Here is a 72,089-nt window from a genome sequence, read left to right as displayed (position 1 = left end):
CAAAATGTAAATTATTAATGCAATAAGTACTAAATGCAAATCATTAATTTGAGAGAAAATTTTATTACTATTTATTATTTCAAAACAATTGAAAATTTTAAATTATTAATGCAAATTACAAAATACAAATTATTAATGCAATAAGTATTATTTGTAAATCATTAATGCAAGTTTTGGGGGGAAATTTCTTTTTTGAAAACTATCATTCTTTTATATATATAAAGATGTAAATTACAAAATGTAAATTATTAATGCAATAAGTATTAAATGTAAATCATTAATGCAAATTTTGGGGGGAAATTTCTTTTTTGAAGACTATTCTACTTTTATATATATAAAGATGCAAATTACAAAATGTAAATTATTAATGCAATAAGTACTAAATGCAAATCATTAATTTGGGAGAAAATTTTATTACTATTTATTATTTCAAAACAATTAAAAATTTTAAATTATTAATGCAAATTACAAAATACAAATTATTAATGCAATAAGTATTATTTGTAAATCATTAATGCAAGTTTTGGGGGGAAATTTCTTTTTCGAAAACTATCCTTCTTTTATATATATAAAGATGCAAATTACAAAATGTAAATTATTAATGCAATAAGTATTAAACGTAAATCATTAATGCAAATTTTGGGAAAAAATTTTATTACTACTTATTATTTCAAAGCAATTGAAAATTTTAAATTATTAATGTAAATTATAAAATATAAATTATTAATACAATAAGTATTAATTGAAAATTATTAATGCAAGTTTTGGGGGGAAATTTCTTTTTTGAAAACTAAATTAAATATTTTAATGAATTTTGGACGATTTTGAAAAATCGCCGCAAATATTAATTTAATTTTAATTATAAATTATTTAATTATTTTTGAATTTAGCGGCGGTTTCTGAAAAACCGCCGCTAAATTATTTTTTTTAATGAATTTTGCGGCGGTTTTGAAAACCGCCGCAAATATTAATTTAATTTTAATTTTAAATTATTTAATAATTTTTGAATTTAGCGGCGGTTTTTCAGAAACCGCCGCTAAATTAAATTTTTTTTAATGAATTTTGCGGCGGTTTTGAAAACCGCCGCAAATATTAATTTAATTTTAATTTTAAATTATTTAATAATTTTTGAATTTAGCGGCGGTTTTTCAGAAACCGCCGCTAAATTAAATTTTATTTAATGAATTTTGCGGCGGTTTTGAAAACCGCCGCAAATATTAATTTAATTTTAATTTTAAATTATTTAATAATTTTTGAATTTAGCGGCGGTTTTTCAGAAACCGCCGCTAAATTAAATTTTTTAATGAATTTTGCGGCGGTTTTGAAAACCGCCGCAAATATTAATTTAATTTTAATTTTAAATTTTTTAATAATTTTTGAATTTAGCGGCGGTTTTTCAGAAACCGCCGCTAAATTAAATTTTATTTTTTAATTATTTAATTATTTCTAAATTTAGCTACGATTTTTTGAAAACCGCCGCAAAATGTAAAAAAAAACCGCCGCTAAAATAGTATTTTGCGGCGGTTTGTAAACCGCCGCAAAATTTCATTTTTTGCGGCGGTTTTAGAAACCGCCGCTAAAAAACCGCCGCTAAAAATCAATTTTTTTGTAGTGCCTCCCCCCCCCAACCCCCCCCCCCCCCGCGTGCGCGTGCGGCCGTGCACACCCCCCCCTCCCCCAACGGTCCAATTTGGACCGTTGGACACCCCCCCCCCAACCCCCCCCCCCCCCCCGTGCGCGTGCGGCCGTGCACCCCCCCCCCCCAACGGTCCAATTTGGACCGTTGGACACCCCCCCCCCCCCAACGGTCCAATTTGGACCGTTGGACACCCCCCCCCCTAACGGTCCAATTTGGACCGTTGGACCCCCCCCAACTTTTTTTTTTTTTTTAAATTTTATAATTCCTATCTATATATACCCCTCCCTCCCCCACTCATTTTTCACACTTTCTCTCTCTCTCTCTCTCTCTCTCTCAAGTCTCAAGCTATTATTCTCTCAATTTTGTCTCTCATTTAATATTTTAATTTCAATTTCTTCAATCTTCTCATTTTGTTATTTATCAATTTATTCAATTATATTGTTAATTATTTATTACTTGTTACTATATTATTTTATCATTATTATATTTTTTTATTATCATACTTTTTTCAAAAAAATGGCAAGTGAAGGTAGAAATGTTGAAAATGTTGAGTTTGAAGCTCAAAATTTTCAAACACAAGAGAGTGAAACTCAACAAAAGGGAGGTGGAAAAATTTCTACTTCTGATATTTTTAATATTCATTTCAAGAAAACACCAAAAGGAGATGGTAAATTTGATGTATCTTGTAATTATTGTAATCAAGTATACAAATTCAAGCAAGGAGGTGGATATGGTACTTTCGCCCGACATTTGCAAACAAAGCACCCGCTCAAGGTTGGATTGAGCCGCGATCAAACACAAATATCCGGGTTTGCTACCTCTTCAAACTCTCCTCAATTATTTCATTATAATGAAGCTAATTGTAGGTCTGGTTTAGCTGAAATGGTAGCAATTGATCATTTATCTTTTAGTTTTGGTGAAAAATTAGGTTTTACTCGATTTTGTCAAAACTTTGTTAATCCTAGTTTTAAATCAATTCCTAGAAATACTTTGAAAAGGAATTTGTTAAAATTGTTTAAAAACTCAAAAATTGAATTGATAACATATTTTCAAAACAATAATATTAATGTTTCTATTTGTAATGATATTTGGAGTGATCATTGGCAAACTCATTCATATATGGGTATTACTTGTCATTGGGTTGATGAAAATTATGTTTTACAAAAAAGAATTCTTGCGTATCGATGTTTTGATGAAAGTCATAATGCTGAAAATATTTGTAGATTAATTCAACAAATTTTACAAGAATATAGATTAGTTAATAGAATTTTTTCAATTTCTTTTGATAATGCATCGGCTAATACTGCTTCTATTAATGAATTGAAAAGAATTTGCCAACCAAATTTTGGTGGAAGATTTTTTCATGTTAGATGTGCATGTCATGTTTTAAATTTATGTGTTCAAGATGGTATTAAGTCACTTAATTCTTATTTAGATCCAATTAGAAATGTTATTTCTTATATTTGGGTACACCCTCGAACTGCAAAAGCATGGGCACATTTTTGCACCTCCAATGGTCAAACCCCAAAACGTTTTTCAAAAGATGTCCCTACTCGTTGGAACTCAACTTTTAAATTACTTAATCAATCTTTTGAATATAAAGATTTATTGTGTTCTTTTGCAGCAAATTATATTCCACAATATCCTATTTTTCCAACTATGTGGAATGTTTGTAGTTCAATTTTGAATATTTTACGAATTTTTAATGATGCTACTCATACACTTAGTAGTGTTTATAAACCAACTTCACATCAATTTTTAATAGAAGCAATGAATGTGGCCGGTGTATTAATGGAAGGAATTAATGTTGAAGAAATTTGTCATGCTGTTTTAGAAATGAGAGAAAAATGGTTACGTTATTATCAATTTATTCCTGAAATTTTTCTTGTTACTATGGTATTTGATCCTAGGTGTAAATTTGATGGTTTAATTGAGTGTTTGTCTAACTATTATTCGTTCTTAGGATTAGAAAATAATGAAGAAATTGATGTGAATATTATAATTTCTAAGGTTAGAACTTTATGCAATCAATTATATGAAGCATATGTTATTGCTCCTAGTAGTGAAGAATCATTTCCATCCATGGCTCTGCATTCCTCTTCCTCCCAACCAATGAAATGGGGTCATAAATTTTTAGATCAAATGAGGAAAAAACCTAGATCGAGCTCACATTCGGAGCTCGAAACTTATCTAACCACAGTTTTTGAGTTTGGTGATGATACAGGTTTAAATTTTGAAATTTTGGAGTGGTGGAAAAGGCACAAGGAGACATTTCCAACTCTTGCAATTATTGCAAGTCAACTTCTTGCAGTTCCAGCTTCAACTGTAGCCGTTGAACAAACATTCAGTAGTGGAGGCAACATTTTGGACGAAAGAAGATCAAGATTGGCTCCAGAATCATTGGAAGCTCAAGTTTGCCTCGATGATTGGGAAAGAGCTAACATGCGACGTCAAGAAGAACTTATCCATTCATCATCATCTGACGAATGGGTTAATGATGGTTCAACAACGGCGACTTCCGACTCCAATGAAGATGCGTAGGATCCAAGTCCATATTTTATTTTTTTTCACATTTGTAAAAATTAATTACTTGTATTACATTTTTGTTGTAATTATTTTTTAATGAAATTAAGTCTAATTCTATTTTTTATTTTTTATTTTTTATTTTTCACATTTGTAAAAATTAATTACTTATATTACATACTTGTTTAGTTGTTTTAATTATTTTTAATGAAATTATTACTTATATTTCTTCAATTTTTAGTAGTGTTTTTTTATTAAAAATATGGTTGAGAATATTTATATTTACAATTACATTTAACAATTAAAAATCGAAACCAAACCGAACCGAACAACGGAACAAGGACCAAAATTGAATACAACAATATTTAAAAAAAATTAAAAAAATTCGGTTTGAACCGGAACCGGAACCGTTGACCGAACCGGCTCAAACCGTTGACCGAACCGGTCCAAACCGTTGACCGAACCGGCACGAACCGGAACCAGAACCGAACCGTCCCAAACCGCCCTTGGGCGGTTCGGTTCAGGTTCAAAGATTTCTTGAACCGGAACCGGCGGTTCATGAACCGTGGCCATGTCTACTAGGATGAAAGAGCTTCGTGAAGATGATTTTCAATCAGTAGAAGAAGAGTAATAAATTAATGAATTTGATTTTGAGTTTGATGAAGATCATGTACTAGAAGAATATGGAGAGGGAGAAGTTAAATTAGATAGTTATTAGTTGGATTATTCAAATATAGTTTTTATTGTATTATTGTTGTTTTTTCCTTCTTGAACCTAGAACTGATCTACAACAATTTATTTTTTCAAGCTTAATTTCATTATTTCACTTAGTGTTTCAACTTTGATTTACTTGAAAATAATATTAAAATATTTTTTTTAAAAAACAACAATTTTTCTAGGCCCTGCCTAGGCACTAAGCCCCTAGTCAGGCGCCCGACTAGCGCCTAGAGCATTTTAGAACACTACATAAGAGTGTAAATGAATTTATAGTTATTATTGTCAGTTAGATTATCTATAAATGAGTTGCTATAGATAATGCAGAAGTAACTTATTATGTACGTCAAATCTTTTCTTGGATACGATGACTTGGGTTACTGTGGCCTTTGACTTTGTACCAATAGTGAATCTTGCTAATTTGTGTCATTTTATTTATTTATGTTGAATCAACATTTTTATAAATTTTACTTTACGTTAACATTATAGAAGAAGTGGTCTTGAGAGATTGAAAACGAACATAAAATAAGAAAAAACTTTGAGAAGACAGCCTCAGACCATGTGACTAGCATCTTGTTTCGTGTGAGGAAAGATTTAACGGAAAAATCAAGTTGGATATGTCATATAGTATTCGAAGCATTAAAGGAGTATTAGAATACTCCAGAATTTAAAAACAAATTAGAAATGACCAAGAAAAATAGGGCTTCAGAAGTTAGAGGTACTATACACACGTGACTCTATACTTATGTCCAAGCACAAGAGGAGAATGGTAAAATTTGATGTTTTTAATTATTTTTATTTTTCTTAATTACTTTTAATAATAAGTATGGTTGGATGAACATTTTTTTTTTTCCTCTTCCAGACTATGGAACTTGATCGCCTACCCACACAGGTTGAGTTATTCCTTACCACGCATAAAAGAAAAGATAATTCACCATTCGTCAATAAGAGGTCCGAGGATATTTATGTAAATATACATTAGTTGTGTATTATTATATCTTATTATGCTTAATTGGTTTATTGATAATACAAATTTTACATGTATCCATGATGATTGCAGATTGACTTTCAAACGCGCTAACATGATGCATCATTACATGCATCCGCAGGTGGTCCATCGAAAGGTAGTTATGCTCGCCATCTATTAATGAGACATTAGTATGGATGGAGGTTGAAGGCGAGAAAAAGAAGGGTCACATGTATGGGATGGGGTCAAAAGCTCTTGCCATTCTTGTTGATCATTCCTACCATGTACCGTCACCATCGCCATCGTCGTTATCATTTCAGGACCAGATTTAGCAAGTTGTTAGGGAAGTTATGGATCCTACAAACCAGCACTTGTTAGCTGTGGAAGATAGACTCCAGAACCATTCTTCATCTTGGCCGCCATGGAATCTTTTGGATCATTAGGAGTATTCATTATTGGAATTAATAAATTTTTTGTTATACAATTACTATTCATGGATAATGTGTATATATTTTATGCATGGATTTATTGTAATGATCTTATATTTATTTATATTTCTCATTTAGTTCGAATATTGTGTGTATGAGCTTTAATTTTGAAATTTTAAGAGAAAATTTTTTTATTTTTAAATTTTTTAAAAATGTGAGACATATTTTAATTCGTCTCAAAATCCCTCCTAAAATTCGTCTCAAAATTCCTCTCAAAACCTATCTCAAAATCTGTCTCAAAATCCATTTCAAAATTCGTCTAAAAATCCCTTCTAAAATTTCTCTCAAAATTCGTCCCAAATCCCATTCAAATTAGAGATAGAAATTTTCATCTCTAAATTCGTTTCACAATCCGACTCAAATTTCGTCTCAATTAGAGACGAAAAAATTCGTCTTCAAATTTGTCTCAAATTTTGCGACAGTCATTTTTTCGACGACCTAAAATTCATCTGAAATTGAAAATTTGTCTCAAAATGCATGTTTCCTTGTAGTGAATGGATGAGTGCAATGGAAGATGAAATGGAATCTATGAAATCAAATCATGTCTGGGATTCAATTGATCTTCTGCCTAACTATAGAACCATTGGTAATAAATGGGTCTTGGATCAAACATAAGGCAAAGTGGGGCAATAGATAGATTTGGAGCTCGTCTTGTTGTGAAAAGTTATATGCAACAAGAACGTATAAACTATGAAAAAAATTCTCTCATGTTATAAGGATGACGTCTATATGTTTGATTCTAGCCATCGTCGCACATATGGATCTTGAATGACATCAAATGGATGTAAAGACTGTTTTTATTTTATGGAGAATTAAAGGAGGAAATCTACATGAATCAACATGAAGGTTTCGTCAAAAAAGGCCAAGAAGCAAAGGTTTGCAAATTAAAAAAATCTATCTATGGCTTTAAGCATTCTTCTCGATAGTGGTATATACAATTCCATCAAGAAATTATTGCTAATGGATTTGTAATAATTCAACAAGATCACTATGTCTATGTCAAAAGGTTAAAAGATTTCTTTGTGATTTTAACCTTATATTTGAACGATATCTTATTGGTTGGAAATAACAAAGAGGTCTTAACTATTAAAAGTTTGTTGGGTACCAATTTTAAGATGAAGGATATGGGCAAGGTTCTTTATATTCTTGGAGTTAAGATCTATAGAGATCGTTCAAGAAAACTCTTAACATTATCTCAAGAATCTTACATTAAAAAAATTCTTAATTACTTCAATATGAGCAGATGTAATTGACACTTAAATAGCTAAAGGACGAACTCTGAGCCTAAAAATGTGTCCCTTGACTCCAACAGAGAAAGCTCAAATGAAAAACACGCCATACTCAAGTGCCATTGGAAGTTTGATGTATGTCATGATGTGCACCAAACTGAATATTTATTATGCGGTTGAATTGGTAAGTATATACCAATCAAATCCAGGACCTAAGCACTGAAATGTAGTCAAAAGGATCCTTGCATACCTAAAAGGAACTATAGAGTATTGCCTTTATTACCAAGGTGGACATATGCATTTAATTGGCTACATAGATGTCAACTAGGGTGGAGACTTGGATGAATGCAAATCAACTTTATGATAAGCGTTTTTTGCTCAGTCAAGGTGATATATCTTAGAGTAGCAAGAAATCGACATGCACAACTCTGTCAATAATGGAAGCCAAATTCATTGCATGTTCAACTGTAGTACAAGAAATAGTGTGGTTAAGGAGATTTCTAATTGACCTTGGGGTCATTCCTAAAATTGCAATACCTGTTACACTCTATTACAATAGTTAAACTTCGATTGCATATTCCAAGTATCTAAAATATCATAGCAAGTCCAAATAAATTGAAACAAAATATAACTTTGTGAGAGACATTATAATGTAAAAAGAAGTAGTGTTACAATATATCTTTATGCATAGGATGGTTGTTGATCCTCTTACAAATAAAGATCATGCTTGTTCTTTAGGTTTACGTAGATTGTAATTCATTTCTTTATTGCATATATGACTCTTCATTTATTTAATAAATTGAAATAATGTTTAATTTTTTCTATTGTGTTTGGACTAAAAGAATTAAGAGCTAGCATAAGTATGTCTGTAACATCTTACATCGAGCAATAGGAAGGATCAGGAAACCTTACCCTGATGGGTCTACGCGAACTTCCCAAGGGGGTCACCCATCCTTGGATTTCCCCAAGTCAAGCACGCTTAACCCTGGAGTTCTTTGTCTGCATTCAGTCCAAAAGGTATTCAGTTGGTGTTGTTTATTTTCTTACACTATCCTCGATATATACTAACTTCTATGGGTTCTCGGGGTATTACATTCTCCCCCCTTGAGCACATGACGTCCTCGTCATGCGACCTTACAACCGGTCCTAGATTTCTCCCCTTTGCATGGCTGATATGGGATTCGCCTAAGATGCCTACACGCACCCCCCTAGGGACTCAGCATTCTCACTGAGGTTTGCCTCACCATCGCGCTCAAAGGCTCGAGGGTTGGCTCTGATACCACTTGTAACATCCCACATTGAGCGATAGGAAGGACTGAAACAACTTACCCTAATGGGCTTACACGAATTTCCCAGGGGGTCACCCATTCTTGAGCTACCCTAGCTCAAACACGCTTAACTCCGGAGTTCTTTGCCAACATTCAGCCCAAAAGATATCCAACTGGTGTTATTTTCTTTCTTATACTATCCTCGATATATACTAACTTCTATGGGCTCTCGGGGTATTACAATGTCAATCAAACAAGGACCAATTCCCTCACACAAATGATCATCTCTATCACTTTAATAGTGAGTAAAGATGAGAGACAATATTTTTGGAGAAGTATATTAGAGTATACCATTCACATAAATATTAGTGTTGCCTTGGATAGTTATCAAGATGAGGCTATTTTTATAACAACCAAATATGATAATTCCACAATCATGTAAGTCTTATATGAGCTGGATGTAGCACATAGTGGGAGGTGTGATTGAAAAGAGATTTGTATGGTGATGAGAGTGACAACGCCACTTAGTGGGAGGAAATTACCATAGCATGTAATTCATATTATATGTGCTTATGAGTACAACCAATAAGGGAAGTGAGTACAAATTGAGATATCCTTGATTCTCACTGTGTGAGTCCTTTGAGTGTTTTTTTTTTTTTTTTTTTTTGTGAATGTTTTATATTGTGCCTTTTGGAATTCTTGACTATATTATAAAGTAATGAGTCAGTAAATGTTACTTTGGTATATTTTCTATAGTTGTGGATAGATTCAACTCATGGAACATTTTTGGGAGAGCGATTGATCCAAAATGAACAAATTTGAGTACAAGAAGAGGACTTAACCTGTCAAGGCTCGCTCTCGAATTTTCTCGCTAGCATCAAAAGTCCGAGAGAAGGTTCATTAAAGATGGATACAGATACTCAAAATTTTCAAAGAGATTACTTTTCCGAATTTGCTCACTAATAATAGGAGACAAAATAAATTATATAACATTCATTACATCATCATCTTGGGCTTACCGTCCATACATTTTCAAAATAAAAGGGCACTAAGGCTTTAAAAATAAAATGAACCCTCTATTTCTTGCTCTCAACATGCATCCATGAATCTTTGAGGTCGGGACATCTCCGTACATATCTAACAAGAACTCGCCCCAAAATATCTATTTTCCATTATCTAGAATGACAAAAGAAACAACATGAGCCACGAGACTCAGCAAGTATATAGCAAATGAAGGTATCCATAGAACGATATATGAAGGCATGAATAACTCAGAGCCAAAGAAAATCATTACCCGACGTCTAGACAATCATTGAGTTCATGCCTTTTAGTCTGGACAACAACATCCTCAAAGGAATACATTTTCTTATGGTTTATCCAAACCCATATTTCAAAGTGAGCCATAAGGCTCGGCAAGTATACATATATACAACGGACACAAAAAAAAAGGGATGGATAACAAAATAGAGTACACCCGACTCCCCAATACAATTTAAACCCATCCTCAATTCTCATTAATAATACCATTCCATGAGCAAGCATATGTTACAACAATTGGATCAATAGGGTTAAGGCATGGATAAATCAAAGTGGAATAAACCTGACTTCCCAAGTACGGGTAGCATTTCCCATTAGATACCATCATTAAAATCACTCCCATGCCATTTCTATTATGCATTTTATGCATCGTTTCATTTCTCATTAATACATAGACCTCCATACATCGCATTGGCTCATACAACCTTCCATATACTTGGATCACATTAGCTTTCAATGCCTCTTATTCACATGCATGAATGCATACATATATATATATATAATCAATTTGCCACTCATTGGCTTGAGCATCGCCTACCAGGTTTATGACCACCTCACTCACGTCAGGCGCTCTTTAGGATATCCTTTTCTTTTCCCCATCCGCGGAACATAGCTGCCGCGCCAAAATAATAGTAATAGGGGCACAAATAATAATGCCATGCAATGCTTATGGGCTCTCACATAAGTATAACATATATGTTCCATTATAAAAATGTACACATCATGAACATCATGCACATTTAAACGTGTCAATAACACATTCACTCATGAGCCCATGCATGCACATAAGCATATCTTCAATCACATCCTAGCATTTTTTAAGGTTGAGTGACGATAGAGAAAGCAATTTATAGCAACTTAGATCAACAATTATGCTTAAATTGGATTAAGGAAAGTCTTGACCAACTCAAATCATAATCAAAGTATATGGTATTATATATCAAATTAAAACTCTCGAAGTCTAGTTTATGACACTTCAAACGGATCATAATTATGAGTTCTATATCAAAAGTTATGGTCAAAAATAGCGTAACATGCGCAGTGTTGAAAAAATGTGAATAGTCGACTTTTGGGGAAGGAATAGTCAACTAAAGCTTAGTCAATTGATCAACCCCCATTAATCTACTGGGAAGAGGGCTGGCACCAAAATCTGAGAAAACAGCCTTCTACTGAGTCGACTAAACCCCAAAAATAGTCGACTCAACGCACACAAACACATGAAATGACCCCAAAACACCCTAAAACAATCACCACTAGCTTCCTAACCCACAAATGTCATTCCTTGAATGAAAAATGGGGTGAACAAGCCCAATGAGACTAACACAAAGACCCAACACAAGCTTGACATAGCATACGGTTTGAAGAAAATATATAACCGATACCAAAAATCATTTTTATCAATGAGGGAACAAAGAACCATGAAACTTTTCGACATCACCATGGAAAACTAGGAGATAACTTGCCTTAAATGGTGCAACTCCAAGAAGATGAAAAACACTCCAAATATGCAAATCGTCACTTGAGACACCAACCAAGAGAAATGAAATGGAGAAAATAAAAGAAGGAAATGAAGAGGAAGAAGAAGAGATGCGCGAGAGGAAGAGAAAGAGAGAATGGAGAGAGAGAAGAAGAAGAAGAAGAATAAGTGATTGAGAAGTAAGAAGGAATGGAAGGAGATGGGTTGTTGCCAACTCCAACCACCCCCTCCTTTCCTCTTCCCAATTTGCCCTTCACTACACACACACACACTTGAAATATCCAAGACCATTGATGGTCATTTCTCATCTTTTTTTCATTTCTTTTCCCTTTATTTAATTCATTCTCTTCTTTTCCCTTTATTTAATTCATTCTCACATTAAATGCATGGGCTCAAGCCCACTCACTAGCCCAATCATAATGGCCCAATGGGCAACCCAACCCAATATATTTCATTTACTTAAATAGAATACCACACAACTTGTCCTTGGGCTTAACCCAATTTTTGTAGCCCAATCCACTTTAGCCCACTAAGTTGGACTTTTCAATTATTTTTATTTTCTTTCTTCATTTTTTTTATTTCTCATCTTTTGATCAAATATGATAATAACATTTATAATTTATTCACATAAGAAAAATATTTCCCTAACATTAAATTTAATAGGGAAAAATTTCTAATGCCTATAAATAAAATATTAACAAACTCCTAGACCTACTAACAGTCGTTACATAACTGTTTTTATCAATATATGTATTCTTTTGCTAGACAATTGTGATATCTTTGTGATATTTGAACAATTGTGAATACGTATATATGAAGTAATATTTTTCTCCTAGAAGGAATGAGATAATGTGAAGTCAGGCACAATGAGATGTTTTATCAGATTGGAGCTAAAGATTCTCTAATGAATATTTTACTCCTATTTTTCGTCAATTATACCTCTCCCAAGTCCCATGTCCCATGTCCCATTTTACCGTATAGAACTCTACTATAATAAGAGGTGTTATACTCATACTTAGGATATTGGTTGACTCATCATGCTTGAGTGAGAGAAGTAGATAAATATCATAATTACTATTGAAAAGCAATCAAGATGAGTCAATCTGATCAGGATTAAAAAAAGATGAAATGAGTCTCATCCTAAAATAAAATTATCTCTAAGTGAGATAATTTGATCCTTAAATGTCAGAACTCAAATTCCAATTGATCTTCATCTCCTAAACCTTATCAAATAAAATTTTCTCCTCTATAAATAGAGGTCCCAACATAAGATTGGGACACGGAAATTCACTAAGTATCATATATTGTGAGTGTTTTTATCAGAAGAATGAGTATTTGGGTTGTGACTAGAGTGCACTTTTCATGTTGTGATTGTGCACCTGACCTGAAAGTTTGATCTGGGGCTCATGGCATAACAATTTTCAAAGATCTGAAATTTTTCGTTACTAATCAGGTATTTATCTTTATGATATTTACAATTTATGCATAAAATAACTAACGCATTTCGCAATATATAAACTAGTATGAAACCGTACAAATTTTACAATCCTGTTTATGTTTAACATCTATGAAACCTAGAAATTTCTGATTACAACACAGACCCACCCTCATCAATGTCCTTGGCCAAACAGTGACCATATTTGATGGAGTGGGAGGTTAGAATACTCAGACTACTTGCCTTGTAAGAAAATGGGGCGATAATTTTTATTTTTCTTATCAAAAATGGTACCATATGATGAATAGATTAGATCCAAGAGGAAGGGGAACTGAAAGGACGGGAGAATATAGATTGGAACACAAGCTACTAGTGCTGCAGTAATTAGTATCATGTCCTTGTATTTTCCCGCCACAAGATAGAGGGAAGCTGCGAAGGTTATCATCATGCTTATTATGGAGAGAAACAAGGTGGCAAGATCAATCATCAGCCTCTTGGGAAGAGCATCAAGAAAATCTCTTTCTTCATAGCGTGAAGATAGGATGGACAAGAACATCAATAGAGAAGTCGCGGATGTGAATAAAGAAAATGCATTTGAAATGGAAAAGATGATGAATGCTCTTTCTTTAGAGAAAATCGGGAGGCCACTGTGGTCATTGTTGCCAGGACCAGTGATTCCAGCTGCAAAAGCTATAGTGGCAATCAGGGATGCCACAATTGCGCATGAATTTGTTGTATCTTTTATCCATTTCTCTCCTTCACATACTAGGTCCTTGTGTGCTTTAGTAAATATCATGGTAGGAATTTCTCCAAGCTTGTTTTTCTTCTGTCTACATTCGAGTGGCACAAGGTTCTTGAGTTCCTGAATGAGAAGCGTAATTAAAAATGTGTTTTTCCTTCTATTATCGTCAGTAAGCTCAAATTTAAGATTGATCGTCGTGCATGTAAGATTTTAAGTAATGCTTTCCTAAATAATCATTAAACCAAATTGAAATGAGTTAATTACCTCAAACCATTGCAACTCACGTTGCATTTGAAATGCTGCACCAGGAATAAGATTTAGTATGCTTCGAGGTGGCAGTCTCGCCGCCAAATGCAATATATTGTTCTCTTCCTTGTCCAAGCGATGGGATATGAGATCCATCTGATATATGATGCTGAAAACTTTTTCCTGACGGTGTAAAATTGCCAATTGGAATACATTATGATTGTTATCATCAGTAAACCAAACTGCATCCGGAAACGAATCCAATATTTCTTTCACCACCTCTTTAACTCCTAATTTTGCTGCGGAAAGCAGTGGGCCTTTCAGAATTGATTCATAAGCCTTGTCGTCACTTACAGTTGCAATTTGCTGGCACAACGATTTCACCAGCCCAACTGCTTGATAATGCTCTTGTTTTTTCTCCCCGATGTGTTTAATGTGAGGCACTAGAGTTGCAAAATTAAGTCAAGAATGCAGTAATTAAATTTCAGCCAAATCAATTGTTACAACTAATTAAACTAGAAATCCATGTGTATGTTGAATTAATTACGTTACCTAAGAACGCCAAGACTTTGTAAAGCATGGCTTGTAATCTTTGGCTCACTGCAAGTTATCATCAAAGCAATTAAATCAATTTGGAAAACTACTTTATCTAGGCAGAATTTGGAACGTGCCCTTGAATTTGTACAATTAAACCTGGAATGCAGAAGCTTCGCACAAAAGTTTGGTCCTCAATGTCAGATCTGCTGCATTCTTGAGCATACTTGTCCAACTTCTCCGGAACACCTTGAATAAAAGCATATAATATAATTAAGGTCCTTGCACAAACAGAAAGAAGAGGATTTATTGAAAAAGTGATATCCTTACAAGAATAGATAGCTTTTTTCCAAAAGGATAGATGACTCCCACTTTGGAACGCCAACACGTTCGAAGCTATTGCTGATAAAACACTAACACCAGTGGGAAGTTGTAATTTTGCCAGTTCGGGATTCCGATCAATCAATTTTAGGGCCTCATCTACTTGATAAAACAAATTAAATTAACAAGCATTACAAGAGATGATATATATATAAATAGTTAAACAAATAAATCAGTTGTAAGAGTAATATTATATATTTATTTGTTTGACTATTTATTTATATATATACACACAGATGCATGCATGAGTATTGTTGTAGGTTCTCACCGTAGTATCCAGAAAATATTACTTGTCTAACAAGCCGAACCCCGGATCTGTCTGCAAAAGGCCTAACACCACCTTGCTCCTCTTGAGTCTGTGACAACAAGTATTGGAAAGTATCCTTGTGATCATATCTGGCAGCCAGGTGGATCGGTAGAACCCTAGAATTGTTGCTAATATACAACAACGGGGGACGTTTTTCCACCAGAATAACCGCAGCACTCGTGTTACCAACAATAGCAGCGTAGCTAAGTACAGTTTGGCCATAAACATTTTTATGTTCGAGGGCCTCAATCGGCATTTTTTCCACCAAATTCTTCACGACATCGATTCCCTTCTTTCCTGCTTGGACTGCTACGTGCAGTGCATTCTCCTGGTTCGAGTTGATATTGGCAGTGACTGCATCTTGGTTTTTCTCAAAGAATTTCTTGGCGCTCTCCCAATTGCCTTCCGCAACAGCTCTGCGCAATGCCACGTATTTCTGGTACTCCATCTACACTTTTATGTGTTCATGGATCAAATAATATTTTTAAGTTTTTTTTTTTACCCTATTATGGATTAGGTCCAACACAATTTAGATTATGACAACAATTCTTTCTAAGATCAATTTGATAATGATATATGACTAATAAACACCAAATCAATTAGAGTTAATTGGATATCTTAATTGATTAGTATGTAATCAATACAATTAGAAACGAAATAACTTGTATGACTTTGTCCAAGACAAGTGACCATCAAGTCTATGAAATTGAGCTCGGCATTATAATGAGGTTGTAATGAATTAGTTGATGTCATGCTTTATTACGTCGCCATAACCTACACTCTAATCAAAGCCACATCTCTTAATTATGCATCTATTTAATTTGAGTGGCATATATATAGCACCCCATATAATTTATTTTGTTTCTGGAAATTTTTTTAATTTTTATTTCTTAGGCGGCACAACTAATTCATTAATTTTTAACAAAGACAACATCAATCAATTTACCCAAATAGGACTTAAGAGTTAATTGGATTTCCTCTGTCCTCTCAAGGCGGCCCCTATTGTTAAAAATTCTCAATGTAAATTGATTACTCTTTTCCTTAGAGTTCTCTTCTCTCTTTATCTAAACTTTATATATATATATATATATATATTTAAAATTTGAAATCTTGTTATAAACTAAAAAATATTTTTTCCAAATATATAACAATTATAAAAAATATATTTTTAAATTACAAAAATAGATTTTCTAATCTTTAACTAATATATACATAAATTTGATACAATTATGGATAGAAAATCCATTTTTTTCTAAAAATATATTTTAGGAAAATATTATATATATATACAAATTATTATACATACAAATATTACATATATTAATTTATATAAATTCAAAATAAAAAAAAAAAAAGTCTTCCCAAGGCCTTGTTACTGCCTTTTCACACAAAAAACAAGTGGCGATGTTTTTGGATCGTCTTCCCAAGATCCCTTACCCAAATCAGTTATCGATAAATCTATTGGAGACCTAGTTGAAGTGGGGTAGAAATAGGATTTTCTTGATAAGCACTTCTACTGGAATGTTATAGCTTTTGTCCGGAGATGTTGGAGCTTTGGTTGAGTATGAGTTTTGGACTGTTTTAGAAGTCTTTATTGATTCTAATTGATTTTAAATTGAGGTAGGACTTTGGGTCAGGGAGCAGAACTCTAAGTGTCTGTATTAAATATTTTTAACATTATTTAATTACTCTGTCTTTTTTATTTCAAGAAAGACAAGTGTTAGATGACATAATAATTTGTCACCGTCATAGCAGTGTGGCACCCACAAATACTAAGGATAAAAAACCAACACGAAGAAGAGAAAATTCCCATGGCACCAAGACACCCAACACAGCAAAAGATCTATGTCGTGGACAAACGACACTAATCGATAAAAACCTCATGACACCAACAACACCCAATTGATGAACAGAATTTTAAAATATATGAGTTAATAACAAAAATTATTCATGCAGAGAAGAGAGAGTAGGAAGGATATGTTTTCTTTCAAAGGCTGGGGGCGAATTTTACATCGCATTCCACAAAACATGTGGGTAAATTTTTTTTGTTTTATTATATATGTATTTTTTTTTTATAATAAAGAAGACATGCTCACAACCTTTCTTTAACAGTTTTGAGCATTACGCTAGTAAACCTCGAGTGCATGTAGTAGCTTGGAGGCTATGCACACTAGAAAAGCCAACTAAAGGATGCAAACAAATAAAACTAAGACGACATGCATGTCGTCTTTACTTTTCCGCAAGTAGATATACGCTATGCACGTATGTTCTTGAACCATGATTCACGACAAAAATAAAAGAGTAGCCAGCATGAAAACATCACATGTAAACTATAGCATTTCAGACGAAGAAGAGAGAACACAGAACACGCAAGAAGAGAGAACACACAAAGTAACATATCTACATAGATATGCAATTGATTTTGAAGCTGTTCGAGGATTTCAAACCTTGTAGCTTTAGTGCTTTACCCTTTAATTTGAACACTTGAAACCCTCCAATGTGTGCTTCAACAGCCAATTATTCCCGACTTTCAGAACCTAACCCAACGAGTACATCTCCAGCTCTCTCAGCCAATTTCTTGGCCCTCCTTTCTTATCTCTTTGGAGGAGGGCTCAAAGTTAGCTAAAAAAGTCTTTAATTGTTTACATATTTTGTCGTTTCCAGCAAAATTCAGGGTAAATTTGACTTTTGTTGGTTGTCCAGCCTGCTTTAATTTCATGTCATAAACCAAAAAGGAAAATTTTATTTCCAACTACTATTTTTACTCTTTACAGTTATATTTTAATGTATTTAAAATAATTTTTTTTAAAAAATTCATTTTTACCCTCATTGTCACTTTCTGCCACCCACATTCATAATAAAGACAATGGAACAAAAAATATACGCTAAATTTGATGCAGTTGAAAACAAAAAAAAAATAGATAAAAATATAAAAATAAATGAACGCACATATATACACAAACACACACATATATATACACCCAATACACAAATATAAATATATATTTATATACACACGCAAAAACACACACACATGTAGTTATGTGTGCATATATATATATATATATGTATATATGTGTCTACGTGTGTGTATATATGTGTTTTTGATTTTGTAATCTATGAAGAATTGTGACTGAGAAGATGAACACTAATTTTTAATGAAGATGAACACGAATTTACCTATACTAAATTGAAGATGAACATGAATTTTTAATGAAAGTGACTGCATTTTAATTATAATTTATGGATCAAAATTATTGAGGTTTGAAAATGTATTATAGAGATAAATATGTATGAATGACTATGACCATGTAGAAGAGGGTATTTTTTAAACAATATTAATTATAAAAAATTATTAAATTAATTATAAAAAATAAAAGAATAAAAATAAATTTTTAATAATTATGAAAAAAAAAGTGAGTGCAAATAAGATTTTCCGAGCAAATAAAACCCACCTACCCTTGTCTTTTGCACACGCTTGAGCTGAGAGGCTCTCTACAATATTTAATTTGGTACCGACATGTAAAGAATGTAAAATAATTAAAATAAAAAAACAATGAAAAAAGAAAAGAGTGCAGTGAGAAAATAAGGAGACGAGATGCAGCATTCATAATTATTTTCTGACCCAAAGGCCAAACGAAGAGTGCAATTTTGTTCACCTCTTTAACGGGGTGAACATTACCCTCACAATTTTTGTGAGGGTAAAAAAAGCAACGAAACGGTATGAAAATATTGATTATCATTCCGTTGTTTTTTCACTCTTACAAAAACTGTGAGGATGATGTTCACCCCATTAAAGGGGGTGAACAAAATCACACTCCCAAACGAAACCCTAGGTATATGGAATCTCGTGCATACCCCATCTATTATTTTTTGAGTGGTGGTACAATTTTCTCATCCCAATTGATCTATTCATGACATCAAGACTGGTGGATGGGGCCACATGGGCAGCTCAGTTTGTCAAGAAGGGAACATAAAATGCCTTTTATGGTGAATCTTGGACCAAGACCAAGAATCGAGTCTCGTAAGTAGCAAGGTGGGGGTAATTCTCTCTAAAATGAAGGGGATTCCTTGTGCGCGGTGAACTCGGGTATAGCCATTGCGTCTGACTGGGTCACCATGATTAACCTCCTCTCACGTTCTGTTAGGCCGGATGTGGGAGGGCTCGGAGTGAGCGATTTCACCTTTTAGACCAAGACTAATGGATGGGTTTTCTTTAGCTTTCATGTGATATGCACTCGTAATGGAATCCGCGTGAAATAGCAAGTCGTAGCTATTTCACGTGTTTTTATTGGTGTTTTTAAATGTCAGTAAAAATAAAACAAAACTCCACAGATCGGTTGGAGTTTACAAGAGCATCGTTAATATAACTAAAAATGTGAGTGTTGGTAAAAATTATTGGCGTTTTATGGTTTTACCGTTGTTTTCAAATGTTAGTAAAAATTTAAAAAAAAATAATTTAAGTGTATAAACATTAGTTGCCACTATTTCATCCCATTAAATCTTAGGAAGCCCTTTCTCACTCAACATACTTATTAACTGCGTTAACCACCATCTATTCTTGTTCTCAATTAATCCAATGATTATTTTTGTGTGGTCCACAAAAATAAAAACATGTGGGTAAATTATTTTTATTTTATTATATATGTATTTTTTTTATGGTAAAGAAGACGTACTCACAACCTTTCTTTTACAATTTTGAGCATCATCCTAGTAAACCTCGAGTGCATGTTGTAGCTTGTAGGCTATGTACATGCACTAGAAAAGCCAACTAAAGGATGCAAACAAATAGAGCAAAGACGACATGCATGTCGTCTTTACTTTTTCGCAAGTAGATATATGCTATACACGTATGTTCTTGAACCATGATTCACGACAAAAATAAAAGAGTAGCTATCATGAAAACATCACATGTAAACTGTAGCATTTTAGACCAAGGAGAGAGAACACACAAGAAGCTTGAATATGTACCTTATGTCAAAGCAACATATCTATCTATATATGTAGCTTTAGTGCTTTAGAGCATCTCCAAGGGAGAATGCTATTTTAGAGTGTTAAATTACTTATTTATAATTTTAAATAGTATTATAGTATTTCTAAAAAATAAATCTGCTCTACTAGTAAGTGTCAAAATAGAGGTATCATTAATATTTTAATATTTTTTATTAAATTTTAAATTCAAATAATTAATATTTTATAATATTAATTATAATATTTTAAATTCAAATAATAGACGTAGTCTCAGTTTGAGGTGAACCACGATAAAAACTCTTGTGCCTCCGTTTCATTTTTGTTTCTCTGTGTTTGTATTTTTGATTCCAGCACTGTGAATGATTGTTTCCATTCAGACCATCGAATAGTCTGTGATTGCTTAAGCAAAACCCTAAGGTTTAGTGTCAAGTCTCAACATTAGCATTTTAGACCAAGGAGAGAGAACACACAAGAAGCTTGAATATGTACCTTATGTCAAAGCAACATATCTATCTATTTTGAGACGAATATAAAAATTTATCTCAAAATCCGTCTCAAATTTGAGACAGATAATATTCTGTCTCAAAATCTATCTCAATTTGAGACGGATAATTTTTTGTCTCAAAATTCATCTCTAATCTGAGAAGGAAATTATTTATCTTAAAATTCATCTCTAATTTGGGACAAAGAGTTTTCCATCTCTAATTTGAAACAAATAATTTTCCATCTCAAAATTTAGGTAGAAAATTTTTTATTTCAAAATTTGTCTAAAATTTTTGGCTCCAAATCCTTGTTTTTTGGTAGATATATAATTTTGGTTGTCTGAATTATGTTTATGCTAGAGCGTATTCGTGTATATATATATATAAGCATCAATGAATCATGATTGCACCTATGTTCTTGAACCATGATTCACGACAAAAATAAAAGAGTAGCTATCATGAAAACATCACATGTAAACTGTAGCATTTTAGACCAAGAAAAGAGAACACACAAGAAGCTTGAGGGAGAATGCTATTTTGGAGGGCTAAATTATGTATTTATAATTTTGAATAGTGTTATAGCACTTCTAAAAAATAAATCTACTTCAATAATAAGTGCCAAAATAGAGATATCATTAATATTTTAATATTATTTATTAAATTATAAATTTAAAATAATCAATATTTTATAATAAAAATTAAAATAGACCAATTAAAAATGACTGTTGTTGGAGTTTGCACCTCCTTTTTTCTCTCTCCAGAGATTATAAAAATGGCACCGTAAAAGATTGTTGTCATTTTACAATCCCATATCCTATCTCCATTGAAGTAGTTAATTTTTAATCTAAGATATTACTTTGACAATTATGGAAATGACATTTCAAATGTCACTCCCCATTAAAGATGCTCTTGCCCTTCAGTTTGAACGCTTGAAACCCTCCGACGTGTGCTTCAAATTCCAATTATTCCTGACTTTCAGAACCTAACCCAACGCGGACGTCTCCAGCTCTCTTAGCCAATTTGTTGGCCCTCCTTTCTTATCTCTTTGGAGGAGGGCTCAAAGTTGCACATGCTTCAGCTGAGAGGCTTTCTACAATATCTAATTTGGTACCAACATGTAAAGAATATAAAATAATTAAAACAAAACAAAAAAGAGTGCAGTGAGAAAATAAGGAGACGGGGTGCAGCATTCGTAATACCAAAAAATCACTACAACAAATTTTGGATTAAGAGGCATTTAAAAATACCTTAATAGATAGTTTCTTGAGGTATTTTAACTATTAGGGCATTAATAATAATGCCCCATGTAATTGTGCCCCAAAAACGTATTGAGGCACTTACAAATGCCTTAAAAACAATTATAAATTTAAGTTTGTTGCGACGCTTAAAAATGCCTCAAAAATTACTGTAAATTTATTTTTCATATCCCCCACAAGGCCTTCTCTTAATTCTAACTTACTTCTCCCTCGACTCGAACCCTAAACCTTTCCTTCTTCTTGCACACGCGTGACCACCTAATCTGCACATCATCTTATTAATATATGTGTCTATGTTTATTTTATAGTATATCTAAGTTTCATTAGAATTATTCTATTGGGGCACTTAAGATTTGTCTATTAGGGCACTTCATCAGAGTGTCTTGTTAGAATTATTTTAATAGGGCATTTCAAAAATTATGCCATATTAGATTTATCTATTAAGACACTTATATTTGTCTATTAGGGCATTTCATTATTGTGCCTCATTAGAATTGTTATATTGAGGCACTTTATTAAATTGTGCCTTAAAATGATATTTTATAAGGCACTTAATTATTGTGCCTCATTAAAGTTATTGTATTGGGGCACTTTTTTAAATTGTGCCTTAAAATGGTATTTTAGATGACACTTTCTAAAAAATGCCCTAAAAAAGATGCCTCAACAAATCATTTTTTTTGTAGTGAATATATTAGCGACACCTTATGTAGAAGTATTTACCTAGAGAAGATTAAAGAGCACCCAACAAATTTTATTTTTTATATTTTTTAAATACATGTGTATGTTAATTTAACACTTTCACATAAACTAACACATTATTATTGTTTATCTCTACTACTCTTAAAAAAAATAATACATGATATAATTTTGTTTATATGAACTTAAATGTATAAACCTCTTGAGATAGTACAAATAATCTATCTTAAATGTTCAGAAGCTTGAGATACTTTGAAGTCTTAGATTTTATTTATTTTTTTTTTATGACTCAAGTGTCCGAACTTTGCCTATCTAGTCTAGAACGAGATTGTCCTTCCCCCTAATTCGGCCTTCAATTAAATTAAATGGGATCATAAACTTATACACCTTTAAATGAAAACGAGGTCAATTCCCATTAAAATGAAATATTTTTGCCTTCACTACAAGTTAATTCTCTATCACTCTTAAAAAAATTTAAAAACTTAATTATTTGTACTATGCTTTTGAGAGTTTCTTTGAGTTCTATTTTATCTTTATATGAGAATGTATAATTAATTTTATCTATTTGAAAAGATAGCCACTAAAATTTTAACTCATAAAAAATTTATTTGTTCATTTAAGGTAGTGGAGCAAACAAACTCTAAGGCTTAGAAAAAGTAAGATGGGTTCGGATCGGATATTAATTGTGATTGAATGGCCTTTCAAGTTTTTCACATTGATAATATTAAAAAAATTAATTATATGGTATATTAATATTTAATATAGACAGATTAATTTAGAGTGGATATCTGGGTGTATATTTAATTTATAAAATAAATGTCCGTACTCTGACAACGACCACTGAATGGATGGAGGCACATGCCTGCCTGTCATATTATACCAATAAAGAGTGTGATATATTAAAAAACAAAAAAAAAAAGAAAGAAAGAAAAGATTCGAGTATCCAAACGAGACCCTAGTCACATGCATGCCCCATCTATTATTTTCTGACCCCGTCAGTGGTGGTACAATTTTCTCATCCCGATTGATCTATTCATGTCAGCATGACTGGTGGATGGCTTTTCTTCAGCTGTCATGTAGAATTATAGGCATGCACTCGTAATGGAATCCACGTGAAATAGCAAGTCGAAGCTAGGTCCCAAATTATTGGTGTTTTTAAACGTCGGTAAAAATAAAACAAAACTCCATAAATCGGCTATGGAGTTTACAAGAGCATCGTTAATACTTAATATAATTAAAAATGTGAGTGTCAATAAAAATTATTGGCGTTTTATGGTTTTACCGATGTTTTCAAATGTCAGCAAAAATTAAAAAAAAATAATTTAAGTGTATAAACAGTTGTTGCCAGCATTTCATCCCCGTAAATCTTAGAAAACCCTTCTCACTCAACATACTTACTAACTGTGTCAAACACCATTATTTCTTAATCTTAATTAGTTTGGATGATCATTTTTGTGTGGTCCTCAATATTTATATTCTTAATTATATTAAAAAAAATAAATCATAAATTAAGTCTTTAATCTTTACATAAGATAATGATCGAACTCGTAACTCATTAAATTAACATTAATATATTACTTATATGATCGTTCAATTTATATTTTAGAGGAATTATTGCCTACAGTTACTTCCTTCTACTAAGGGTAAGGGTGTAGCCAGCTGTAAATTACCTTTGAATGTCATGATTCCTACAAAACACTTGAAATTTGATGGATGAAAACTCATCTCCTCAATTAATCCATAGTTTCAAAATAAAACAACCACTCTTTTTCAACTACAGCCTTGAATTGCTTGAAACATTCAAAGGCTTATGTCCTTTCTTTCAAGAAATAAACCCAAGTCATCATAGAAAAATCATCCACAAAAAATAAGAAATACTTACTTCCATTGAAGGAGGAAGTTTGCATTGGCCCATATAAATATCAGAATGTACCAGCATTATCTCTCTACCACTTTTTAAAATAAAAAAACCAAAAACCATATCTTTCTTTTGCAACAATTGTAAGGCCCCAAAATTAAGATGATACATCTCTGTGCCAAACCATGAAATCATCACATGACGCACTAAATGCATTTGACATTTATTTTTGAAAGACTTATGGGGAAGATTTTATTTTTGTTGTCATTTCTTTTGTCATAAATCTTGCATCCATTAACATCGCACACAGCATAATATCCTTTTTTTTAATTAACTGACCCAAAACTAAGAAGATTTTGACCTAATCTCGGAGTAAATATGACACCATCAATGGGCTTCCTCCCAAATCTTGACATCATAGTAATAGTTCTCACTCCGCTTACCTAACATATTTGTTATCACCCAATTTCCCCTATGTCTTCACAGAATCATCTATCTTCACAAAGAATTTATTGCATCCAGTCATCATCTGATTACTACAACCACTATCAAGATACCAAACATCATGGGTGTACATTAGTATGAACAACTAAACAACTAATAAATAAATTTTCTCCATTGTCTTTTTCTTCATGGAATCAGCTTTCTTATGATAGATCTTTTCAACATAGTCATATCTCTTGCAGTGATAGCATCGAGGAGCACTTTTGTTTTGCCAAGACCTTTCTCTATACCTGTAACAGAGAGAGAATGAATTTATGTGTTTTTATAATTTATTAGAGATTTATAGATTTGAGTAATTTAATTTTTGTATTTAAAGTGATTATTGAATATATGTAATTTGGAGGAATTTAAAAGAAGATAATAAATTTATTATGATTTATATATAAGGGATTTAAGGAATTTAATTCAATATATTTTTGTTATGGCTCGTTCCCGAATTACCCGCTAGTATAAAAAATCCGTGAGAAAATTCATTCAAAATGGATACAGAACAAGACGTCAATAAAAAAAAATTTGTCAAAAATTCTTTTCATTTCCATATCTACTCACTATCAAAAGGAGTCATAACAAATATTACATCATTCATTTAGAGCTTACCACTCATACACTTTCAAAATGAAAGGCTCTAATACTATAAATACAAAATGAAACCCTTCAAATTACACTTATAGATATTTGAGGTCGGGACATTTTTGTACACATCTATCCAGAATTCACCTCAAATAATTATTTTTCTTTTTCCTGGAATAACAAAAGAAATAAGAGTAAGCCACAAGGCTCAGCAAGTATATAGTAAAAGGAAATCATCAATAGGTCTATATATGAAGGAATGAATAACTTGGAGTCAAAAGAAAATCATTACCCGACATATATCGTTTATTGGGTTCATGCCTTTTACACTTGACAACAATAATCTCACAGAAATACCATTTCTAATTTATTTTATCAAAACATATTTTCCAAGATAAGCTATAAGACTCGGCAAGTGTATTAAGAACAATGAAAACTATACATGACCAGACTTCCATGAACATCATTCATATCATGCCAGATATGGACACACATATTCCCAAAAGCATAGATGACACATAATCCATGCCATGTAGCTATATCACACGTTACCCAGCCATAACATCAAAGCATGGATGCACACATATGGTCCGTAGAGTCTACATAAGAAAATGAACATAATGACGCTCAAGACCTTGTATACAAATCTGTTGTAGCCAAGGGTATGCTACCAAAACAAGAACATGAGCCTAAGGCTTTCATCTCACATCCATCACCATCGTCATCATGTGTCACATCACTCACAATCTCATCAAGGTCACAAACTGTTGTGAGCCTCTATCCACTGTCTTACGCATTACAGAATCTAGTTGTTGTAGGCCTCCACCCACAGTGTTATGCATCACAAGCACAAGCACAAGCTAATTCCCACCACCATCACTACTACACACAAATGAACTATGCAATACAGCATATAAAAAATGCAGTGACTTTTACAACACGTGATGACCAAGCCCCCATAAGCCAAGCCAGGCCATGCTATGCCCACGTAAGAATCCACACTCACGAATACTCTAATGCATATACTCGCCTAACATACACAAGTCAGCACTCACAGGCCAACCGTATCGTGCCAATGCTCACGCTCCAATCACATACAAAGCATGACCCCCCAATGAATGCAACCCATGATCCAACATCACAATGTGAGGCAAGATAGAAACACAATGACATGCAATCGAACCACAAACAATGCTATGATAAATGGCATTCACACATCCTCACTTGATTTCCCATTAAAACTCTTAACTCATTCACACAATTCACATTGATTAGGTTTCACCACCTCAATTAAGGGAAATTATTCTTATAATGATAGTCATGAATCACACATGAGTTATCATGGATATGCCAACTAAGAACATTTCTTATTAACTTTCCAAATGATTATCATGCTTCCTCATGCAACTCATTTATGCTATTATCACATGAATCCCATGTATATACGTATAGGTGTTTTCAACCACATCCTATCATTTTAAAGGATTGAGGGACATCAAAGGAAGCATTTAAAAATAATTTACTTTAATAATCTTATTTGATTTGGAATAAAAAAAAGCCTTAACCAACTCAAATCATAATTAAAATATATTACATTATATATCAAATCAAATCCCTCTAAGTCTAGTTTATGTCGATTCAAACGAATCACAATTCCGATTTCTATATCAAAAGTTATGAGCAAAATAGTGAAGTATGAGCAGTGTAGTTAAGTCGCGATCGAGTTGACTTGAGGGCAAATCTGAGTCAACTTGGCCCGACTCAACTTACTCGAAATTGAGTCGATTTGACCTCTTAGATGAGTCAACTTGGCAGAGAACAAAGAAAACTCATTAGAAACCCACCAAAAACACAAAATAAACACCAATCACCCAAAAACTCTCATTCTAACTTCCTAACCCACAATATCATTCCATGAAAGAAAAATAGGATAAAATATACCCTATGGAGACTTCCAAAGGGACTTCAAAACCATCCCAAATGGAAAATCCATCAGTTAAAAAATTAATACAACAATTATCATAAGGGTGAGAAGCTATTTTACTGAATATGATTCCAACTACATGGAGAAGACAACATTTTGCATCAAATGAAGAAGGGAGAGAAAAAGAAACTTGCACAAAATAAAATTTAAGTGCAAGTAGAACTTGTCTTGAAGTTGGAACCAAAAGAGATCAAAATTGCAAATCCTCACACTCTTGAAGTTCCAATCACACCATGAATAATGGAAGAAGAAGAAGAAGAAGAAGATGGAGCAGTCATCGAGAGAATGAGAAGAATGGAGAAGGGACAAGAAAAGATGGGGAGAAAAAAGGAAGGATGGACTGCCAACCACCCCCTTGAGAAATTATCATTTTGCCCTCCACTCACACATAACCTAAAATATCCTCATGCCCCTTATAGTCATTTTGCATTTTCTTATTTTTTTCTCATTTTCATTATTAAACTAATTATGCAAATTCCTCTTTTCCCCTCACCTTTATTCATAAAGCATGCCCATTTTTTTATTTTTTGTCATTTTTCTTTCTTTTTTCATTTATTTCATTACTCATTAATATAAACCATTTTATACACATGGCCCAAAGCCATTTCAATGGCCCAATTTAGACTTTTAGCTTTATTTTATTTTTTTTATCTCTTTTTCTATATTCACAAATTTTGCACACACAATATAATGCACATATATAATACCAAGCCTCACCTTACTCATGCCCCAAACCCAATCAAAAGACCAATTCAAAGGCCCAAGCCCCACCACTTTTATTGGCCTTAAAATGATTCAAACCCACTTTCATTTAATTTAAACACATCACAAAATATGTGACTTAGGCCCAATCAAAATATTTTTCATTTAATTAAACCACAACCCACTAATACATGGTCTTAGGCCCATATGGGCAATCCAATCCATTAATTTAAATACATACATTTTGACATATAAAATATTTCTCATATTTATTGTGGTAGGGAAAAATTTTTAATGCTCAAAAATAAAATATCATAATGTCTAGCTCACTAACGGATCGTTATATTTTTTGAATGTGGGGAAAAGTGTGAGAATTTTTGGAAACTTATGAGTATAAAAGGGAAGGTAGGCATTTAATTAATATAAAAATTAAATGTTGTGCAAAGACGTAACAAGGAGGGTGGTAGCCAAGTGGTTTGACTAAAGGAGAGATGGAGGGGTGACGAGGGTGTCCGCTGGAAAATTCTTGTTTTAAAATGAGGTAGCCTAATATAACAAGTTAAAAAATGAGGCAGCCTAGTATAATAAGTTAAAATTATTATGGTACACAGTAAGATTCATGAAGCAGCTAGCCGAGATGGGTGGCCCGCGTTGAGGGATCTTGCAGGTCATGTGATCAATCCTTGGGGGCAGCAACATGCAAAGAGAAGGTGGTTGATTAATTTGGAGAAAATGTTGGAATATTCCAGTAGCTACAAGGCGCCAAACTTAAGCAACCACGCGTCCAGTTCCACTCCTTTTTCAATTTTATAAGAATCATACTACATGTACATCATTTTTGTACATTTTGAGTTACACAAGGGGTATTATGACCAAAATACCCTGCGCCTCATAAGGGATTTTTTTGTCATAATACCCTATTTTGTAACCCAAGATGTACAAAATGGGTGTACCAATAGCATTTTCCATTTTATAATTTGCTTTACAGCCAAGTAAAGTAAGCAAGTGGAGATTATGATGGGAGAGTGCGATTTTGTGCACCTACTTTAACGCAGGCGCACATCACCTCCGTTGATTTGGAGGGCAAAATCATCATTTCCTATGAAATTCTATCCCCAGCCCTCATTAATCACTCTTTGGGAAATTCTATTCACAGCGAGGGTTTTACTTTTCGCAGCCTTTCCTCGTCAAATTTTTTTATTATTTTTCAAAATTCTTATTTTACCCTTCTGTCACCCCACCATATCATTTTTCTTCCCTTTTTACTCTGCACAACCACTCCATCTCTCTTTCTCTCTCATTATACCTATTTTTCTCTCTCTCACACCCATCTCTCCATCTCTCTCTCCCAATGAGCACACACACAAATATGTATATATATATACAAACACACACACAGATAATTTATTATAATAAAATAAAATTAAAAAAATATAAATAAATAAATTATTTTTAAATATCTGTATTTTAAATAATTATAAATTAACTAATTATAAATTTTTTAACTAATTTTAAATTTTAAATTATCGCGAGTTAAATTTTTGATACTCAAAAAAATTTTAAATTAGTTAATTTATCTTATTAAATTACTTAAAGATACATATACTTAAAATTAGTTATTCAATCTACTAATTTAATAAGATATATATCTTTAAAAATAATTTATTAAATAAATTCAACTAATTTATTTTTAAAAAGAATTAACTAATTTAATTTATTTAAAGATAGATGTATCTTTTTAAAAGAATTAACTAATTTATTTATTAAATAAATTCAACTAATAAGATATATGTATCTTTTTAAAAAGAATTTATTTATTTATATTTTTTATTTTATTTTATTTTATTATAATAAAAAATTAATTAAAATAAAAAAAATTCCCCCAAAGCCAACTTTCGGGAAACATTGGGTTCCCCGAAAGCTGGCTTTCGGGGAACAATTTGATAATCAAAAAAAAATTAAAATTAGTTATTTTATTTTATTAAATTACTTAAAAATACATATATTTAAAATTAGTTATTCAATCAACTAATTTAACAAGATATATATCTTTGCACAACATTTAATTTTTATTATAAGCTGGGGGTCGGGGAATGCTGGGTTCCCCGAAAGCTGGAGGTCGGGGCACGCTGGGTTCCCCGAAAGCCAGCTTTCGGGGAAGTTTTTTTTATTTTAATTACTTTTTTATTATAATAAAATAAAATAAAAAATACAAATAAATAAATTCTTTTTAAATGAATTTATTTAATAAATAAATTAGTTAATTCTTTTAAAAAGATACATCCATCTTTAAATAAATTAAATTAGTTAATTTTTTTAAAAATAAATTAGTTAAATTTATTTAATAAATTATTTTTAAAAAGATACATATATCTTTAAATAAATTCAATTAATTTTTAAAGATATATATCTTATTAAATTAGTTGATTGAATAACTAATTTTAAATATATGTATTTTTAAGTAATTTAATAAAATAAAATAACTAATTTTAATTTTTTTTTGACTATCAAATTGTTCCCCGAAAGCCAGCTTTCGGGGAACCCAATGTTTCCCGAAAGTTGGCTTTTGGGAATTTTTTTTATTTTAATTAATTTTTTATTATAATAAAATAAAATAAAAAATATAAATAAATAAATTCTTTTTAAAAAGATACATATATCTTATTAGTTGAATTTATTTAATAAATAAATTAGTTAATTCTTTTAAAAAGATACATCTATCTTTAAATAAATTAAATTAGTTAATTCTTTTTAAAAATAAATTAGTTGAATTTATTTAATAAATTATTTTTAAAGATATATATCTTATTAAATTAGTTGATTGAATAACTAATTTTAAGTATATGTATCTTTAAGCAATTTAATAAGATAAATTAACTAATTTTAAATTTTTTTGAGTATCAAAAATTTAACTCACGAGAATTTAAAATTTAAAATTAGTTAAAAAATTTATAATTAGTTAATTTATAATTATTTAAAATACAGATATTTAAAAATAATTTATTTATTTATATTTTTTTAATTTTATTTTATTATAATAAATTATCTGTGTGTGTGTTTGTATATATATATATATACATATTTGTGTGTGTGCTCGTTGGGAGAGAGAGATGGGTGTGAGAGAGAGAAAAATAAGTATAATGAGAGAGAAAGAGAGATGGAGTGGTTGTGCAGAGTAAAAAGGGAAGGAAGATGATATGGTGGGGTGACAGAAGGATAAAATAGGAATTTTGAAAAATGATGAAAAATTTTGGCAGGGAAAGGCTGCGAAGAGTAAAACCCTCGTTGTGAATAGAATTTCCCTGACTCTTATAGCCCGCATCAATTCAATTTATATTTTTATTTTTTACAACTACCATTAATCACTCATTATAGCCCACATATCCCAATTTTACCCTTTTCTTCTACAAATTCATCCCTTACACTATCTCTTCTCTTGCCATCAGAGTGAGGGATATATGTAGAATTCATCACAATGGGAGAATCTCTTGACAATGAAACTTTAGAAAGATAGAAGGATGCAAAATTAATGGGTGTTTTTCTGGCTATAATGAGTGTGATTGGGTTGGATCACTGGAGGTTCTGAGGTCTGCCGTGGGTAGAGCCAACCCACCGCCCGGCGACGATGGGGGTTGCAGAATCCCCAATAAGCGACGATCGGGGGTTGTAGAGCTCATACAGTGGGCGATTAGGGAAGCCTAAGTTCCCCGACAGTCCACGATCGGGGAAGCTTGGCTTCCCCAACTACTCGCAGTCGGGGAAGGTTGGCTTCCCCGACCGCCCACAATCGGGAAAGCCAGTCTTCCCCGATCGCCCACAGTCAGGAAAGCCTAGCTTTCTCAACTATGGGTAGTTGGGGAAGTCTGGCTTGGCTTCCCCGACTGCAGGAGTACCTAACATTATGTTATATATGTATATACATAAATAAAATTAAATAAGAAATAATATTATAATAAAAAATACATCAATATTAAAAAAATATTTTTTTTGTTGTAGACCCTGACTTTTATTTATATATATACATACATATATAGGACATAATATAAAATATATAAAATAACTTATACATATATGGATGCAACAAAAATTGAAGCAGAACTTCATTTAATTTTTAGATAATATGTGAGTACCTAACATTATATAAGAATTTAATATAAAATTTTGTAAAAAAAATAAAAATAAAACATATACATAAATCGATCCCAACTGTGGGAGGTCTCGGAAGCTTGGCTTCCCCGACCGCCCATGGTCAGGAAAGCTAGGCTTCCCCAACTATGGGTAGTTGGGGAAGTCAAACTTCCCCGATTGTGGATTGATAGGAAACTCGAGCTTCCCCAATCGCCCACTATACGAGCTGCTATTCATTATTTATGAGTTGCTGTTTTTATCTTCCTCATAAAACTTTTCACATCTAAAAAATGATTGCAAATGATTGGAGAAAATTTATACATGTGATCAGAGAAATGGTTGCATAAGGAAGGAAATGGGCTATGGAAAGTAAGGAAGTGAGCTATAATAGAAGTGACTCCATAATAGAAGGGTAATAAAGGGTTTTTAATATAGGGTAGTTTAGGAATATTACATGTGGGCTATGAATAGTATTAGGAAAATTCTATCTATAGCCCGAAAAATTACTGAGAAATTCTATTCGCAGCCAGCTTTTTACTCTTCACAGCCATAATTAAAATAAATTTAACAAATACTCTTCACACCTACTATTATTACTTGTTGCAGCCACCTATATTCCAAAATTACCCTCATATATTTCATACATCGTATCGTTCCCTTCTCTACAGCCACTCGTCGTCGTCCCTTTCTCTATAGCTGCGTCTCTCTGCTCTACGCTTGCTGATAACACAAGAATTTTTACATGTTTGAACTTGGAGGCTAGAAGGGGAGAGGTTCGATAGGCAAAAGTGGTGGCCGCCTGGGTTCCGGATTGGTTACTACCATCAACCCGAAGGCAACATGGCCTTCGAACTGGGTTTGGAGGCGACCTGCGCCTCCGAAACCTGGATTTCGGAGGCTTGGGCCGCTTCCAAAACCTAAGTTTCAGAAACGGCCCGCGCCTCCAAACTCTAGGTTTCGGAAGCGTTGGGCGACTCCGAAACCTGAATTTTGAAGAGTTGAGCCACTTCCAAAACCTGGGTTTTGGAAATGGCCCGTGCCTCCAAACTCTAGAGTTCGGAGGTAGCCCATGCCTCCAAACCCTGGAGTTCGGAGGCGTTGGCTACCTCCGAACTCTAGAGTTCGGAAGTACTAGGAGCCTCCGAAATCTGGAGTTCAGAGGCTCTCAATTTTTATTTTATATATTATATAATATAATATATTATATATTTTAATTTCTATTTTATATATTATATAATAAAATATATTACAGATTTCAATTTGCATAGACCCTCCACTATTTTAATTTGCAGTTAAGTTAATATAATGTTATAATATGTATATAATACATATATATTATGATAATAATAATATTATTATTATTAAAATTACTACCTCCGAACTCTGGAGTTCGAAGGCTCCTAAAATATATAATATATTATATTATATATTTTTTTACACTTAATTTTTTATTTAAGTATTGCAGTAGAATAATTTAATTTTTAATACAAACAAATACATATTTTTTACTTAATTTTTTTAATCTAATAACAGATTTTCCGAACCCGTGGGTTCGAAAAATTCGTAGTTCCCCGAACTCCAGGGTTTGGGGAATATATCTTTTACTTTTTTATATTTTATATTTTATATGATTATATTAACATATTTTTTATACTTAATTTTTTATTTAAGTATTGGATTAGAATAATTTAATTTTTTTAAAAAACAAATATATAATTTTTTGCTTAATTTTTTTTTATCTAACTATGATTTCCCGAATATGTGGGTTCAGCAAAATCCATAATTCCCCGAACTCATGGGTTCGGGGAATACATCTTTTATTTTTTAATATTTTATATTTTATGAAATTATATTAATATATTTTTTTAATATCATATATTTTATATTAACATATTTTTGTATACTTAATTTTTTTATATAAGTATTGGACTTGAATAATTTATTTTTTTAAAATAAATACATATTTCTTCCTAAATTTTATTTAATATCATGTTGCCGAACTCCAAAGTTCAGGAAACACCACGTTTCCCGAACTCCAGGGTTCGGGGAATTTGAAATTCCCCAAACTCTAGGATTCGAGGAATCCCAGCTTCCCCGAACTCCAGCATTCGGGGAAGGCTAGCGTTCCCAAATACCAGGTAGCCATTCATAAACATTCTTCTCTTTAACATCTTCAAATCTCAACAATTTCGATTCACAAATACAAGCTTCACAATACACAAAAAATAGATGAAAATAAATAATCGCACATTATATATATATATATATATACAAAAAGACACATACATATATATATGCGCATACAGACACACAAACATATATTTATATATACTTACACATACATATAGAGATATATATATAGGAAGGAAGCTTAGCGGCCATGGCTGCCGAACTTTATCAATCACGTCCAAAATCCCATATACATATATACAAACACACACATACATATATATATACGCACACACAGACACACAAATATATATATATATACGCACACATACATATAGATATATATAGAGAGAGAGAGAGAGGAAGGAAGCTCGGCGGCCATGGCCGCCAAGCTTCCTTCCTATATATATATATATATATATATATGTTTGTGTGCTTCCTTCTGTGTGCGTATATATATATATGTTTGTTGTATTGATATTTTTTTTATTGTATTATATACATTGGATATGATATTTTTTTGTTATATTGTCTTCGTTTTGGAAGAGAAAGATGGCGGTTTTGAAAGGAATGGGTGGCGGGTAATTGATTGAGGAAGAAAGTGAATGTAAGGGTAAAAATGAGTTTTCAAAATAGGGTATTTTAGGTATATTAAAATATAGCTACGAAAAATAAAACACTCACTGTGAATAGAATTTTCCAAAATTACTCTTCACAGCTCACGTCCTATAAAATTTTCTAATAATTTTAATATACCTGTTTTACCCCCACAACCCACAGTCAACCCTCTCCTCCGATCACTTCTCATTGCCTCGCATCTCTCTTTCTCTCCCACACCATACACACACACACATATATATATATATACACAGCAAGAAACATACATATAAATATATATATTGGGTCGGCCATGGCGGACCCCCCCCACACATATATATATTTATATACACTCATACACCTATATAAATATATACACACATACCTATATATATATATATATATACACAAACACACAAGTTCCATAGCCGCGACCATGAGGTGCAGGAGTTTCAGCAACCCCTGCACCTCACGGTGGGAGGAATTCTCAAATCTCCACATCGCAGGGTGCGGGGGTCCGGTTTTATAAATTTTTTTTATTCCCCAACTGGTGGGGGAAGTTGGTTTCCCCGACTGTTAGGCTTAATTCCTCGATTACTAGCAGTTGGGGAATTAAGCCTTCCCTAGCAATCGGGGAAGGCTGGTTTTATTTTAATTAAATTTGTTTTATTATAATAAAATAAAATAAAAAAATAAAAAAGTATAAATAAATAAATTCTAAATATCTGTATTTTAAGTAATTGTAATTAACTAATTTTAAATTTTAAATCATGTTGAATTTTTTATACCTAAAAAAAATAAAAATTAATTAATTTTATCTTATTGATTTTTTTTAAAATTAATTTATTTATCTTATTGAATTAGGTAAAGATACATATATTTAAAAAAATTATTTTAAATGATGATAGGATTTTTAAATTTATCTTATTGAATTAGGGAAAGATATATATATTTAAAAAAAATTATTTTAAATGATGATAGGATTTTTAGATATGTGTATTTTTAAGTAATTCAATAAAATAAATTAACTAATTTTAAATTTTTTTAAGTATTAAAAATTCAACACCTAATTACAATGATTTAAAATTTAAAATTAGTTAAATTATAATTACTTAAAGGTAGATATTTAAAATTATTTATTTATATTATTTTTTAATTTTATATTTAAATGTATCCACCCTGTCTATATATTTATATGTATGTGTTTTGCTGTAGATATATATATGTGTGTACATGTGTATATGATGTGAGAGAGAAAAAGAGATATGAGGCGATGGCCAACGATGAGAGGTGATCAAAGGATAGGGTTGGCTGTGGATTGTGAGGATAAAATATGTATATTAAAATTATTAAAAAATTTGATGGGACATGGACTGTAGATAGAATTTCGCATAATATTAAAGTGGGCTGGAGATAGAATTTCCCTTGTATGTAATGTGTCTATTGTTATATCTAAATTTTTATAAATTTCAGTTTATATACTTACTAGCACACAGGCAAAACGCACATATCCATCAACGTTAATTACTGTTTTCTATAAATTCAAAAGCTTAAACAAAGAATGTTGGATTTGTAAATTTGCTCTTTTTTAGCTTTATTGAAATTGTTGCTGTAACTGTACTCCAAATTTTCTTTAGATCCCATAAACAATTCATAAGAAATTAGCACTGATTAAACTATGATGTCAACATATACAAACTGTTAAGAAAAACTGGTTACCTTTCATCGGAAATTTCAAATCACGTTATCATCATTTTGAGTTTTTATCGATGACACAATCATGAAGTTTTTGGTCTTATGGTAATTAATTTATTTAAATAAGAATTCAAATATTTTGTATTAATTATTTGGCTCCAATATATCAATATATGATGCTACAATGAAATAAGTTTTTTGCTATATTTTTTTAACGTAGCAAATTTCATAGTAAAATACTAACATTTTGTTACAAATTTATTAAATTATAGACAATTTAAGGGAACTAAAATTTTTCTCACAAAATATAATTTGAGTATGAAAATTTTATCTAGGCTATAAGTTTTATAGTAAAAAATTAATATTTTACTACGAAATTATTAAATGATAGGCAATTTAAATAAGTCAAATTTTTTGCCACCAAATATAGTTTTTCACTACAGAAATTTTATCTACGATTCTAAATTTCGCCAACAATAAGATTTTGCAACAAAATTATTAAATTGTTGTTAAAAGATAAGTTTAATTTTTTTTCAAATCAGAATAATGAAAATTAAAAAATATAAATTATAAAATATAAAATAAGTAAGACGTAAAATTAATAATTATAAAATATTTGTTTGATTCTCTAGCCATTAAATTAATATCTTACAATTGGAAGTGCATACAATTCCATAGCAGTGTACAATTGGAATTTATCTTCTTCAAATCAGATGAAAATTAAAAAAATATAAAATACAAAAAAAAATTAGCGGGAATCCCGTCAATCCAAATTTTCCCCCTAAAATATCCATATACATTTAAAAGTTAAAACATCAAAGCAAGCCATCAATCCAAAACTTTCCATCAAGCCAAATCGAAACCCTTGCAAACCTTTGTATCCCCTTGCACAAAATTAATTTTCTTCAGCAAATCTTCCCTTGGGTCTTCGGTGTGACCTACTCCAAGAATCCTTCCAACAACATCTCCACCGTCTCTTGGTTTGACTCTGGCAGCTTCCTCAGCACTAAAAAGAGGTAGTTTGGACTCCTGATCCGACTCAACATTCATAAATCCAATTTGTGCTTTTCCTCATAATCATCTCTATGTCCAAATTTTACCCTTTTGATTTTGCCCTTATGTTTTAGTTCCACAAGCACACTCTATGTTTTGATAAAATGTCTAAACCACATGAATTACAAATAACAACATTGTTTTGAATACTATATAGATTGTTTTTTGTTATTTCTACGAGATTGTATAAATGATTGTAAATACTAAAATAATAATTAATAATTATATGACTTTATGGGAATCCTATTGATCAGATGAACTTTTCTAGAATATTATTATTTTTAGTGGTACATTTTTAAGTTTTTTGTGGATGGGTGTTAATTTAGGGTCACCCATTTCGTTAGTGAATTTGGGATTCATGATTTCATTTTCTGAATGCTCACTTTTTGTATGTATCTCCATGAGTTTTAATTAGTATTGATTATGACCCCACTAATATTTTTTACCTCGAGAAGATGATACGACTCAACTGATGAAGAAAATGATCATGATATATATATGCCATACCTATAATTTTATATATAGAAGCAGAAACAGAAAGCAGAACCCTTTTAGGAGGAACTAGCAGGCCCCCCCTCCCCCCCCCCCCCCCCCCCAAAAAAAAAAAAACATAGAAAAACCCACCAAGTTTGATATTTTGGTTCAAATTAATGGTTTTTTGGCGCTTTTTTTTTTTTAGAAAGAAGGCAAAGAAGGGAATGGGGCATTTTTTATTACGCATTTTGATGTTATGATGATGATAATAATAATAATAATAATATTAATAATTTTAACAACAGCAAAAATACAATTGGATGGCATTATGAGAAATAAATAAAGAGCACATAGAGAATAGAGAGAGCTCCAACCGAGGTTGGTGGTGGCTGGCTTCACACACACATAAAGCGCTCATGGAAAAACAAGATTAGCAGCTATGTGTAAAGTTGTCCGGTTATCACAAATGAGGGAGACAACAAATGGCAATGTAACATTAAGATCAAGAAGCAAAGCGCACAAACATAATAATTCACCAGTGGCATTAGCAGTTGCCCTGTATTCTGCTCCCGTCAAAGAATGAGATACTGCACTTTGCTTCTTAGATTTCCAAAAAATTGGACTATGCCCTAGAAAAACTACATAACCAGTAGCGGAATGGATAGTTGGTGGATAGCTCGCCCAATCCAAATCGCAATATGTAGTCAAATGCAACTCACTAGTTGAAGAAAGAAAGATGCCTTAACTGGATGTTGTCTTAAGATATTGGAGAATTGTATATGCTGCATTTAAATAAGGAACATAAGGATCTTACATGAATTAATTGGCTCAGAACCTGCACTGGATAGGTGATGTCAAGCCGTGAGAATGTCAAGTGAAGCAATCTACCAATGAGGCAACAGTATTGGCTTGCATCTGAAATTGGATTGCTAACACACATAGCCAAGTTATGGTGTGGCTCCATAGGGAAACTAGCAAGTTGTGCATTTAGAAGCCCTATTTTCTCAAAGAGATCAAATGTGTATTTTCGTTGAATGAGTACTATACCCTCTTTACTAAGGGTCACTCCAATACCAAGTAAATACTTAAAATTACCCAAATTTTTGATGCAAAAAAATGAATCAAGATGATGACCTGACGTATTGTAATTGGATCATTCCCAGCAAAATCGACATCATCTACATAGACTAGCAAGGTTGAAAAAGAGATCATTCGCACAAAGGTGAATAAAGAGTTATTTACGGTAGATTATTTGAAGCCAAGTTGTTGCAAAGAATTGGAAAGTTTTTAAATCAATTTCTAGAGGTTTGATGAAGTTCATAAAGGGATTTCTTTAGTTTGCAGACACGATTATCATGTACTTTACCAAAACCTTATGGCACTTTCATTTACACTTCCTCATGGAGATCACCATGCAGAAAAGTGTTGTTTACATCCAACTGATGAAGTTCCTAATGGCAAATAGCAGCGAATGACAATAAGCACTGCAAAGTAGTGATTTTTTGCAATCGGAGCAAAGGTTTTATGATAGTCTAGCCCTTCAACCTATGTAAAACCCTTAGCAATTAATTGTGCTTTAAAACGCTCAACAGTGCCATTAGACTTATACTTAATATTGTATACCCATTTAGAATCAATGGCATGGTTACCATGTAATGACCAGAATTTATTTATTTAATGTTGTGTCATGCTTTGAGGACTGAGTTGATTAGCATTGATGTTTAATATGTTATATTTTACGGTTATTAATTAAGTGTTGGGTCTAAGTTTGGAGTATCCAATGATATATAATGTCATATTCGAGTTTGGATTCTTGTATTCGAATGGGGTGAGTCACATTCGGATGTGCCTTTGAAATTTTGAGTCTTGCATTTGGATAGATGGTGTAGCATTTGAATATGCTAGATTGGAAATGTTATCTGGATGACTAGAGGCTTATTCGGATGATCTCTTTGAGATTTTGTGAGTGCCATCCAGATGCTACAGTGATCCATCTGGAAAGGGTGTGGTGCATTCGGATAGGAGCATAATTATTCGGATATATGGCCTATATTTCAAGAATTTGATTTCTCTTAGAATCCCAATTTTGACCTCGATATAGTCCGAATCTCAAAAAACTTAAAACATGAAAGTTGTAGATATTTCTCTTGTTGTTCCATATCATCTTAAATCACCTCAATCGGAACTCAGACGAGAGAGTTATTCCTAAAATACAAGGATGTGTCAAAACTGTCTAGAATGTTAGTTTTCATTTAATTCCTCTCGTTTGAATTATCTATTGTAGCATCCGGATGGGACTTTCTAAGATTGAATTCCCAGGCCATATTCTCAATTCAGAAGCTAATTTTCAAGAGACATGTCAGGGAATTTATCCTCCTATCTTGCCACGACTTTGCCAGGTGTCCTCACCCATCAACTTTTGTCCCTTATATATATGTGTGTGTGTGTGTGTGCGCGCGCTCACTAGATGCTTATGTTCATCATTTGGGAGCATTTTCGCGAAGCAGAGAGTAGTAAGGAAGAAAAAGAAGAAGAAGAAGAAGAAGGAAGTTAGCATGTTGTTCTCGGTGAAAGCAAGCATGCTACCCTTTTCTTATCTTTTCTTTACATTTGCAAACTCTCATTTTTTCTTCTTTTCCCTTTATGATTTCCTTTGATGGTTAGCCAGATGGTGTGTGCCCTTAGAACTTAGCTTATGCGAATGAGTGGGTTAGTCTCTCTGCTATGTATGTTTATATATATATACATGGCCGAGAAGCATGTGTATACTTTGAGTTAAGTGGCGGAAGGTTGGGTCATTCTTATATATGGCTGAGACAAGGAGTATGCAGTGCAAGATGTGTTACATACATATACGTATGGCTGAGATGTAGAGCATGAAGAGATGTATATATATATATATATATACGCCCGAGATGCAGGGCAAGTTGAGTTATATGCATATATAATCGAGACTCTATTAACATGGTGAGTGATCAAAATCATGTAGATATGGTTTAGACCCTATGAAGTTCATCATATTGTGCATATATTTATATATGTTGTGTATTTAAATATTCAAAGTATGGTCAAGTAGGTAAGGAGAAGTGGGTTTGTGTTAAAAAGAAGTTACATTAAAGAGAGATGAACATGAGGTTAATAGACGATTCATGGCTTCTCAATTTGGTGATTGTCAATTCGGGGTTGACTTGGTTGGCTCAGTGGAGACTTACAGGTGACTTTGAGAGATTTTATCTTTGATGACTTTTATGTTTTTCGAGGATTAATCTAGATGATGTATTGAGTCTCCAAAATGGCTCAGGAGAGTTTGTTCACTCTCCATTTCCTTCATGGAATGAAGCTAGGCCATCCTTGGGTAGTGCCTAGTTTAGGTGGTTTATGGAATGAAGCTAGGATACTGTGGGTAGGTTCACGCTAAATGTTGTTGTGGCCGAGAGTATTTGCATGTGTTTTCTTTTATTTCCAGTATATTGTTAGTTCAAATGTATGTAGGGGCTTGGGAATATGCATTTGGGGGTTTCATGCGATTGGTGTGATTGGCCACGGACATATTGCATTAGATGTGTTTTCCTAGTAAGGCGAGCAGGGCTTGATGCATGATTTTATGGGGGCTATGTATCATCGTTTATACTTATTATGCCTCTGCATTATATTTAGACACGAGTACTGTATTATATGTGATTTCTTATATGGGCGAGCAGGGCTTAATGTATGATTTTATGGGGGCTATGTATCAACGTTTATTCTCATTATGCAACTGCATTATATTTGTGCATTGCATGGTTAACAACGATGTGTGAGTGTGTTGTGATGGGTTTATAGACGCAGCTGGCGTGCCAGGTTTATGGACACATCTGGCATGCCAGATTTTTTATGGTCAGTTATCTTGTGATGTGATTACAAGCGTGTTAGCGTGCCACTCCGGGTTCTGGTCACCCCGGCCCTAGAGAGCTTTGGCTCAGTGAGTTATCTATTCTGCCTTTCATGGCAATGACAGGTTTGTGATAGGAACTTGGGTGTCATGTGATTCATGAGCATGTAATGTATATTTTAGTATGTGCATATTTTAGTATGCAACATTTTTGTATATCTATCATGTGATTCATGAGCATGTAATGTATGGTTGGTTGTCATGTTTTGCATGAGTTTTGCACTTGGGTGTGAGTAATCTCTAACTTCCTTACTCTGGTCAGCCTTTCATTTCTTATATGCTTGTTGAGTCTTGTGACTCACTCTTGCTTCTCTTTATTTCAGGTAAAAGCAAGGTCAAGTGTGGGGGGGGAGGTTAGCAATCTTTGAGCTATCCCGATCGGTGATGTATAGGGCAATCCTAATAGATCCTGCTTTGGTGTATATCTTGTGATTTTGTGCCATGGATGTTTAGCTTTTGAGTACTTGGCACAGTTTTGTATGTGTATATATATTTATCGTGTAACCCTGTGATCGGGTTATGTTTTATATGCATGCCTAGCATGAGAGTTATGCTTTTGTTGTTATTTTCTCAGTATGAGCAGGTCAGGGTAGTTTCTTTTCTATTTTCTCTACCCCTCGTGGGCTCTCGCTGGGGTTCTTCGACTGGGCCGAGATATCTGGGTGGGGGTCTCACATTCCAAGTGGTAAATGTTCCAAGCTCCTTGTCTGATGATCCTGCAATGCATGTTTTTCTTAGTCTATGGCATGTTTCCATCAAGGATCTTTGACTGTGTAGTAAAAAAATTTAGGTTCGCCCAAGGAAGAAATAAAGACCAGAAAGGCTTTGTAGATATGAGTAAAGTTGGAATAACATACATTATAGGAAATGGAATAGACTATACCAAAGTTTGCTGATGGAAAGGAATCTTGAGATGGTACCAATGAGGGTAATAATTCCTAGTCGAAACCAAAAAGCTTTGTGGCTATGCGTTAGGGTCTAAACGGTCACTATAAAGAAGAGAAGACGTTATTTGTAGGTGGCATTATATCTACAATAGGTGAATCAGGTGAGACATGAGATAAAGAGTGTTGTGGGTTTGTGGATATGTATTAGGTTCTAGGCGAACACTATAAAGAAAAGGAGACATTATTTGTAGGTGGCATTGTATCTACAACATGTGAATTAGGTACACATGAGATAAAAAGTGTTGTGGGTTCAATATTTGGTCATCAAGTGTAACTCATGGTGCAAGAGGGTCTGAAGCCTAATTGGAGATGTTAAAAGATCAGACCCAGTATCAACATTGCCAGTCAATCGTGTTTGAAGCCCATAAGCCTAGATATTATCAAGTAAAATGGGTACAATTTGGTTTATGGGTGTAGATGTTGTAGTGAAAGGTGACGTGGGTGAGTTATGAGGCTAACTACAAGTTTGAAAAGGAAAAAACTGCTCATAGAAAATTACATCTCTTAATACAATAATTTTTGTTTCTCCAAATCATAAACCTTATAGCCCTTTTATCCATGAAGATAGCCAAATGTACATCGGTGGGCTCTAGGAGAGAATTTATCTCATGATTTGTCAAGGTTGTGGGCATAACACAGGGGACCAAAAACTTTCAGATGGTTATAATTGGGTTTTTTGTGAAATAAGGTTTCATATGGGCTCTTATTGTTAAGGATTAGGGTTGGCATCAAATTAATAAGATAGACTGTAGTCAAAATACACTCTACCCAAAATTTTAAGGGTAAATGAGCTTAACAAATAAGAACTATGCCACATCAAGAATGTGGTAATGTTGCACTCTACTCTCCCATTTTTCTATGGTGTAGCAATGCAAGAAGTTTGATGTTCAATCCTCTAGGTAGCAAAAAAATCTTTCATGTCCCTCAAACACATACTCTCCTATTGTCACTACTTACCATTCTTGAGAATTAAACTGCTTTTGCACAAAATGACAGAACATAGCTAGATAATCATAAGTTTGTGACTTGGTTTTCATAAGGTAAACCCATGTACATCTTGAAAAATCATCCACTATAGTTAAGAAACAACGAGCACTACTAAGGGAAGGAATGGTGTAAGGGCCCCACAAGTCAATTTGCAAATGGCATCCTTATTTTTTTACCCATAGGTCGATTTGGTCTCTAAGGGAATTTTATAAGGCCTGCTCCCTTACTTGCTCCCAAAATAACTGAATGTAGCTCTATAAGCGAGTATAATTTCTACACTGTAGTCTTGGAGGCCCATCAACTTTTCTAGATTTATCCTTTCTTTTTCCCATCCCTTCATCAAATTCTTATTTTTTTCTCCTCCTTTCCCCAAACTACCCACTTCACCTTAGCATGTAATATATATTTGTTGGCAAGAGCAAATAGATCGGCTAAGGATGCACGTTGTTTAAGAGCTAGGAATTCTTGTAGTGAGATTTATTTCATTCCTTGAAGCACAGCAGTGACTGCCATGCCCACCTGCAAGTCTTGGATTTCCAGAGTAACATTCCTAAAATGGTTTACATATTGCCTTAAGGTTTCTTTACTTCCTTGGTGAATACAGAGCAAATATGTAGTATCATTTTCCACTGGCAATTAATGATGAACGCCTTAATGAATTCTCTCCTTAATTGCTCAAAGAAAGAGACAGATCCTTCAGCCAAGCTATTGAACCAAGTCTACACATGGCCGGTTAGGGTTAAGGAGAAGGCTCGACACAAGATGGTGTTTTCCCAGCCATGTAGCATCATTACCGACTCGCAATTCTAAATGTGGTCATAAAGGTCTCCCTTCCCAAATAAGAACTGATCTGTGGCACTTTGAACTTGGGAGGGAGAGATCTCTCCATAATTTCGACAGTAGAAGGGATCTTTCTTTTATGTTGATCTTCTTTTACAGTCACCAATTTCTTTTGCTTCAATTCCTCTTCGATCATCTTCTTCATATATATCTTCAGTTTCACAAGTAGTAAAAATAGACTAATTATCCCCATGGTGATCTCTTCTTAAATGAGGCCTAAGTAAATTTCGGGCATCTCTTGCCATAATACTTTCCATAATTTCTGAATATTTTCCCTCGTGGAATTGAGCAGCCCCAACTTCTTTCCCAAAAAAAGCTACGCCTGGTTCGTCCTACCTATTCAAGGGAGTCACCTGCGAACCCTCTTCTAGAAGGTTTATGGGGGGAAAAACCTGTTCTTGAGGGGCATGGGCCTTTACGGGAAAGTCTCCCACAGAGCCTCAAGTACAATCAAAGGTGAAGGATTAATTTGCATGCAGTTCTGCAGAATAGGACGAAATGGTGTCTACTGGAGTGCACTATGGACGAAAGTTGCCATCTCCCAAAAAGCCCTGGTGCTCTCATCATGCTACCATTTTAGTGCTTCATATTCATTGAGATAGATAGTTTGAGGAATTATCTTGGAGGCTCTAGAAGCCTCTATTGGAAGGGTCTCCTATCAGCTTGAGGTATTGTACACACCATTTTTAGTTTTTCATTCTTTTTTATTAGATTTCCATAAACGATCCCAATTATTGTCTCTCAAACATAACAATAGTCAAAGGTTACAAGACAATCTCTATGAAAACGCTATGATGCTTAAATTAAACATTTGAAATTGCGAAAGACTATGTAAAGTACTAGAATTGATGTTCAAAGCATACCTTCTTTATGAGGGTCTCCTTATTTATAAGAGAGGTTGGGAATTTGTGATAAGCACCCCAATATTCCAAAATTAACTAGCACTAAAACTTTTACAAATAAACCTTATCTTGTGCAAGATTCTCATAAGTACATTTTCAATTATCTAGTGTCCCGCAAGAGAGTTTTCGAGAGATCTTTGGGTTTCTCTTGACTCATTTCTTCCCTTGCAGATTTACATTAAGAGAAAGTCTTCGAGAGACCTTCAAGTCTCACAAAGCTCCTTGCAACAACCTTCTTAGGCTATAGTTAGGTCTTCACTCTTGTGGGCTTGGGCCCTTGTCATTGGGCTTTGACTTATGACACATTAGTGTGCAATTTGTATAATTTGATTTTGGAAGTTGGTATTAAAGCCTACTATACAAAATATTGAAGAATGCAAAATTTCAATGAAAAGACAGCCTATAGAAAATAAATAAATAAAAATTAGAATAGAATAGAAACAAACAGGTTTACCCAATTCGATGGAAAAGAAGAGGCTTCCATTGCCCATTGCAAGCGAGAAGTCTTCCGTCGCTGAGAAGCCCAGCCTAATCATAGTTGATGACCATGTAGGAGAAAAAATAAAATAAAATGCAAAAGAAACAGAAACCAAAATAAGGCTACCTTCTCTTTGTTTTTTAATTTTTAATTTTAAGTTTTGAATTCAATTTTAGTTTTCTATTTTGATAATCTATTTTTAAAAAATTAAAACGCATTCTCTTTGTCATCTAGAAAAACTATTTATCAAAATAGAAAATTAGAAAACGTATTCTTTTTAAAATTTTGAAAATAAATTTTTAATGATATTTTATTTAATAAATTTGATTATTTAGTAAATTAAAAATATTTAATATTAATATATTATTAAAAAAATATATACATTTTAAAGTTAATGAATTTTGTAATATTTTTCTCATAATAATAATAAAATATGAATAAATAAATAAATAAATGTGTTTTGAGTTTAGAGTTTATTTTGAATGAAAACACTCAAAATACTTTTTGTTGTTTTGAGTTTTTTTTATAATTTTTTTTTATTTTTAAAAATATATTTTTAAAAACAATAAAGAGAACGTATTTTTATTATTTTAGAAAATCAAAAACTAAAAATGACTTAAAAATAACAAAAAGAACGTAACCTAAAAGGTTGTCTTGTTTTCAAGTTATTTTTAATTTTTAATTTTTTAAAATAATAAAAATACGCTTATTTTATTATTTTCAAAAATAAAAATATATAAAAAAAATTCAAAACTACAAAAAATTATTTTGCTTGTTTTCAACTAAAACAACCAAAACATGAAAAGAGAAGATAATTTATTTATTTATTCATATTTTATTTTTATAATAGGAAAAAATGCTATAAGATTTACCAACTTTAAAATATATATATATTTTTAATAATATATTATTATTAAATAGTTCTAATTTATAAAATAATTAAATTTATTAAATAAAATATTATTAAAAAATTATTTTCAAAATTTTAAATAGAAGGTGTTTTTTAATTTTTTGTTTTAAAAAATAATTTTTTAAAATAATAAATAAAATTATTAAAATAAAAAATTTAAAATAAATTCAAAATTCAAAATTAAAATTAAAATTAAAATTAAAATTTAAAATAATTTTTTAAAAAGCTGTTCAAATGCAAGATTCAACCCCGCTATATATGCACAAATAAACAACTACCTGTTCCTAGAAATCGTCTAACATTCAGCTGATAGAGGAGAATATTATTTGACTAACATACTACTGGATAATAGCAACAAATTGCTAAAGACTTGATCTTTCAAACTAACTTGACTAAAGCAAATGACACATACATGAAGAGTAGCAACAAAGACGTGTTTAAATTTTTTTTAAGAGACCATTAAGGAACAGAGGCAGCCCACAGCCCTTGCAGCTCACTAGAAGAAGTCTCAGTTTCTAGCCGACGTGTATATCATTAGACAACAAACAGGAGAGGACCTCGCTGTCGGTCGGCCATTCAACTCACAGCCACCAGCGCGGGAAAATCATCGCTGGGGGAGGTAGCTTCACTCATCGATCGGAGCAACCCAACATGGGAACTCTCCTCTCGTCGACCTTCAAAAATCACGAAGAAGAAAACCAAGCAGAGATGAAGAAATTTCTAGTTTTCTAGGTTTTATCTATCGTTGGAACAACTCGAATGTGGTAGAGGTGCAGATATGAAGTTCAAATGAAGATGCTCGATAAAGATAAACAGGATCGAGGTCGAAAATCTGCTCAACCTACCAGATTGGGGAATCCTTGGATTGGGATAAAGAAATTTGGAAACAAGGAAGCTCTCGGATAAATTAAAATGAGGACAGAAATGAGGAAGAAGCTCCGGTGGGACACCTTGTCCACTTTCCTTTTCGATCGTTGGAAGTTTTCACCGGCAACGATGGAGGCCTCTGATCGCCCCTGCTTCTTGTTCGGCCCTAAAGGATGTACAATGGAGGCCTCGAATGTGGGGTGTTTGGCTTTACCCATTTTTTATTGACCTTATAAGCCTTTCTATTTATAAAATTTATAAATTGTGTAAATGTTAAAAACTAAATAATGTTAAAGTTAATAATATGTTTAGATAAATGTGTTTTAAACGATTATTTATATAATTATATATTTAATTTAAAAAAATTAATAAATTATTAAAATTTAAAAAAAATTAAATAAATATGTTACTGAATAATATAAATAAAATTTATAAAAATATTAATTTTTAATAAAAATAAATTATAAATTAATATCTAATTGATAAAATTATTACAATTATATGTTAGATAAATTATACACAATTATTAAAAAATATATTAATACAATATTTTATATTTAAATTTAAGTTTAATTTATAAAAATATTAAATATATTAATATAATATATATTAAAATATTTATATGTTATATATAAATATATAGATGGACGAGTCGTAGCCGACGAATAATTGAGAAGGTCATAGACGATGGAGATGCGACCACCGAACGACGACAATGAATGATGGAGGTACGATTATCGAACGACGACGATGGACGATTAAGGTTGGAGGCAATGGCCAATGAGGATAGAGATAGGGCTGGAGGCCAAGATCGGTAGGGATGGGGTTGGAGGCAGCCTAAGTTGTACAAAAACGAAAGCAAAAAATGTTTTCAATATGAAATGGAAATGAAAAAATGATATTTTTTTTAAAAAAATAAAAAACAGAAACATGAAATAAAATGTAAATTTAAAAAATATAATTTTTTAAATATAATTTTTAATATAAAAAATAATAAAAATAGTTCAATTTAATAAAGGAAGCAATTGTAATCGGAGGAGATGGTGGCGCGTGGCTGCATGCGCCAGTCTTCACTCGTACCCACCCGCTAGGCGCGTGAGGGCGCATGGATGGGGGCATTCTGGTAATTTCTCCTCCAGTATTTTTATTTATTTAGTTTAGAATTTATCATGTTGAAATATTTGGGAAAATATTTGAGGAGATAATTATTTTGGAATTATCAAGGTGAAAAATGAGAGAAAAATAGAGGAAATTATGAAAAAATTGAGAAAAATAGATTTTAATGCTTCCTTAATTAAATATGGTGTTTAGGAAGTGTTATGGTTCGAGGTTGACTGCAAGTTCAAGTATTCGGGATTTGGCATGCAAATCGAGGCATTGCACGAGGATCGGGGTGATCCGAACATGTTCGAGGTGAGTGGTTTGACTTTAGTTTTACCTTTATTTTAGATATGTCTTGGTGTGAGTGTAGTGAGTTCAGGTGAACGAGTGACACGATAGGGCACTCGAGACCAGAACTCGGGATGCTATGCTTATGCGTTTTATTTATGTATATATGGCATCATTTGCATATTAATCATGTGGTATATTGCATTAACTGTTTTTACTTGCAAAAGAGTCGGTGCATGGCGCGTGATTTTCATATCATCAGGGTATTGATTTTCGTGTCGTTATTGGGTCCATATGGGACGGGATGGGGTCTTCTTAAGAATGTGACAAGGTTAATCCTGGTGAATGAGTGACATGGTAGGGCACTCGATAGATTAAGTATGTCACAGCAAGGTCAACCCCAACGGTGTGTGGAATGGAAATGTAATGTGATTCTGTATGCTAATGAGGAGCTAAGGGAAAGAAAATAATAAGGTGAGAGCCTATCTCAGCATAACAGCTATTGACCGATGGTGAGAAGCTGTTGACCGATCGCGAACGGTCTCCTGTTTCCTTGTATCTGTCGATTGTGTTTTTGCTGAATGTGGTTTTCTAAAACCATTAAAATAGAAATGCAATCAATAAATGTATATGCATGTGTGTGTATTCTTATTCAATACGTGGTATTAGTATATATTGATAGCATTTAGATGAGCATGGATCAATTCATGAAGAAAGAAGAAAGTGTGGCAGAGTAAGGGTGCGTATAAAGAGTAGTGCCTGACATAAGTTATCATGACAAATAAGAACCCCGTCAGGAGTGGATGATTATGGGAATAGTTATTGCAGTGGGCATGTTTTCAAGATTCTCATGTGGTCCAAATGGTATCAATGAATAGTGAGATGGGGAGGTAGCCATCTCAAAATTAGTATTTTAATTCTCGCCAAGTGAAGAGACCCGTCAGGAGTACTTATGGATTATCTTGTCCAAGTTGGAAAAATCAAAAGGTATGCTATGAGTAGCAAATGCGAATGTTGGTCAAAAGAAGTAGTCTTTTTGTGGATCTTGCCAAGGTCAGAGTGGTAGAGAAGTGATCACTATTTATGGTCATTTCAGATATAAGGAGTCTATTAGACAGCATGGTGTACCATAGGGTACTAAAGAGAGATTTTGAACATTGCTGCTCCGTTGTCTTGAATGACTTAGAAAAAAGGGTTAAACATATTTGGAAAGACCATCAATAGAGAGGTTTTTAGAACCTGAACATCGAGTGGCATGAGCTTGGTATTAGCTAATTCTATGACCCTGAAGAACGATTGGGATTATTGCCTTAAGGTCCAGGTTGAAGTCCAGTGTTGTGTCTCATTCGCAGTTGTCAGGCAGATCGTAGAGATTATTTGGTCATTGGAGGAGATTGTATATGGGGAGATGTTTATATCTTCTCCTAAGGAAAGACCCATTATGCATTGTGTGTATATGAAGGTGCAGTCAGATTTGATTGGGCAAATTTAGGGTCAACAGTCTAAAGATGAAGGACTAGCACATATCATGGTAGATTTGGAGAGATTCACGTTGGCGGGATTCAATTGGAGGAATGATGGTTTGTTGATGTCCTAGGGACGGGTTTGCGTTCCTAATGATGTCAAGATTAGGTAAAAGATTTTGTTTGAAGTCCATAAGTCCAATACGCCATCCATCCTGGTACAACGAAGAGATATCAGAATCTTTGGCAACAGTTTTGGTGGGGCGACATGAAACGTGATGTAGCTAAATTTGTTTCGATTTACATAATGTGCAAGCAAGACAAAGAGGAACATCAGAAGTCGAGGGTTTCTTGCAGACGTTACCTATCCCGGAATGGGAGTGGGATAACATTTCTAGGGATTTGGTGTCGAGCTTTCCTAAAACGGCCAAGGGGAAAGATTCCATTTGGGTGTTGATGGATAGGCTGATGAAATTGGCCCATTTCTTGTCTATTAAAAAGATCTATCTCTTGAGTCGTTTGGCAAAGATGTATATGATGAAATAGTGAGACTGCATGGTATTCCGTCTAGCATTGTGTCGGATCAGGATCCTTGATTTACTTCTCATTTTTGAGAAGCCTTGTATATTGCTTAGGGACCAAGTTGAAGTTCAGTATTGCATATCATCTCCAAACTAATGGACAAGCGGAGAGAATTATCCAAACATTGGAGGACATGCTTTGAGTATGTGTCCGGGATTTTCATGGCAGATGGGATGATTACTTTCCATTAGTGGAATTCACCTACAGCAGTAGTTATCATGCATGAATAGGAATGCTGCCTTATGAGGCGTTGTATGGCAGGCCATGTAGGTCACCTATGTGCTGGGAAAAAGTCAGAGAAGATCAAAACCATTAGCGCTTGAATGAAAGTAGCCCAAGATAGAAAAAGAGTTATGCGGGCAAGAGACGGCGTGACTTAGAGTTTGATATGGGCGATCATGTGTGGTTGAGGGTAATGCCCATGAAGGGCATGCGTCGATTTAGAGTTTCAAGGAAGCTCAGTCCCCATTACATTGGACCCTTTGTCATTCGGGAGCGAGTTGGGGCTTTGTCATATAGGTGGGTTTTGCCACCTCAATTATCCGGCGTTCACGTCTTTCATATGTCTATGTTGAGGAAGTATGTGCCGGATCCCCAACTTAGTACTGATTATCAGACCATTGAGGTCGGGGAGGATGTTTCGTACGAAGGGATGCCAAGTATTGTTTTGGAGCGGAAAGGGAAAGTTCTAAGGAACCGGTCAATTCCATTTGTAAAGGTCCAGTGGCAGCGTCATCCTTCGAACGAGGCTCTTGGGAGCACGAGGATGAGATGAGGCGTCTATTTCCCCCAGCTTTTTGATTGACCAGGTATGAATTTGGAGGACCAAATTCTTTTAAGGGGGGAAGAAACTGTAATGACCTGTTAGTGGGTCTAGAAGTTTATTAATATTTTAATTCTGAAAATTTAGAGATTTGCCCTAATAAATTGAATGTTGGAAAATATTTTTAAGTGTCAAAATTTATGTATTTAAATTCATTAATTGGGTTGCCCATTTGGACCAAGTGTTTAAGGTCCATGAATGTGATGGGTTTAGAGAAATCCCATGGGCCTAAAATGAATTGGGCAATTAGTAAAGTAGGCATGGGCATTATATATATTTATATATATGTGCATATCTTGATGTGGCAAAATTTATATAAATAAATGATGTATTAAATTTATGGATTGGTCTTTGGAAACTTGGGTTGAGCCTAAGGGGAGACTTTGTATGTGGCAAGTGTTGTATGGTTGTGAGGCCCATTGGGCTTAATGTTATATTGAGACCCTTTTGGTGGGCTAATGGAAATGGGCCATTATAATTAATTGAGCCAATAAGTTGGGCTTGAGCCTATGTAAGAGTATGAGTGGATTTTTTGAATTGGGCTTAGGCTTATGTGTAAAATGTGAGAGATGGAATTTAATAAATGAAATCATATATATATATATTTGTATTTTGTGGATTAAAAGAAAAGAAGAAAGAATTGTAAAATGCAAAGTGACCAAATGGTCCTTACTTTATTGAAAAAAGTGAGGGCAATTAGGGAATTTCATAAATGGGTATTATTATAAATGAATTTATGAGTATTATGGAGTAGAAAGAAAAATGAAAAAGAAAAGAAAAAGAGATAAAAGACCAAAATGGGTTTAATGAGTTGTGGTGTGTGTGTAAAGGAGATAGGCAAAATTGTAATTTGGCCAAGGGAGTGGTTGGAAAGTTGATGGGCGGCCAATCCTTCCCCCATGCTTTCTTTCTTTTCCTTATCTTTTTCTTTTTTCTTCTCTCTTCTCCCGATCGACCATCTTCTTCATAATTTTCTTCTTCTTCTTCTTCTCCATTTTGATGTCCATGGAAGCTTGAAATGAAGTTGCAGCTGGGTGCATTCTTCTCCTTGGATTTTTCTTCATCAAAGGCAAGTTCTTCTTGCATTTCTTTTTGGTTATGCAAGTTTCTTCTCTATTTCTTTTTGATGGCAAGTTCTCATTCTAAATGCAAGTTATTATTCATTCTATGTTGTTTCCATGCAAGTTCATGTTGATCTTCCTTGTTAATGAAGCCTTGGGTTCTTTTGCTCTTGGGTCAAGATGGTTTCCTTCTTGGTTCCTTTGTCTTCGAATCTTCTAGTTTCTTAGAAGATCGAAACCTAGAGCCTATAATGATTGGTGGATTATTTTCCCAATCCGTTAAACTCTTGTGTTTTGTCATCGATGGGTCTTTTTTTTGTGAGTTTTCATTAGGGTTTAGTTCACCCTAAATCCTCAAAGGAATGACACTTGATTGATTAGGAATGTTAGAGAAGCAAGATTTGGTGTATCTTGCTTGAGAGGTTGAGTTTTGTGGGTTATCGTTGTTATTTTTAAGTTTCAGGCCTCTGTTGGTCGACCAAGTATTTCTATTGGTCGACCAAGTATGTGTTTTGTTCTTTGATTAGTCGACCAAATATTTCTATCGGTCGACCAAGTATGTATTTTGTTCTTCGGTTAGTCGACCAAGTGTTTCAGTCAGTTGACCAAATATATGTTCTGCTTCTTGTTAGTCAACTAAGTAATTCAATCGGTTGACCAAGTGTTTTAGTCGGTCGACCAAGTGAAAAATTTAGCTTTTGTTAGTCGACCAAGTGATTTAGTCAGTCGACCAAATGTTTTAGTCGGTTAACCAAGTGGGCTGTTAGTCGACCAAGTGGTTCTAGTCAGTCGACCAAGTAATAATATAAGCCTCTGTTAGTTGACCAAGTGTTTCAGTCAGTCGACCAAGTGGTTTTAGTCGGTCGACCAAGTGATAATTTAAACTTTTGTTAGTCGACCAAGTGTTTTTACTCGGTCGACCAAGTCCCTATTTAGTCGACTAACTCTTCTTCATCGGTTGACTAAGTCCTCAGTCGGTTGACTAACTCATTTATTCGGTCAACTAATAGAATGCATTGATCCTTTCTTTGTGATCCGATTCTTTCCTAATGCTCGTAATTCTTGCCCAAAACTCTTGTGATGTTTTAGTTGGCTTCAAAAATCATCTCGTGGATATGTAGATGTTCCAAAAATGGGGAAGTTAATTAATGGTGGGAATTAAAAATGAAAATTATGAGTTTTAATGGTGAATTCATGTAATCAACTTGTTTGACTTTGAGAAATAATATGAAGATGAATCCCAATGGATGATGCCAAATCATATGATGAAAATATCATTGGCTCATGTGAAGATATAATCTTGAAATGTCTAAGTGTGCATGATGATCATGATGAGAACATTTCTAATAATGAAGTATGTCGATATGTTTACTTGAAAACCTTCATGAGCATTGCATGGTACTATTATTTATGGTATGGAAATGAATCCTAATGAATGATGCTAAATCATGTGATGAAAATATCATTGGCTCATGTGAGGATAAAATCTTGAAATGTCTAAGTGTGCATGATGATTATAAGGAGAACATTGCTAATAATAAAGCATGTTTGATATGTTCATTTGAAACCTACATAAGCATTGCATGGTATTATTATTTGCGCACTTATTATTTTGCGCGGCGGCTATGTACCGCGGGGTGAGAAAATGATATCCTAAAGAGCGCCTGACGCGGGTAAGGTGGCCATAAACCCGATAGGCGATGCTCAAGCCAAGTGAATGGCTAAATGATTTTTCTATGTATATGTATGCATGCATGTGAATGAAAGGCCTTGAGGACCGATATGCTGCATGGAAAATTATATATATTCATGAGAAATGAAATGAAGCATAAAATGCATAATGCCAATGGCATGGAAATGATTATAATGATTGAGAAATGAAATGATGCATGAATTACATAATGCCAATGGCATGGAAATGATCATAATGATTGAGAAATGAAATGATGCATGAAATGCATAATGACAATGGCTTGGGAATGATAATAATAATAATGGGATCTAATGGGAAATGTTACTCGTACTTGGGAATTCGGGTCTATTCCATTTTGGTTTATCCATGCCTTGACTCTATTGTCTTTATTGTTGTAATATATATACTTGCTGAGCCTTGTGGCTTACCTTGTTTATTTCTGTCATTCCAGGTAAGGGATAAGTTATTGTTGAGGGCGAGCCCAATTAAGACTAGAGCCCAGGTTTAGATGTGTACAGGGATGTCCCAGTCTCAAGATCTATGGGTGTAATGTTGAGGGCAGGAAATAGAGGGTTCAATTTGTTGTTAGAATCTTAGTGCCCTTTTATTTGAAAAATGTATGGGCGGTAAGCCCAAGATGATAATGTAAAGGGTGTGTAATATTTACCTTGAGCTCTAATTGATAGTGAGCAAATGTAGAGATGTTTTATTTTGGCTCCTAATGAACAGTGAGCAAATAAAAAAAAAATGATGATAAATCCAAGTTATTATTTCTGTATCCATTTTGTGAGGACCTCATTTCGGATTTCCTATGCTAGTAGGATGATCCGGGAGAGGGCCACTACACTAAGGACCAAGGCAGAAGTCATGCAAGTGTACTTGTTTAGGGATTGGTGAGCATGGTCAACCCCGGGTTTTAATTTGAGATGCATGGTGACATTCTCAAGTTTCGAATAGGATATACGTGGCAAAGATCTTGTGATTAAGAGAGAATTATAATCGGTATGAATTTTCCTTAGGATATGTGATTTCTTATGAAGAGCTACAACAGGATTATTTGAAATAAGGTATTGAGGTATGTTTTTCTTTAGTTATTTGATCAGTCAGGTGCTAATTTCGATGATGGAATTTTGAGATTTAGAACATATGGCAAATTTCAAGGACGAAATTTTTGTAAGGAGGGGAGAATGTAAGAACCCATATTTTCGTGACATTGCCACGTAATTTAAGCAAGTTTAGAATACCAAAAAATTGGCTTGATAACAGTTATCAGTACTGAATTGACTGTAGTGAATACCTCGGAATGAAATTGTCTAAGAAAAATGATATGGTCTCGATAAACGTTCTGATATAAGATTTATGGTATCAAAAGAAATCAGATCGGGAACGATTTTCGATACAACTAAAATGTAGCTGTCATTTAGTCTGCAAAATCGAACTATTGTAAGGGACTTCTGGGAAGTCAACGGAAGCCTGATGTGGCTTTGATTTTTCGTAATGAGCAACCCTTCAATAGTTTTGGGATGAAACGATAACCCGGTAAGGATACTAAGGCCAAATCATCATTATCGAGTAATCTTAGATTATTAATTTTGGATTTTCGGTATCGTAATGCAAATTAATTTGGTGTTTGAGGATGTAATTGCAATTAGGAAATTACTTAAATAAAATAGAAATGAAAAGTAAAATTTAAATGTATAATTTTTATTATTATAATATAATATAGAATTATATATTTATATGTATATGGACGTGCTAGGCATGTGTGAGGAAGGATGGGCAAGGCAGGAGAATTGATGGTGAATTGGCTATAAATAGGAGAAGAATTAGATGGAGCAACAATCAAGATGAAAAAGAAATGAGGAAGAATAAAGCAAGGGCAGCCAAGGCCATGCGAAGCAAGCGGCCGATTGGAAGAGGCAGCGAACTGGGGCAGTCAGATGCGCGTGGTGGCGAGCTTGGTGGAGGACGACGATCGAAACGAGATTGCCACAGCAAGCAACAGCCATAGCCGTAGCCATGGCAACTCGCTACAAGGTTGGGTGCGCAGCTGGGTGGCTCGTGCGAGGGTCGGCGGCCAGCAAGGGGAAGTGGGAAGTGACTGGCGATGGTGGGGCTGGACGAGACAGCGGCTCGCGGCGGTGGAGGCCAGTGCACGCGAAGGTTGCAGGGGCAAGGGAGAGAGGTAGGAGGAAGAAGATGAATAAGAGAAAAGAAAAGAAAAAACGAAATGAAAGAAAAATAGAAAGAAATTCCGAAAATTCTTCAAAAAAATTCCAAAAATAGGAAGTGGATATTTATTAATATTTTGGGAATTTTGGGCCAAAAAATGGTTCGGGCACACATTTTGAGGATATGACACGCATACCGAGGAAGGTAGTAAGGCTAAGTTAAGGTAAGTAAAATTTCCTAGAAAATTCTAAAAATTCAAGAATATTATTTTATAAATTGTTATAGTGAAATATTTGAGAAATATTTAGTTTGGATTTATTGAGAAAAAATAGGCAGAAATAGAGAGAAAAAAAATGCAAGAAATTATATAAAATATATTTTAATGCTTATTTAAATAAATGTGGTGATTAGGGTACTTTGAGACTTAAAGTTGAAGTGACTTGTGCAAATTTTGAGGTTGGCATGCAAATCGAGGCAAGGCACGAATATCGAGGTAGCCCGATAAACTTGAGAAGATAAGTGATGCTTCTTAACTGGACTTAGTTTTATGAAAAATGTTTGGTTTGTAAGTGGTTCAACCCAAAACTCGATTTTAAGTAAATAATTTTATCATGTTGTCATGCCTTGATGTGAATATATCATGTAGATTGCATTTACATGTATTGATGATGAAATGTGCATACGTTCATGATGATATTATTGATCATACATTGCATGTTGGGTTTGAGATACGAGGATGAATGAGGCATGAAATAACACTTAGTAAAGTGCATGATGAATGAAATGTATGTAATGTAGCCCATGTATTTAAGTTTTGCTACTTTGAAATTTGAACGTTTTGAGAAATAATGATATTTAACCATTTGGTTAATGATGATGTAAAACCCTATTTAGAGTTAATGTTAGTTGAGAACTTATGCTTTGTATTAAGTTATGTTGAGGAACGATGATGCAAGAACTTTTTTAATGTTAAAGTAAGATGTCAGGTTCGATACTTGCTTCCACATTTGATGTGTATAATAATTCTCTTTCGAGAAAATATTTGAAAATTTTGGTTTAGCATTAGGTTTTGAAGAAAAAAATTTATTGTCCCAGAATTGTCCCAAATTATAACGCGCCCGAGATAGCGGGGCGTTACAAAATGTAATACCCCAAGAGCCTAGAGAAGGGTATATATCGAGGATAAGTAAGAAAGGAAATAACATCAGTTTGATACCTTTTGGGCTGAATGTAGGCAAAGAACTCCAGGTTTAAGCGTGATTGAGTTGGGGAAGCTCAAGGATGGGTAACCCTCTGGGAAATTCGAATAAACCCATCAGGGTAAGTTGTTTCGGTCATTCATATCGCTCGATACGAGATGTTATAGGGAGCTGCCTGGCCCTAAGTGTCAGTCGATGTGTACGCCTTGGATGGAGCTGGCTGGGCTCAGGTATCAACCTTGAGTTGAGCTGTCTGGCCCCAATGGTCAGTTGACTGACCTCGGGCATTACCTTGGAAGTGGAGCTATTTGGCCCCAAGTGTCCAAAATTATTTAAGCTTATAGCATAGGGATATGGACTTGTGCGCATTGTGTGGCTATAGTATCATAGGCGTGTGCTCCTATCCTAGAGTTGAGAGTGAGTTGAGGGTACTGTTAGGGTGGGACCACTGCATGCTAGATGTGTGGTACCGTAGGTGTGTGATAGCATCCTAAAATGGATGGGATTTATGGGTCCAAAGTAGGGTGCCTTGTGGCATGATTATCATGTTACTGCGAAACAATGAGTGTGGTGCTTATAACATCATGTGGGTTCTGGAGACGGTGTGGTAGTAGAGTCACCGAATTGTACCTAGGTTATGGTGGAAGCTAGATAGTTAAGGGGACTACAATTATTCTCGGTATGCCTTTCTCGTGGTGCTCCTTGTTTCTATTTTGTCAATAGCACTCTATGTGAAGGTCATATCATGTATTGTTTGTTGTTGCTTATTGAGTCTTTATTGTGATGTCTCATGCTCAATTTCATTATGTTATACTTGCTGAGTCTTGCGGCTCATTCTTTCTCTTTGCATCATTCCAGGTACAAGTAAAGCAGAGGATGAGAAGAGTCCTAGCGTGGCATAGTCTATTGGGTTAGATGTGTATAAAGCTCACCTAAACAGAGAGTCTTGGGGGCGTTGTTAGTTTGTGTCAGGCCAGTGGCGGTACTTTTTTGTTATTTGGGCTTGTTGTATCTCCCTTGGGGTGGCCTAAGGGAATGTAAATGGTTGTGTTTATTTTATTTTGTATGAAAAATAACAAAATCATTACTAATTGTTATTAAAGGTCTGAGTAACCTTGGTAGAGTTACACTCTGATCCCATCTTGTGTGGAGTTTCCCTCGGAATTCCTTTGCTAGCGGGACTTTCGGGGGCGGGCCCTCGCAGTTTGGTGACAGATCCTTGTATTAAACCTTCGAGTGATTACATGTGGTATCAAAGCTAACCCTTGGTGAAGGTGTCCAACGAGGGTAGGGAGTGGCACTGGGGCTCGATGGCCTGTACAAGGGGCGGCTCCTGGCAGACTTCTAGGATGACAGACTTCTAAGGGGAAAAGATCTGGGACCAATTATAAGGTCGCATGAAGAGGACGTCGTGTGCTCAAGGGGGGGAGAATGTAATACCTTAAGAGCCCAGAGAAGAGTAGTATATATCGAGGATAAGTAATGAATGAAACAACACCAACTAGATATCTTTTGGGCTGAATGTAGGCAAAGAACTCTAGGGTTAAGCGTGTTTAAGCTGGGGAAGCTCAAGAATGGGTGACCCCCTGGTAAGTTCGCGTAAGCCCATCAGGGTAAGTTGTTCCGATCTTTCCTATCACTTGATACGGGATGTTATACATATGGTGGCATTTTCTTGGTCAGATGAGATAGTAGATGAGTTGCCATGTCGTAAAACTTCGATTGTGATAAGGATCCCGTGCCATAAATCCTCTTCTTCATGTTTTTCCCATCGGAAATTTGGATGAATATCTGGTCGCAATCTGGCTCAATTAGCTGATCGGATCCCTCATCCAATTGAGTTGCCCGTTCCAGCAATTGTCCGTACGTTTCCTATGACAATTTAACGAAGAAAAAATAAAATAAGTTAATTATGAATATTAAAATTTACGTTAATTATAAAATTAACAATATTTACAATTAAAAAAAAACTCACAGCGACGCTCGTAGAACTTTTGTCGACATACGTTCTCCCTCTTTCTTCAGTTTTTTTTTGAATGAGTTCGTTCAAAAACTTCAATCAGCAGGGGCTCCCTCCCAAACTCCCATTTTTTTAAAAAAAAATTATATATAAAATTTTAATAATAAAATTTTACAAATATTAACAAATTAATAAATTAAATTTCTTACTATTCGTCTCTTATACTCCGCTAAGAATATGGAGCCCTTAGTGTGGCAGGAAGGACTGACGCTAGGGCCACTTGTCTTACTCAACCGATTCAACAATGCTTGTGTAGACAATTTTTTAAAAGTTTCATCTTGTTCCCACTTCTGCATCCAACGATCCCATACATCATCTGGCACAAAAGTTAGTTTTCCATTAACATGCCACCTACGAGTGTTATCCCTGTATCGCTTAGTTGCCTTTTATGCCCACTATCTCTTTATTAATGCATCAATCGTAGGATCCCACTGAAAAATTTTCTACAAACAAAAATAAGATTAAATAGACGAAATATTTTTACATTGATAATTAATAAAAAAATTATTAATTTAAATTTAATACCACAAATTTATTCTAGGACAAGCCCTTTATCTCCAAAGGCGCTTCTTTCCAAATGCGACCCTCTTTATGGAGACATTTCTTGAAGATCATCAATATAATATGGGAGATGTTCACTGAACGACAAAAAATGGTCATGTATATAAATAATAATAATTAGTATAAAAACTAACACATGTCATAATATAAACAAAAACAAAAAAAACAAAGTTATTCATCATCATCTTGCTCTATAACATGCGGTGATTCGGACGTAGAAAGACTGGTAGTTGAGTGAGATGATGGATGTACTGATAACTCTGCAGCAAGGGTCGGTGCAGAAGCAACTGCAGGGGCAGCAACAGGAGATGTTGATGGGAGAAAGATCGGTGAAACGTCCCCCAAAATATGCAGTGCTACAGTAGATGAGAATTTTGTCTCATCCCAATTCTATCCATGTGATGACTGGTGGATAGGCCCGGACCTATAGACAAATTCAAGAGCCCATTGTCTCAGGGTCTATAAATTATGCCAATTTAAGGGGCCCATAAATATGAAAAGAAATTTACTATTTTGCCCCTGTGTCAAAATGACCATTTTACCCTCATATAAATCTCTCCCCACTCCCCAAAAAAATTGTAGAACACAGTAATCTCTTTAGAAAACTCTCTCTCCTTCTTTCTTTCACTTTCTCAAAAACAACTCTCTAAATCATTGATTTTTTAAAATCCAGCCTTCTGATCTTAGATCCGACCGTATTTTTACTGTGAAAGTGGCATCGATCTACAAGAAGATAACTCTTTTTGTTTTATCAGCAATTATTTTTAATATAGATGCATGATATATACGTATATATACATGATTTGGGCTAGGCCAAAAGTTTAATCTTAGATCTATAAAAATTCGACCGTTGGATCTTGTTGATTTTTTGGTATGTTGGTCGATGAGGATAAGGGTGTCGGGTGGTTGCCTCTGATCGCTAGAAACTACTGGCCACGGTGGCCGGTGGTGGGGGTCTGCCAGTGAGATCTCCTTTTTTGAGCTATTAATATTTTTGTTATGTTTTCTGTAAATATATATATTTATATATATTCTATAAATATATATATTATGTATATATTATATTCTAAGATGTTAATGTTTTCTGTGTGCCTTACGTATATAAGTTTTGTGATATAGAATTTGATTTTATAGTTTGAAATCAAGACCCAACAAACATATTTAATTGGGTTTAATTATTTCTATTTTATTTGATAATTTAAATTTATAAAATCAATTATGATTAACTAGAATTTTAGTGAATTAGAAGCTCTGGTTATGGGTAATTGAGATTTTATGCATTTATTGATTTGGCAAAAGAAAAAAAAAAATTAGTCACCCACGATAGGTAGGTATTGAGAGTAAATTCTTTGTTGAGATCACCGGTGAAAAAAAATTATACCTGTTACAGTTGTATATGTAGAAAAAAGTTTTTCCAAATTAAAGTTTATCAAGATTTATCTCTACTCAACTATGTTACAAGACATATTGAATGGATTGGCTATATTGTCTATTGAAAAAAAAAAAATGCTCGAACAACTTGATTATATAAATTTGATTGATATTTTTGTCTCCATAACTGTAAGGAGAGTAGTTTTTAATTGATCAGTTAAAAAATTTTTGATTTTATTCTGATATGGTATGAATATTTTTTTTATATTTTATTATAAAAAATAAAATTTGAATGTATACGATTCGGGAGCCTATTTTTACATTTTTACTCGGACCCCAAAATATCGCACTGCTGGTGGATGGGTTTTCTTCAGCTGTCATGTAGAATTATAGGTATGCACTCGTAATGGAATCCACGTGACAGAAAGCCATCAAATGAATCCACCATTGTCGTTGTCGATTAAGGCTAGGAGAGGAAAGTCGAATTGGATTCTTTTATTCTCTAACGAAGAAGACTATGACATCCTCATTGTCGGTTAATTCAAGAACTCATTTATTTAACAATATATAAATTAGCATGAAACCGTGCAAATTTCACAATCCTGTTTATGTTTAATGTCTATGAAATCTAGAAATTTCACATTACAAATAAAACCCAAACTAATCAATGAGCTCGGCCCAATAATTGGGGATGGAGGATTTAAAGCCTAGACTATCTTTTGTTAGGGCTAGGAAAATGGGGCGACCATTTTTCTTGCCAAAAATGGTACCGTATGTTGAACAGATTAGATCCAAGAGGAGGGGAAACTGCAAGGACGTGAAAATATAAATTGGAACACTAGCTACTGCTACTGTAGGAATTAGTATCCATTCCTTGCATTTGTTTGCCCCAAGATGGAGGGTAGCAGTGTAGGCTACCATCATGGTTGTTATGGAGAGAAACAAGGTGACGAGACCAATTATTAGCCTCTTGGGAAGAACATAAAGAAAATCATTTTCTTCATAGCGTGAAGTCAGGATGGACAAGAACATCAATAGAGAAGTGGCAGATGTGAATAAAGACAATGCATTTGAAATGGTAAAGATGATGAATGCAGTTTTTTTAATGAAAATCGAGAGGCCAGTACTGTCCTCATTGCCGCCGGGACCAGTGATTGCAGCTGCAAACGCTATGGTGGAAATCAGGGATGCCACAATTGTGCATGAATTTGCTGTAGCTTTCATCCATTTCTCTCCTCCACTTACTAGGGCTTTGTGTTCTTTATTAAATAGCATTGCAGGAATTTCTCCATCGTTGTTTTCCTCCAATTTATTTTTGGGTATCACAAATTTCTCGACTTCCTGAATGAGAAGTGTAATTAAAAATGTGTTCTGTCTTTTTTTATCATCAATATGCTCAAATTTAAGATTCTAAGTCATGCTTTCCTGAATAATCATTAAACCAAATTGAGATGAGTTAATTACCTTAAACCATTGCAACTCATGTTGCATTTGAAGTGCTGCACCAGGAATAAGATTTAGTTTGCTTGGAGGTGCCAGTCTCCCCGCCAAGTGCAGCATATTGTTATTTTTCTTGTCGTGGCGAAGAGGCAGGATATGTTTACATGGATCCATCTTATATATGATGTTGAAAACTTATTATTGACAATGTAAAATTGCCAATTGGAATACAGAATGAGATTCTTCATCACAAAACCAAACTGCATGCGGAAACGAATCCAATATTTCTTCCACCACCTCTGTAACTCCTAATTTTGCTGCGAAAAGTAGTGGGCCTTTCACAATTGATTTATAAGCCTTGTAATCATTTAGAGTTGTAATTTGCTGGAACAACAATTTCACGAGCCGAGCTACCTGATGATGCACTTGTTTTTTCTCCCCGATGTGTTTAATGTGAGGCACTAGAGTTGCAAAATTAAGTCAAGAATTAATGCGGTAATTAAATTTCAGCCAAAATCAATTGTTACAACTAATTAAACTAGAAATTAATCCATGTGTATATTGAATTAATAACGTTACCTAAGAACGCCAAGACTTTGTAAAGCATGGCTTGTAATCTTTGGCTCACTGCAAGTTATCATCAAAGCAATTAAATCAATTAGGAAAACTACTTTATCTAAGCAGAATTTGGAACATGCCCTTGAATTTGTACTAGTTGTGCTAGCTAGGCACAACTAAACCTGGAATGTAGAAACTTCGCATAAAAGTTTGAGCCAAATAATGGTTTCGTTCTGGGTCCTCAATGTCAGATCTCCAACGCTCTTTATCATACTTGTCCAACTTCACTGGAACACCTTGAATAAAAGCACATAATTTAATTAAGTTTCTTGCACAAACAGCTGAAAGAAGAGGATTTATTGAAAAATTAAGTGATATCCTTACAAGAATAGATAGCATTTTCCCAAAAGGATAGATGACTCCCACTTGGGAACGCTGACTCAATCAAAGCAATTGCTGATAAAACACTATCACCCTCGAGCGGTTGTAATTTTGCGAGTTTGGGATACTTATCAATCAATTTTAGGGCCTCATCTACTTGAGAAAACAAATTAAATTAACAAGCATTACAAGAGATGATATATATAGTTAAACAAATAGATCAGTTGTAAGAGTAACATTATATATTTATTTGTGTGGAAATTGCAAAAACTAACTATATCTCAAAAAAAAAAAATAAATCATTTTTAACCACTTTTCTAAAAAAAAATATATATTTTCAGCCACTCAAACAAATTAATTACACTTTATAGCCACTTTATCAATTTTGATTTTGTTAACTAATTTTGCAAATCGGTCATTTTATTTAAATTTTAACCTAATTAATTTTCACCAAAAAAAGTGGCTATAGAGTGTAATTACTTTATTTGAGTGAATATAGAGTATAATTAGTTTGTTTAAGTAGTGAAAACATTTTTTTTTTTTCTAAAAATGTAGTTAAAAGTGATTGTGTGCATTTATTTTGAGTTAATTATAATTTTTTTACTTGTTTGACTATTTATTTATATATATAGATACAAATAGATGCATGCATGCATGAGAGTAGTGTTGTAGGTTCTCACCGTAGTATCCGGAAAATATTACTTGTCTAACAAGGTGAACCCCGGATATGCCTTCAAAGGGCCTAACACCACGATTCTCGTTTTGAGTCTTTGACAACAAGTATTGGAAAGTATCCTTGTGATCACATTTGGCGGCTTAAATAAAGTAATATATTATATACAAAATAATTAGATCATTGTTTTTAAAAATCTATTTATACTTGACTACAACTATACATATATACTCAAACTGACAATCTTATCTCATTGAAGACAACTAATAATAATATTCACAATTAACATTGAAATCAAATTTCTAAAATTGTCCGCAATTCTTTGTTTTTGCTTAGTATTTTCCACATTCTTCAAATTGATGAAAATGTACCTTGAATGGGATTCCTTTCATCGTAGTATCGGTCAACTACAAAAATTAAGAAAGATAAATAATAATTAAGGAGAAAATACATAATGCTGCAAATTAATTAATTGACTAATTATTAATGACCTAAGAGCTTACTTACCAGGACCAGACCATGTAGTTTATGAAATCACGCTCGACATCATAATCAAGTTGTAATGAATTAGTTGATGCCATACTTTATCATGTTGCCACAACCTACACTCCAATCAAAGCCACGTCTCTTAATTATGCATCTATTTAATTGAAAAAGTTTTGTTACATCTCTTATAATTTGAGTCACATACATACATAGCACCCCATATAATTTATTTTGTTTTTAGAACTTTTTTTTAATTTTTATTTCTTAGGCGACACAACTAATCCATTAATTTTTAATGCAGACAACATCCATCAATTTAATTACACAAATAGAAGTTAGAGTTAATTGGATTTCTTCTGTCCCCTGAAGGCCATCCATATTGTTAAAAATTCTCAATGTAAATTAATTATTTTTTTCTTAGAGTTCTCTTCTCTCTTTTATCTTATAAACTTTATATATGTTTCTGTTAAATTTTGAAATCTAGTTATAAACTAAAAAAGATTTTTTCCAAATATATCACAATTATAAAAAATATATATTTATAAATTGCAAAAATAGATTTTCTAATCTTTAATTAACTAATGTATACATAAATTTGATACAATTGTGTTTAGAAAATCCATTTTTTTCTAAAAATATATTTTTAGGAAAATATTATATATGTATATATACAAAATAATACATATATTAGTTTATATATATATATATATTTTAAAACAAGCTTCCCAATGTCTTGTCACTGCTTTTTCACACAAAAAATAAGGAGCGATGCTTTTAGATCCTCTTCCAAGGTCCCTTACCCAAATCACCGATGTGCAAGTCTATTGGAGACCTAATCGAAGTGGGGGCGACACAAATGGATAGAAATAGGAGCTGCTTGATAAGCACTTCTACGGGAGATGTTGTAGCTTTTGTCTAGATATGTTGGAGCTTTTGCCTAAGTATGAGTTTTGCACTGCTTTAGAAATGTTTATTCATTCTGATTGATTTTAAATTAATTGAGGCAGTTTAGGACCAAACTTTCTAAAAATTTTGGACCCAATATCATAGCAATTAGGGTTCAGATCAAACTAGTTTGGCCCTAACTTGTCCAAACTCATATTTAAATATAAATATATTGTCCAAACAACACTTTTTATAAAAAAAATTCAAATAAGAATCAACATAATGCAACATTCTAAATTTAACTTGTAACTCCATAAAGAAAATTAAACAATAAGCAAATTACACATTCTTATTAATAACTCTCAACCGATTTATTAATATGCAGTATTATTTATTATTATAAATGTAACGACCTATTAATGGATTTGGGTGATATGTATTGTAATAGAATACCCAATCTGTTGGAGTAATAATTTTATGAGATTATACGCGTTATTTTCAGGTGATGGTAAATGGGACAGAAATATAGAAAAGTCAAAAGGTTGACTTAGGTGGTGATGAGTCCCACAATTATGCAAGGTATGCGTGTAAATATTCTATGAAAATTATGGTGTTTAAATAACGCTGCCATAAGGGTAATTTGGTAATGAAGTATTATGTGGACATATATATATATATATATATAAGATGAAGGCTTATTTTGAAGAGGACAAGGAGAAATCAAGGTAAAGGGAAAGAAAGGAGGGTTCGGCCGATTGAGAAAAGCAAGGTGAGGGTTTCTCCATCTTTTCCTTTCTTGAACTTTTGGTGCTCCAAGAAAGATTGCGCAAGTGGGTGATGGTTTCCTCTTCTTTCTCTTCTTCTCATTCTTGCTAGAGTTCCTTATTTTGGGTGTGAAAGGAAGTCTCAACCCAGTGGTGATTTCCTTCAAATAAAGTTCTCAAGGAAGGGTAAAAGGCAAGCTCTACTCCTCTATTCGTCTTCCAAACTCTTTATATTTGGTATATGGAGGATTAATTGCAAAAAACCCCCATGTATTTCAAAGGTTGCTCTTGGTTGACGTTTATGTAAAATCTTGGTAAATCTCTCTAAATTCTTGATTGTGTTGGTTGGAAATGTTTCAAAACTTCAAATAGGGTTTATTCCACCCTATATTTTGTTGGGAATGATGTATTTTGGGTTGGAATTGTGTATGGAAAGTTTTAGGATGATTTTGGTTTGCTCGTGTGCATTTCTAGGTTCCAGGAGTCGACTTATTTGGTCATTAGTCGAATATTTTGGGCCATTAGTCTACTAATTTGCCCCCAAAGTTGACTAATCAGTCGACTGGGCCTTACCCCGAGTCGACTCCATGTAAGTCAACTTAAATTGCCATCTTGTACAGTTTTGGCCATAACTTTTTGTGTAGATATCTGATTTGCGAATTGTTTGTTGCGTTGTAAACTTGAATCGATAGGTTTCGATTTGGCATAGAAATTGAACTATTTAGCCAAGTTTTGAGTGGTTTATTCTTAGTCTCAAGACATATCCAGATGAGCTTAGAAAATTTTTATCTCTTTCATGAAACATGTTGTCCTTTTTCTTGTGTATATCCCATACATTTTAATCATGATTATGTGAGTATAATTGGCATGTGCATGTCATTATAAGATGTCTTATGCATAGGTTTTTGTGTGGAGCATGATGTCTTTGTTATGCATGGCCTGGTGTTGGGAGTTATATGTGAAACTTAATACGTGTTGCGGATGGAATCCGTTGGGATATCTCCTACGATGATAAATCAAAAGCTCGAGTGGGCCCTAGAGTCGGACTCGTGTCAAGCTCGGATAGGCCATAAGGCCAGAATCATGTGGGATCTAAACCCCCTATTATGATTATGCTACAGTGGTATTATGGGAGTTAAAGCGAAGCTCGGGTGGGCTATAAAGCGGGACTCGTGTAAGCTCGGGTGGCCCATAAGGGCCAGACTCGTGTGGGACTTAGATCTTCTCTCAAATGACTATGTAGGATGGTTATGTGTGGCAGCATGCATCTTGTACTCTATACATATATTATGATGGCTTAGTGCCAGCATGGCGCGAATGCATGCAATTTTATGCTCATGATGTGTGTGTGACATGATTCCACTCTTTTATATGTGCATGAGTGGGGTATTTACTATCTTTTATGGTTGGTTTTTGTTACTCTTGTTGACTTTTATTCTATATTACTTGTTGAGTTTTGTAGTTCATTTGTTTTTACATCATTCCAGGTACAGGCAAAGTTAAGGCAAAGGGTGAGCCTACCAAGGACGGATCTTTAGGAGATTAGACGTGTGTAGAGTTCACTTAAAGTAAAGGTTTTGGGTTTTTTTGTGTTGAGAGGTTAGAGCTAGATAGGATTTCGAGCCTAAAGGGTGTGTATGTACATGTCTTGTGATTATGACTTATTGTATTCTAATCAAAAGGTGTAACTTTTGTTTCCATGGGAATGTATACATTTAATGTAAAGAGAGATTTGATAATATTGTATTATAAAGCTTGCTAATGATAGCTTATATGATATATTAATGGAGTTTGGCTCCAAATTACTTGCATATCATTCTATTAATGATCTCACGGATCCTCTATGCCAGAGGGGGCTCTGAAAGGCGAGCTATTACAATAAATAATAGTTTAAAACAATTTTTTATTCCTAAACTGGTATTGGATCGAAAACTGGTCATCTCTAACCTTCATCGAGGTCCACTCAATATTAGACTAGATTAATTAGTATAGATCAAATTTTTTGGTTTGGATCAAAATTTAAACACCATTGGATATCTTTTACAACAGACGAAAAAGTCATTAGAGAATTTAGGAAAGGGAAGAAAAAGTATGAAAATGGAAGAAGTGAAGAAAAACACATATTTGTAGATTAAGGAAAGAGAAGAGTAAAATCTATAAGAAAAAGGTCAAGGAAAGAAGATTGACCAAGCAATAGTCAGGGATTAAGCTGTAGAACCACAACAGCAACAAGTGAAAACCCTAATTTTAGCATCTTTTGGCAAATTAAACTTTTAGAAATATAATTTTTGTTAATGTCATTATCAATAATCTTATTTTTTAAAAAGTAACATTTATGTGTTTGGTATATATATGAGAATATAAGAATTAAAATCAAAAGTAACCTTGATGTGTATAGTATTTTAAACACTTTCTTAGAAAAGTGTTTTAAATTTTGAAAAATACCCTTATGACTTAAAATAAAAATTTTATATCCATAAATTGACATTCATTAAGTATCAATAATTCAAAATATCATATCTAGGAAAAATATTCTAGAATATAATATCAAAAATTCAAATTAATTCTCAAGTAAATTTATTATTTTTTTTATATATTATTATCAAACCAAATTTTATAATTCTTTAAAATAAACAAGATGATATACACAAGAGCAATATTATTGAAATATAAAAGAGCAATATTTTTAATCAAAACCGACAATAAAAGGGAAGACGCCCAAATTAAAGTTACCCCTTGTGATGCACGAAAATGACTCAAAGGCGTTGTTTCAGTATTTTCGAAATGTTTCCCATTTTTGAAACTCCAAAAATGTCAAAAAAATATTTTCAGGTCATTTCTACAATTTTAGAAATGGAAAAATATCATAAACACATTTTCAATTTGGAAATGCATTTCTAATTCAAGGGTTACGTACCCTAGTCTCTACCTCTTTAACCATCCCCTTATCATCGTTCCCCCTTGCCAGGTGGTTGCTCAATGCTCGATGCTTGGTACTTGGTGCTGCCATCAATTCACAACCCCGATTACTCAGTGCCACACCGTCAATTTGCAAACAACAAATCAATGTTTCCATGCTCGATGCCACCATTTTCATGCAACACAAATTGATTCACAACTCCAATTGCTTGATGTCGCCATCGATTGACAACTCCAATTTATTATGGGTGCTGATGTCAACTCACAAACACAAAGGGTTTGGCTAAGTTGCTCTTCAATCAGCGATTAGCGACCGACTGCCGACAACAACCATCTGGCTTTTATCTTTGTATGTATTTTTTTTAGTTTTGTACTATACTATGTATATATACTAGCATATACCTGTGCGTAAAGACATGGTGTAAATAATATTAAAATTAAAATGTAGTTATAATTTATACGTATTATGTTTTAATAATTTTGCTTGTATTAAATGCTCCACAAAACTCAAATACGAAACAAACATATAAGATTTATAATGTTCACTAATATTGTAAATCAAAATATAAGAGCAAGTAAAAAAAAAAATTGTAAACACTGAACAAAAAATAGAAATTGTATACTTGTTAACGTTTTATAATAAAAAAATTATTAAATCTATATAATAAAGCAAATCAATAAATGCTCTACAATTTGAATAAATTAAATTAAAATTAAATATCAAATAGAACATACCAGCCATCGCCGTTTGCCATCTCCGCAGCCATCAACCAGGAGGGGGGAACCCTGGTTCGAGGTTGGAGAACCTTGGGTTCCCCGACCATGCATGGTTGAGAATTCTTTGATTTTTATATTATTTTAATTTAAAAAAATTATTGTGCCTAAGATAAAAAATAGAATTAATAAAAAATAAATAAATTCTTTTTGAATATTTGCATTTTTAAGTAACTCAATATGATAGATTAACCAATTTCACATTTCTTTAAGTATCAAATATTCAACACCAAAATGTCATTTATTTACACTAAAAACAACATTTGATCATCAATTATTTAAAAAAGAGATTTTTATTTCTTTTGGAATTGAATCATCCATATCAAATTCTAAATGTCAAATTCTTATACATTAAAACTTATATTGTTGGTGTTTTTTTATTTAAAACTTAAATAATATTTTAAAAATTTTCAAAAACTTACACTGTTAGATATTTAGAATACTTAAAAATTAAGTATTAAATGCTTTAAAAATTAATTTTTTAAAAAAATACCATTTTCAAAATATTGAGAAAAGTCCCCAACCGTCGCTGGTTGGAGGCTTCAAGGGCCCCCGACAGCGGCCGGTCAGGGGCCCGAGTCAGGGGCTCGTCGAACCCCCTTCGAGG

At 33.4% G+C, this 72,089-nt stretch overlaps 3 protein-coding genes across 6 annotated transcripts; 1 reads left to right on the top strand and 2 right to left on the bottom strand.

The window, feature by feature from the left end:
- Window positions 1-13,108: 13,108 nt before the first annotated feature.
- Window positions 13,109-17,900, bottom strand: LOC127806863 (ankyrin repeat-containing protein NPR4-like). 4 transcript variants are annotated; one of them, XM_052344412.1, is made up of 7 exons: window positions 17,736-17,900; window positions 15,229-15,715; window positions 14,910-15,059; window positions 14,739-14,828; window positions 14,598-14,645; window positions 14,064-14,488; window positions 13,109-13,919 (listed from the first exon to the last, which is right to left on the bottom strand). In XM_052344412.1, the coding sequence occupies exons 2-7, from the start codon at window positions 15,713-15,715 to the stop codon at window positions 13,293-13,295; spliced, it is 1,827 nt and encodes a 608-aa protein (XP_052200372.1). In that variant the 5' UTR covers window positions 17,736-17,900; the 3' UTR covers window positions 13,109-13,292. The 4 variants fall into 4 exon arrangements, with proteins under 4 accessions (XP_052200372.1, XP_052200373.1, XP_052200374.1 ...); XM_052344413.1 differs by having other exon boundaries at window positions 15,229-15,720; window positions 17,715-17,886; XM_052344414.1 differs by having other exon boundaries at window positions 15,229-15,683; window positions 17,715-17,885.
- Window positions 17,901-52,117: 34,217 nt separating this feature from the next.
- On the top strand, window positions 52,118-52,477 carry LOC127805630 (uncharacterized). Its single transcript, XM_052342380.1, has one exon. The coding sequence runs from the start codon at window positions 52,118-52,120 to the stop codon at window positions 52,475-52,477; it is 360 nt and encodes a 119-aa protein (XP_052198340.1).
- Window positions 52,478-63,262: 10,785 nt separating this feature from the next.
- LOC127805629 (uncharacterized) lies at window positions 63,263-64,216 on the bottom strand. The gene is made up of 2 exons (XM_052342379.1): window positions 64,067-64,216; window positions 63,263-63,943 (listed from the first exon to the last, which is right to left on the bottom strand). The coding sequence occupies exons 1-2, from the start codon at window positions 64,214-64,216 to the stop codon at window positions 63,263-63,265; spliced, it is 831 nt and encodes a 276-aa protein (XP_052198339.1).
- Between the last annotated feature and the right edge of the window lie 7,873 nt (window positions 64,217-72,089).

Source organism: Diospyros lotus, chromosome 7, assembly GCF_014633365.1.
Source record: "Diospyros lotus cultivar Yz01 chromosome 7, ASM1463336v1, whole genome shotgun sequence".
NCBI lineage: Eukaryota > Viridiplantae > Streptophyta > Magnoliopsida > Ericales > Ebenaceae > Diospyros > Diospyros lotus.
The sequence above is the reverse complement of the archived record's forward strand: the minus strand, read 5'-3'. Positions and strand labels throughout refer to the sequence as shown.

Bases quoted from the DNA above. Each gene is read 5' to 3' on its own strand.
- LOC127806863 (XM_052344412.1), bottom strand. From the start codon at position 15,715: ATGGAGTACCAGAAATACGTGGCATTGCGCAGAGCTGTTGCGGAAGGC. The intron at 14,829-14,909 runs GTAAGGATATCA...CTTTTATTCAAG, and splicing joins GAAAAAAGCTATCTATTCTT to GTGTTCCGGAGAAGTTGGAC. The intron at 14,646-14,738 runs GTTTAATTGTAC...GATAACTTGCAG, and splicing joins GCGAAGCTTCTGCATTCCAG to TGAGCCAAAGATTACAAGCC.
- LOC127805630 (XM_052342380.1), top strand. From the start codon at position 52,118: ATGCCCATGAAGGGCATGCGTCGATTTAGAGTTTCAAGGAAGCTCAGT.
- LOC127805629 (XM_052342379.1), bottom strand. From the start codon at position 64,216: ATGGATCCATGTAAACATATCCTGCCTCTTCGCCACGACAAGAAAAAT. The intron at 63,944-64,066 runs GTAATTAACTCA...CTTCTCATTCAG, and splicing joins ATGAGTTGCAATGGTTTAAG to GAAGTCGAGAAATTTGTGAT.